This window comes from Carassius gibelio, chromosome A2, assembly GCF_023724105.1.
Source record: "Carassius gibelio isolate Cgi1373 ecotype wild population from Czech Republic chromosome A2, carGib1.2-hapl.c, whole genome shotgun sequence".
NCBI classification, from domain to species: Eukaryota; Metazoa; Chordata; class Actinopteri; order Cypriniformes; family Cyprinidae; genus Carassius; species Carassius gibelio.
This window is the reverse complement of record NC_068372.1, coordinates 18,284,584-18,356,672: the sequence shown is the minus strand read 5'-3', so window position 1 is coordinate 18,356,672 and position 72,089 is coordinate 18,284,584. Positions and strand designations below refer to the sequence as shown.

General features: G+C 36.6%; 1 protein-coding gene and 1 long non-coding RNA gene across 2 annotated transcripts; one reads left to right on the top strand and one right to left on the bottom strand.

Annotated features, from left to right (window-relative positions):
• Window positions 1-18,766: 18,766 nt before the first annotated feature.
• Window positions 18,767-51,218, bottom strand: LOC128029388 (cadherin-10-like). Its single transcript, XM_052617151.1, has 12 exons — window positions 51,111-51,218; window positions 44,774-45,134; window positions 41,245-41,539; window positions 38,750-38,869; window positions 37,889-38,056; window positions 37,394-37,581; window positions 37,056-37,309; window positions 21,889-22,025; window positions 21,666-21,787; window positions 21,394-21,502; window positions 20,958-21,209; window positions 18,767-20,225 (listed from the first exon to the last, which is right to left on the bottom strand). Exons 2-12 carry the CDS (start codon window positions 44,990-44,992, stop codon window positions 19,735-19,737), a joined length of 2,355 nt encoding a protein of 784 aa, XP_052473111.1. The 5' UTR covers window positions 44,993-45,134; window positions 51,111-51,218; the 3' UTR covers window positions 18,767-19,734.
• Window positions 22,815-30,832, top strand: LOC128029393 (uncharacterized). The gene is made up of 2 exons (XR_008187371.1): window positions 22,815-24,251; window positions 24,629-30,832. It is a non-coding gene; the product is annotated as an uncharacterized LOC128029393 (long non-coding RNA).
• Window positions 51,219-72,089: the final 20,871 nt, after the last annotated feature.

The window sequence follows — 72,089 nt, the reverse complement described above, 5'->3', positions numbered from 1 at the left end:
TTAATCAGAGAGCTTTCTGTCCCTCCATTGAAAGTGTGTGTACGGTATACTGTCCATGTCCAGAAAGGTAATAAAAACATCTTCAAATTAGTCCATGTGATATCAGTGGGTCAGTTAGAATTTTTTTAGGCATCGAAAATACATTTTGGTCCAAAAATAGCAAAAACTTTGACTTTATTCAGCATTGTCTTCTCTTCCGGGTCTGTTGTGAGTGAGTTTAAAACACTGCAGTTTAGTGATATCCGGTTCGCGAACGAATCACTCGATGTAACCGGATCTTCTTGAACCAGTTCACCAAATCGAACTGAATCGTTTGAAATGGTTTGCGTCTCCAATAAGCATTAATCCACAAATGACTTAAGCTGACACTCCCTCTGAGTTCTAAAAATGAGAAAACAATGGGACAAAAACAGCACAAGGAAGGAAAGCGAAGAGAACTGCTTAAAGGTCCCATGACATGAAAATTTCACTTTATTTTTAACATTAATATGAGTTTCCTTAGCCTGTTTATGGTCCCCCAGTGGCTAGAAATGTCAATATGTGTAAACCAAGCTCTGGGTATCCTGCTCTTCCTTTGAGAAAACGAGAGCTCAGACTGGCTCACATAAGGAGAAAGGTTACCTCCCCTTTCTCTGCTTTGCCCACCAAAAAATAAAAACATTTACATTTAACTCAGTCGCAATATCACCACGGGCGTTACAAACAGACTTTTACTATATGGATATAACAGCACTGCCACAAACACAGAGTAATAGTGTTCATTAATGCCTGATCTGAGATCAGTGATTTCTGATGTGAGGCTAATTATTCAAGTTCACACAGACTTTCTTTCTAAATCGTTTAATACGGTTTACGCATCAGTGAATCAAGAAGGTGACTAAACGATCAACTTCACGTAGTTTCTCTTAGTAGCATGAAACAAATCTGTTATTTAAATTGTGATTTAACTAGAGAGCGTGATCGAAGAATGCTCCCTTTATATTGTTCGGATCTGTCCATCACACATCGTGAGTATTTTTGCACACTTGCCCAAACTGCCGTTATAATGAATGACGCTGCTATGCTGCAAAGCGAAGCTCTTACTGTATTCAAGTCGATATTGTGTTTGCTGTTAGTTGTGGTGAAAGCATTTTTGAGATGTCTACTCAGTGCTCATCATTGCATCCTTTCATGTGATGGGAAAAGATCTAAAAAAATAATGCTATAATCAACACTTCCACGATTCGTTAATCTCGACAGCTGTAGTAAAAAGGTTTTTGAGAAGGGTTACAGATCTAATGAGAATTTCTCACGAATCTCACAGCAGAAACGCCCCTTCAAAAAGAGCATTCAAGCCAGAGGGATAAAATCGGGATATAAAATTGCTTTTATTTCTAAATTTTAGATGTAAAAATCATACTAAGAATATAAATAATATAAGCATTAAAAAAAAATAATCCATTGCATGGGACCTTTATTAAATCTGCCGGCATCAGCTCCAACACAGGTGTAAGTCCTCAGCTATCATGGCCAGTGTTGGGAGTAACGCGTTACAAAAGTAATGCATTACAGTAACATATTACTTTTTGCTGTAACTCAGTAGTGTAAGGCACTATTCATCAAATTTCAGTTATATTTTACTTGATACTGGTTCAGTAACACTTGTGCTACAACACACTTTTAGCCCAAAATTCAATTGTTCAAAGAAAAAAAAAGAAGAAAAAAAAAAAAAAAACTGCAAGACATTAATGAATCAAAGATGCAGCAAATAAGTTACATTTCCTGTTCGTTGTCAGTCAATAGCTGCGTGTGGTGTCCACCTTGATATATTTGTTTAGCAATTTTTTTTCTCTCTCGCTGGTGGAACTTGATTTCAGCCTCTGTGCTCGAGGTCCGAGGCTATTAGCTCTGCCTGGCTTGCTGTTAGCCCCAGCTCACAATGATCAGTGGAAAAGTGGCTAACAGGTGTAGATGGCAGAAGACTGTACATTCGCGAGATGGACATATACACATCTTGTCATTTTACAATTGCATATGGCATTAGAGTTTACATATAGTCCTGTTGTTTCTAATATGAATAGACCCAAGCAATTCACAGCTATTGCCAGATAATCACTTTACCTATACCATAGTTTTAACAGACTTGGATCGTTTGTGATTCTGGCTATAATCCTTTCTTCCATTGTCTTGAGCCTTCACTTAGCCAATTATAAGCTATATTGTTAGTAGCTTGGAAAGCCCACAGTCATTATGCAACAACTTACTTACTTCTATAATTTAAAATAAGTAATTTTTATATGTATATAATATGTATTGGGGATATATCTTGCTGACATCCTGGTCAAACACCCCAGACCATGTTTAATATGTGATCACTGGATATTGAAAGTTGTTGTCTTTTTCCCCCAAAATGACTATATAAATTAATGAAACATATTAGAAATAAATTTTGTTAGCATTTTTGCATGTGGGTGTTCCTGTTTAGAGTGTTTTGACATTTACAAATTCATGTTAAGTCTGTGAGAATTTTAATTTAAATTAATTAATTGCTGCTGATAGTTAATTATGGCATTGGCCAATGAAGGTAAAAAAGTGAAGCTTTGTAGTTGAAATACATTATCGGGCTCATACAGTGATTCATACAAGCACCGCAGTTCATTTCAAACTGAAACATTTTATTGTATAGTTTAACAATTCATTTTGACCATTCTTTTGTTGTGTGAAACAATATGACCTTTATCATTTGTATCATTTATTAATTCCCAGTAGTTTTTCATGATGAAAAGATGACCGTGTACGAATAGTTATGACCTTTGATGAGTCAGTGTTCCCATGGCAACATTTCACAGTAGGAAGCTCATACTGCTGTGCTGTATTGTTATTTTTGACTCCAAATTATTTTAACTCATTTCAAATTAATTTATTTGTCCCTCTCTCTCTCTCTCTCTCTCTCTCTATCTATCTCTCTCTCTCAAAAAACATATATATATATATATATATATATATTTAGTATGCATCATATATACTCCATAAGCAAGCATGCAGAATTAAACCAGTAAAACCAGCTCCAAAATCCAGTGAGCTGCTTACTTTGACAGCATGAAAGACATCATAGGATCAGTCCCAGATGTTCCAAAATACAAGCAACATTGTCTATTTTAATATACTATGTACTTCCTGTACCAAATAACATTGATTAAAACAGTTACATTGAGTTAATGTCTGTTTTACACACTATTTGTATATTACATTAAATTGTCGATTAAAATGATCAAATATTATGTTTTTCTCAGAAAAAAAAAAAAAAACTGAAAAAAAACTGAAAAAAATAAATAGTATCTTAAAAATAAAATTAAATGAAAATAGAAAGGTTGTCTTGGCTAAAAACTTTAATAAAATAAGTTTAAGTACTAAGATTACTAAAACTGAATTGAAATAAAATCTAAATAAGGCTAAAAACAAATATAAAAATGAATAAAAAATGCACAAAATTACTAAAAATTAAATTAAAATGAAAACTATAAAGTTAAAAATATAAAAATAAAAGGTAATTATACATTATAATAAATAAAATTATATATTAGGGTTATTAACGTATTAATTCATTAATGCAAACAATAATTTTTTCGTGCCTTAACACAGTTTTTTATTATTGTAGGAGCCAAAATATGTGTAAAAGAGACCTTTCAGAGATTTCAGTGCATATAGGTTGCCTTCCTACTATTGTAGGTAGGTGTTTGACCCGGAAGGTCAAAAGGTTTTTGGCTGCAACAGCGAGAAAGATGTGGACGTTTGTAAGGCTTTCTTTTAGTGTATGTATTGAATGCTAAATTGGACATTATGCACGCTGGTGATTTGTGGAACCAATAAATTGTGTATGGTGATGCAAGCAGAATAATGGTCTTCTCGTTTCTAATGAAGGAAGTAAACAATGTACATCAAAGTAAGAAAGCGTGTTACTCCTGGATCAAACAACTCAGTAGCTTAAAGTATTAGATTTAGCTCCTACAATTATTATGAAAGTCCGTTGGTCACTGGCTCTGAATACACAGAAAAATAATGGGTCAGAGAAGGGGATGCTCCCAATCAAATTATTTAGGCTAAGCATCAGCATTCACAAACCACTGTCCACTGTTATTTTTAACGGAAATAAAATGCTACGAGCTCGTTAATCATGACTTTATTAGTTGGAAACAGGGAGTTTCCTATAGCACATGAAGAGTGCAGATAAGTGTTCTCGCACAACATTGAAGTGCATCGTTTTGTTGACATGCCAATCTCCTGATCAACTCCAAACACCTCCAAATGTTTCCTGAGCCTTCAAAATGGTCTCTCAGTTTGGTTCACTAGGCTACACAGTCATGGGGAAGACTGCTTATCTGACAGTTGTCCAGAAGACAATCATTGACACCCTTCACAAGGATGGTAAGCCACAAACATTCATTTCCAAACAACCCAAAATTAATGGCATGTATGTTTCATCCTGGAAACTGCCCCAGTGCTCACATCCAACTAAGCCATTTTCCAGAATGAAAAGAGAAAAGCGCCATAACAGGGGTTTAGAACGTAGCAGAGGTTGTATTTCCATTTCTCTCTTTTTTTCTTTTGAATTCAACCCACCAGGTGCTTGTTGTACAACATACCAGAAATGCCAGGTCATTCTGGGCTACTCTCCTGAAATATTGACTCCCACCTGACTTGAGTGGATATTTTTTACCTAACTTTGAAAACAAGCCTGAACATATTAAAGTATCTAATGCATATTTCATGTTGGTAATTTCAGCCTCCCTGTGGGAAGTTTTAGACTTCAAGACAGATTACGTGTAACTCATATCAGAGTGCACAAGTATGATGCTTAACAGTCCACCGACATGTTTTGGTTTCCTACTAGGCATTGAGACGATGTTGGACACATTTTACACACTGGATTTGGTGTGGATACTTAAAATTATGAGACTGAAACTGTCTACTTAAATATTAGATATCATGCATTAAATCATCATGCCATTCCACCAGCTTGCATTACAGACATATTTCAAAATGATTTATATATATATATATATATATATATATATATGACGTGTAATGTACGAGTCGAAAACAGTAAGCACGTTTTACTCTGCGTCAGCACGGAAAGTGAGGAACAAACTGATCTCTGTTTCATTACAGTTTTCACATATTTATTCGTCGCGAACGTTGATCTTCCTTCAAAACAGCCGGTAAAAGAGTCGCGCAATAACGTGCGTCATCACTTCGACACGGAATTAGATCCGGCTTTTGTTCACACAGCGCTCGTCCCGGGTTGAACCCGGCAACGTTACTAGGTCCCGACCCGGGTTCAATGACGGAATCAATCCCGGGACGTGTTTGCTTTCACACAGAAGGCGACCCGGCAATGTTCCGGCAATTTGCCGGGTCTGACGTGCAGTGTGAAAGGGGCTTTTCTCAAAATTGCAATTCCCCATTTGTAAATGATACTGAGCAATGGCAGCACTGTCTAGAAGGTGATGGTCTGTCAAGTCAGTAGGGGGCCAAATGTCACCAGGAAAATAGTGTGACTTACAACACCCTTGCTCTTTTCAGACTAGTCTCAGGCAGGGAGGCAGGCAATTTAAACTTGCGGTCAAGCATGGTAATAACCTTTAGCATCATCAATGACACAAGTATTATTCAGAAAGACAGACTCTCTGACTGATTCACCTCTAGCATTATTAAAGTTGAGTGAGTGTCCTCACTTTCATATCATACAGACACTACAACTGAAGAGCTAAAGAAGAAAGAGAAGATTTTAAAAGAAAATTTGCGCGCACACACAATGAAAGACTGAGATAAAGTTTTTGTTAGTGTGATGTTAGTTTTACAAACCGGGATTATTTAGGACTTCTTAGGATCAAAATTGTAATACTTTAAATAATGTTTAAATTAAACTTAATTCAATTGTTTAATAAAGGAGTTAGAGGCCTATTCAAAACCCTGCAACTGACCAAATCATCAATAATTCATCCATTTCTACCAGGAACTTTTTTTCCAGGAACTTTTCCCCCCTAGACCTCTTGCTTTCTGCATGTCCACTGCGGTCTAAAGTACCGGGAAGATTAGGCAAATAGTCTGGTGATGAGTTTTGAGTTTTAAACAACTACATTCTCACCTGAAATACTTTTAAAATTACATTTCATGACACAATAACAGTAATATTTTGAAAATGATCCGAATAAATGGTGGTTTAAATCACAATGCTGCGTGAACTCAACCAATCAGCATGTTTAGTGCCCAAGTCCCACCCCTGAAAGTTCCGGAACTTTGAAAAAGTGTTGTACTTAAGTACGATTGCTGAATGCTGAAGTAAAATGGTTCTGCCGAAGCCGCCCTACCTGTCAGAAGATGGCGCTCCATCAAACTCCCCCCATCCCACTCATTCCACTCCCCATCATGGATGTGCCATTCAAGCGGATTGGGATGGATCTGGTGGCGAAGTCTGCCGAAGTCTGCTCGGGGACATGAACATATGCTCGTCATCGAAAATTATGCCATCCCGTGCCCGGAGGCCATCCCCCTTTGCACCGCCAATGTCAAGAACATTGCCCAAGAGCTGTTTCTGCTGGCAAGCTGGGTTGGGATCCCGAAGGAGATACTGACCTACCAGGGAACCCCCTTCATGTCTCGGGTCATGGTGGACCTCTGCTGCCTCCTTAAGATTGAACGACTGAGGACGTCAGTCTATCACCCGCAAACGGATGGGCTTGTGGAGCGGTTTAATCAAACCCTAAAGTGGATGCTAAGATGAGTGGTGGCGGAAAATGGGCGCGACTGGGACCTCCTGATCCTGTATTTGCTTTTTGGAGTCCGAGAGGTACCCCAGGTTTCCACCGGCTTCACCCCATTCGAACTGCTGTTTGGAAGGCAACCCAGAGGCCTTCTCGGTGTCGTACAGGAAGTGTGGGAGAACCAGCCAGCCCCACTGCACAGCCTGGTCGAGCACCTGTGGGAAATGAAGGAAAGAATCGACTGAGTCATGCCTCTAGTGAAGGAACAACTCATGACGGCCCAGCGCACCCAGGAACGGCTATATGACTGTCCGTCCCAAGCCCACAAATTCCTACTGGGGCAAAAGGTGGTAGTTCTGGTCGCGACAGCGGTGTGCAGGTTCCTGGCAACCTGGCAGGGGCCCATCACCTTAGTGGAACGATATATAATAAAATGATATTAGGTACACCAGTATAGATCACAAGCAGAGTTGTGGGTTGGTTGAAATTGAATTGGCACTTGAGGTCAGACTCACAGACACAGCGTTACAAAACTTAGCTCAGAACACAAAACTCTCAAACGGAAAAGAAAAAGAAACTAGAGTAAAAAAAACAATAGTAAAGTTTGACGAGACTAGGTGGTGTTTCTTCTCATCGTGGCTAAGTAGCAGCAGGCATGCAGGATGAAGCATGCTGGAACCGCGCTCAAAGAACACTAATGATGACTAAAAGCATGACTAAAAAGCAAATGATAAAAGCAGGCCAAAAAGTAAACTAAAAGCAAGCATGACTAATTGCAGAAGCTAAGAAGCTGAGCCAGAAGCTAAATGCAAGAATCTGATGGTGTCCTCAGTATTTAAACTGGCCTTTTGGCCACACCTCAAATGTTGTCTTGACAAATCATATATTGCTCAGGGTATCGTAAATCATATGTTATCTTATCAAGCACGTGGTCCGAATTTTCCCGCACGTGGTCCGAATATACCCGCTCCCGCAGGGTATAATTTTGGACATGAATCCCTTAACAAGAATATGATACATTTGACAAATAACTGATAGTCAGAACTGTTTCAAGCTAACAGATTAAAACACGTACATACTAAACATGAAAATGTATCCTTAAGCTATCCAATAGTTATTAAAATACATACATAATAAGTGATTATAACATGATAGTCCAATGTGTGGGTTACAATGAATATGGAGTTAAGCGATGGACTGATATTCATTTATAAGTCATTTTGAGTTCATTTTGGTCCATTTATATCCAGAAAAGACAGTTTCAGAATTTCAGTCTGGTTCTGCTAGGTGGGGGAAGTCAATACAAGGATCTTGTTTATTACTCTCATGAGTTTACATGTGCTGGCCGGCGTTGCATCTTGATTACTTGCCCCAGATTTGACAATCGCTTCTCTGAATTGAAATTGTCAATAATTGTTCTAGTGGTGTTAATGTTGAAAGCTGTTCTGTGACAGAGTTGGTTGGTTTGTTATCTTGCTTTGGAATTGTGGCACTAGGAATGATTTATGACCTCCTGTTGCCTGCAGTCCTGATCGACTCTTAAATTTGTCTGGTTGGGGTCTGATACGCTACAAGGTGGTAAAGAAGTTACCACACTTCATAAAACAAGACCCAGGTACGAGCTTTCTTGGGGATGGCGGCTACTACCGGTGTTTCATTCCTAACTTCTCCTCCATAGCCTTCCTCCTGTCAGACCTAACAAGGAAAGGGCAGCCAGAGGCGATAGTCTGGACCCCAGAAACCGAAGCAAGCCTGGAGTTAAAGTAAAAATTCTGGGGCCACCGGTTCACCCTCATTATGGACCACACCCCTCTCCAGTGAATTTCCCAGGTGAAAGACACAAATGCCCGGATGACCCAGTGGTTCATAGCACTCCAAGACTTCTGTTTCCAGGTGCAACATCGGGCCAAGGCTGAACACGGGAATGCGGATGGACTCAGCTGGGGCTGGTCCGGATGGGCAGGTCTGGCAGGAAACATCAAATTCCCCTCCTATAATACCCCCACAACAAGATGTGTGTTCCCCACAGAACCAGGACAATGCCTGAGGGTTGGGGGGGGGGGGGGTGAATGGCAAGTATTCTGGTTCTAAATCAGCTTCGCCCTGGAAACGCTGCTCATACACTGATCACACAGTCACAACACCTGTGCATGATGAGTGGTGCACCTGGAGCGAAGAAAGAGAGGCTTTCAAGACGAGTTGCACCAATGCTCCGGAATGCACTAACATACCTCTTTTGCTCACTTACAGACTCGGACGGCACCCCAGGAGAACGATATTCACCACAGTACCGCACCCCACTAGCACAGACTGGAAGCCTGCACCTGTCACCTGAGCACATGTGATCAGTTGTGTGTGTGTTAATAAATCACCCTCCGGGGCACTTGCCAGCAGTACCAAGTCTGTGTTCTCATTCCCCCCACAACTAATATATACATATATATGTTCATACACAGCTTGAGTAGCGAGATTGTGTTCAGTCCATTTTGTAAGAATAAAAAGCACTTCATCCGGTACTTAGTGTCTTTCATTCCAACATAAGAAAACATTTGTTGAAATATCATTTAGGACATGGATTTATTAAAACTGCATTTACGGATGCATAAATAGGCTCAATGATTTTTTTTACATAAAACATTGTATACTTACTGATATTTGAAATTATTTAAAACATGGAGAGAAAAAAAAAAAAAACAGTCAAAATGTGAAATTAAAACTGCCAGTAGGCGACAGAAAATGAATGTTAATGAGTGAATCACTGAATCATTTATTCAATCGATTAGTTCAAAAAGCTGATTCATTCAATACGTAAACACCATCCATTGCTCAGAGAGGCAAAACAGATGTGATTTTTGTTTGTAACTACTTTCGTTGGCAAAATTTAGCAAAAACGAGCAATATTATGTTTAAAATGTACTTATACAAAATGATTATTAAATGTGTTTGTGCAATGGGATATTTTTGTTTAGCACATTTTTGCCTGTTTTACTCCATCTTATGCTATATACATCCATAAAATGGACATTTTTTGATTGAGTAATGTTGTCGGTTGTTCATGCTGGTATGCAGCTGGCTACTGCATTGCGGTGTCACCAGACAGCGTCAAGCTGCATCTTGTACAGTCACGGAAGCCTTTCTGTGTCATAGTTACTTTTTTCCTATTGCTGTGTTGGGACCGCATATTAAGGCATTTAATTCTGTTTGGTCTGTGAATTTCATACATGCTGAGAAGTGTCACTCTGTATCATTTTAATTAAACGTCTCAATATGACTAATCATTTATTCAGGGGAACTCTTTTAATTAGCAAAAATGAACGAGCACCTATTTAAAGACAGAAGGGTTCCTAGTTAAACAAAATGGTTGCATATTTTATATTTACATATGCTTTTGCTTTATTTGTATTTGTCACTATATGTGAGGCTTTTTCAAACAGATATTCTGGCAAAAAAAAAAAAAAAAAAAAAACAATGCAAAGGTCCATCCCCTGTTGTCCTCTCACATCAAAATCCACCAACATATTTCTTTACAACTCTTTGGAACTGTTTTCACTTGTAAATAATTCTTGATCTATATGTTTTTCTCTCCTGATTTTAGACATGGTGACTTTTCACTGGCAAAAAACAATATTATGGGTAGAGGACTCGTTATTTTAGATGGAAGCAATTGATTGAAGTTAAAATAAGTGTTACTTTTTTCACACATGATATAATAATTAATGGACTGGAGTCTTGTGGATTAGTTGAGTTATTTTCATATTTATATCAGCTCTTTGGACTCTCATTCTGATGGCACCCATTTACTGCAGAGGATCCACTGGTGAGCGAGAGATGTAATGCACAAATTTACCAAATTTGTCCCAATGATGAAACAAACTAATCTACATCTTACATAGCTTGGAGGGTGAGTTACTTTTCAACAAATTTACATTATTTTTTATGTGAACCGTTCCTTTAATATAAATCAAATTGTTCTGTAAATTCTGTAAACATGCATATATTTTTTTTTTTTTTACAATTATATCCTTCTGTCATCTATCATTCTATCTGTACTTTTCTGATTATTGTGCAGTGATTTAGCGTACATTATTATTAATTTAACTGACATAAAAACTGCTTGTGAGAACAGGATTAAGACAGCACACTTTACAGAGCAGAGGAAATAAATAATATGCTAAAACTTTTTAGATCAGTGACATAGTACATTAACTTTCTAGCACTATGATCTCCCTTATCTCTGTCCACCTTTGAACGTTATGCTCTATTAAAATTCTGACAGCCTTCAATCACATTTGCAGTTTAGCACATATATTTCCTAGAGAACCAAAGCTGTCACTGCTTTAAAAAGGGGATTCTTTGAACATCTGCCACGAAGTTAACTGCAACCTTGATCTTCTCACTGCAGTATAGATTATCTGCCAATAACTTGACTTTCTAAAACGGAGACTGTTTGCACAAATCCATGATTGTTTCAATTAAACTATAGTGTTTATATCCTGCAGGCCTACTTCATTTGTGCATACCCTGAATCAATATGTTCTCACTTCAGGAAACACATTTTTTCACAGCATACTTATTCCAGAGATTCCCATCCCATCCAATATGTCATCATGAGGCGGAAACCAGCTCTAATTAGCAGTGAATATTTAGCTGGGCTGCTCCTGTTCTCAAGTGAAAGCCTCACATTAATGTCTCATCTTCATATCGACTATAATCTCTCACTATTTGAATTTGAAAAATTTGAATTTGACATTCAGCCAAGTATGGTGACCCATACTCAGAATTTGTGCTCTGCATTTAACCCATACGAAATGCACACACACAGAGCAGTGAACACACACACACACACACACTGTGAGCACACACCCGGAGCAGTGGGCAGCCATTTATGCTGCGGCGCCCGGGGAGCAGTTGGGGGTTCAATGCCTTGCTCAAGGGCACCTAAGTCATGGTATTGAAGGTGGAGAGAGAGCTGTTCATGCACTCCCCCCACCCACAATTCCATCCGGCCCGAGACTAGAACCCACAACCCTTCGATTGGGAGTCCAACCCTCTAACCATTAGGCCACGACTTTCCAATATAATCAATGCATAGTGTTTATTCAAAAAGAAAAAAAAAAAAACCTTCCAATTAGAAAGAATCAATGCATGCATTTGGAGGAAACCTTTCTTTTAAAACACTAGTTTTACTGCCACTCTAACAAATCAAAAAAACATGTTCCAATTATAATTCCTTGCATAACCATTGACTAAACAGCATCCATGATATACTAGAATGCTGAGCACAGACCAGGTATTGGTGGAGTGAAGACTGTTATGTGTGGCTTATGAGGAAACCATGATGGATAGTCACTAATAGGAGTAATCTGACTGGAGGTTTTCACTCAGACAGCGTCTAGGGATTTTAATGACCACTGGCAGGACTTCTGTTTAACATCTCTTCTGAAGGACAGTGGTTTTTTATACACATATTGTATACACTGTTCCATTCAGTACTGGACCGTGAGGGGAATCCATGCAGACTGGAGAGTGAGCACCACCTTCTGGACCCTTGAACACTCTTTTGTGTAGGTACTGACTAGGCTCAACCCTCAAACTCAGTTTAGACTCAATGTTTAGAGTTGTAGGGTGAATTGTTATGCTGCCCAAACCCCAAATATAAATGAATAAATAAATACATAATTACAGCACACTGCAACAATAACTTTATTTTAATAGTATACAAACAAAACTGACCTTTTTGATCTTTTTCAAAGTCTTTAAATATTAAAGGGGTAGTTCACCCAAAAAAGTAATATGATAATTTTGAGGTATTACTGCCACCCAGAGTTCATCTGTGCATTACATTCTTATGTAAAATGATATGCACTTTATATGAAACAATGAATGCTTTTTATATACAGGATTATTGTATTTTATTTGTATAGTTTTTTTTTAAAGAAAATAACAGTATGGCGTTTGTTGATTTGATAGATTTTAGGGTTTAATTGTGTGTGCTACTAAAGCAAGTGTGCTAACCTTCTCCTGTAATTTTATTTTAATGGCAATGTATAGGTCCTTTTATATGCAAGTGAAATAACTGAACCTAAATATAGGAGGCTGATATATATATATATTTTTTCATATAGTGGACAAACTCTGGTAAACAGTATGAATAAAAAGTGAGTTACTTAAAATATAATGACAGATGGAGCTAGAGGTACATTTCTGTATACCTATATACTGTACAACACTGTTAAACAAATTCACAGATGACAGGTACTGTACTTGATGGATTCCCAGATCACCACTCATCAACAACAATGAGCTGTCATGGGAATATCTAGCTGTGCAAGGAAACTTCCTCCTCTTTCATCTCTCAAAGAACTGCAGGGGTTTCCTCTTGTGAAATATCATACACACAGAGATCTGGATTATATGACAGCATTTTATACCATTAAACATGGTTTGATGCTTCTATTTGAGAAGCAGCCTTGTGAATGAGACTTCCTGTATTTGAGTTTCATTTCTTTCTCTTTTAAAATTTAAATTACATTTTCTTTTTGCAGGCAGAATTTTGAAGACATAGTTCACCCAAAAAACAAAAATGACAATTCTGCCATCATTCACTTTCCATAAGAACATTGAAATTTGATGAGGACTTGGACCTTATAGCTCATATACATATACTTCTGTTTTGTTTCTTGACTCGGAAGGCACAGTCTTCATTCATTTTAATGATATAGAAAGAGCAGCCAGAATATTTTTCGGGTGAAATCTTTCAAATTTTTCATCCTCCTCAAAACTGCTTTTTTGTATGTTGTATCGCTCATTCACAGTCCAGGAAAATGAATAACCACAAACAACTAACACATATATATAAGTTGCAGGGTAATTACATTTATGCAATTTTTTTCCCACATCAAACTTCATTACTTAAAGTCTTCCACTCACTGTAAAAGTTGTTTTAGCCCTCATCATTCTGGAAATGAATGCTTCAAGTGCCCGTACTGTATATGATTATAGCATTGTGCTGGGAGGCGCAGCTTGTGCTGAAAGTTTGTGAATGACACTTCATACAGCGAGCTGAAGTGTTTTATTTATGGAGCATTGTTTGAAAGAGAGTGAGGTCCGTCCCTCCTACAGGACCTCAATTACTGTGCGTTTCTGAAATACCCTGCATACAGTGCATGCTGTTCAGCACAACTTTCATCCACAGACATTATAAATGATCCTACTCTTAAAGGTTTCATCAGATGTTGCATTGCTTTGAATTGAGTGGTCATTTGGATTTCAAGAGCAATCTACAATACGGTGCTCCATATATTCAGACATAGTGGTACAGTATGTTTTAGTAATCCATTTATGGATATTACGCAACATGTTCTCTAATTGTACAGTAGACTTCTTATGGAAGCCTATTTCCTCCAATGAATAATAAAATACAAACAGGTAATTGCAACCCTTTATTCCTTTATCTGTCTATCTTTAGAATTTCTCTCAGAATTTCTAGTTTATATATTGCAATCTCGAATTTATACTTATTATTATTAATAATGAATTGTGAGACAAAAAGTGGTAATTATAATAAACAGTATTGTAGTTTTTTTTTTTTTTTTACACATGCTGCACTTTTTTTTACAAGATCTGCAAACCATGTAATGACATATAACACAACATGACATTCAAATTTATAATTTGAATACAAATTTATAATTTATAATTTGAATATTTTCCATTAAAGCATAATTTCTCTGTAAATTAAAAAGACATTGTAAAAAATAAAAAAAATAAATAAAGAAAAAATAGAGCTCAAATCTACAGCAACAGTCATCTATAAAATTGTTATACTTAAATATTGAATTATGAAATGTGCCACATTATTTATATGCCTCATAGGGTAAACTGTAGCTAATAACTGTCATGACTGCTGTATTTCTAAAAGTGATTTTGCTAACAAGTTAGTTGACAGCATGTTAATTGTTCATTAAGATGGAGTAAAGATGGATAGGGACATTATCTTCTGTGCTGAGTTCATGTGATCACTGATGAAGTTGCTCATAAAAGAATGATCAGCAGGCCCAGGCTCAATCTATGGACCTCATCTCCACATTTCACAGAAGTGCTATTTTTGTGCAGAATCTGTGGGATGAACATGCAATGGTGGATAATATGTAGACATTTGTGTCGGTTGTTTTTCGTAAATCTGCTGAGTTCTCCAATGAGTGCAGTGGGCACAGACTCTGTGTGGGCCTGTTGATCGATTTAGCTTTCCTCCTCCTGTACTGCTCAGACCATGAAAAAACAAGGACATTATTGCTTGTGGGTTCACTTCAGTGAATCAGTCACTTCTTCTGTATCACTGATACATGATGTCTCGTTCACACTGATAGCTGGAGGTCACAAGGTGATCATGCTGGATGCTCCGACATTATTGGTAGGTTTCATAACCACCCAAATCTGACTTCAAATGAATTGTATGAACAGGGAAAAAATAATACAATTTCATTCCATTTTGACAGTGAATCAGTTTTGTTGCCTCAATTTGTTTTTTACATTTTGCAGAAGAAGAAGGCACAAAAAATGCAGTGCTGCATAGTAGTACATCAAATCATGAACAAGACTGGATGAATCAAACTTGTTTAGAATGTCAACAATCTCAGATTCAGTTTACCATGCTGTTATTATATTGTTGATGTGGGTATAAATCATGGACAGTAAAATTACTCACAGCAACATTATCTTCTCCATCTTGCTGACACTTGACTGGTGTCTCACAAGAGATGGATCACTGCAACGCTGTCTACATTCCTGTTAGTATTCATTTCATTGAGTAACTGCACATAAAGTTAATCTAATATCTACTTTGTTGTATTGTTGGATAAAGCCAAGTCCTGTCACTGATGCCTGTGCTGCTGGAAATCAGTTCTGGCCGCTTTGTCACTCCAGACTGATGTCAATGTGAACACTTCTTCAGGCCCCAGGGATGGTAACCTGAGGACCTACATACAAATCGCAGAAAAGGGACATGAACTGAGTTGCTGTGTTTTCCCATCACCATGACCTCTTGTTTATTATTGAGTAACGACACTGTGAAAGAACAGAGTACCACGATCCTTAGATACTGGAGACATTTGAAAAAACAGAGACCTTATTTATTGGCCTTTGGGACAGATAAATGAAACCTTAAATATTTTTCTTATGTTTTTTATTTATTTATTTATTTATTTATTTATTTATTTACCAGTTTACTTAAATTCTGTATTTGTTTTTTTTCTTTTGTTTGAAAATTCTTTGTAGGAATGATTTACTGTTTTGATTATTTTAATTCATTTGATATATTCTCCTAATCAACCAAACTTTGATAAACCTCTTGAAATTTAATTTGTTTCAGTATATGAGCCTATTGTGGTTTTAAGCTCAGTTTTCTTGGAAAGAAAGACTGTATTTTTTTGCCTTTGTGAGTGATAAAGATGTATCTTGTATAAAGATGTAACCTTAAAAATGCAGACTAACAGAAAAATTAGGGGGCTGTAAGGTCATTCATATTTTTTTTATTAAAATATATACTTAAAAAATGTTAATATAAAACACTTTGACAACATTCATTCACACAAGCTCAGTGCACTGCAGCATTCTTGTTTGATTTCAGTGTAATCTGCAGTTTTGCAAATTAAGCAAACTCCACACAAGCAAATAAAGTTGATTTGAACTACATCTCAAACAGATGTGGACATGCTCCTCTGTTCCTTTGTATGCTTTCAGTGCTGTCAGGATAATGCTGAAAGTATGTTTCATCAAGAGAACACTTCGCAAGCGGCGTAGAGAGGCAGAGTCTGTGATGAAACATTTAAATAATGACAATATAACAGAAATTCCTCTATGTAAAGTCCTGTTAAAGAGACAGTTCAGCAAAGAAATTAAAAAAAATAAATAACATCCTATTTTTTTATTAATTTTTTACTCACAGTCACATTGTTCCAAACCTTTCTAAGTTTTTTCTCAAACTTTCTTAATTGTTCTGTTGCATACAGTCACCATGAATGAGATCTGAAGCTCTCAAGATTTAAAAAGGTAGCAAAAGCAACATATAAAGAAAATCCATACATAACTAGTGTTTGTTATTGCTTGTGGGTTCACTTCAGTGAATCAGTCACTTCTTCTGTATCACTGATACATGATGTCTCGTTCACACTGATAGCTGGAGGTCACAAGGTGATCATGCTGGATGCTCCGACATTATTGGTAGGTTTCATAACCACCCAAATCTGACTTCAAATGAATTGTATGAACAGGGAAAAAATAATACAATTTCATTCCATTTTGACAGTGAATCAGTTTTGTTGCCTCAATTTGTTTTTTACATTTTGCAGAAGAAGAAGGCACAAAAAATGCAGTGCTGCATAGTAGTACATCAAATCATGAACAAGACTGGATGAATCAAACTTGTTTAGAATGTCAACAATCTCAGATTCAGTTTACCATGCTGTTATTATATTGTTGATGTGGGTATAAATCATGGACAGTAAAATTACTCACAGCAACATTATCTTCTCCATCTTGCTGACACTTGACTGGTGTCTCACAAGAGATGGATCACTGCAACGCTGTCTACATTCCTGTTAGTATTCATTTCATTGAGTAACTGCACATAAAGTTAATCTAATATCTACTTTGTTGTATTGTTGGATAAAGCCAAGTCCTGTCACTGATGCCTGTGCTGCTGGAAATCAGTTCTGGCCGCTTTGTCACTCCAGACTGATGTCAATGTGAACACTTCTTCAGGCCCCAGGGATGGTAACCTGAGGACCTACATACAAATCGCAGAAAAGGGACATGAACTGAGTTGCTGTGTTTTCCCATCACCATGACCTCTTGTTTATTATTGAGTAACGACACTGTGAAAGAACAGAGTACCACGATCCTTAGATACTGGAGACATTTGAAAAAACAGAGACCTTATTTATTGGCCTTTGGGACAGATAAATGAAACCTTAAATATTTTTCTTATGTTTTTTATTTATTTATTTATTTATTTATTTATTTATTTATTTATTTACCAGTTTACTTAAATTCTGTATTTGTTTTTTTTCTTTTGTTTGAAAATTCTTTGTAGGAATGATTTACTGTTTTGATTATTTTAATTCATTTGATATATTCTCCTAATCAACCAAACTTTGATAAACCTCTTGAAATTTAATTTGTTTCAGTATATGAGCCTATTGTGGTTTTAAGCTCAGTTTTCTTGGAAAGAAAGACTGTATTTTTTTGCCTTTGTGAGTGATAAAGATGTATCTTGTATAAACATGTAACCTTAAAAATGCAGACTAACAGAAAAATTAGGGGGCTGTAAGGTCATTCATATTTTTTTTATTAAAATATATACTTAAAAAATGTTAATATAAAACACTTTGACAACATTCATTCACACAAGCTCAGTGTACTGCAGCATTCTTGTTTGATTTCAGTGTAATCTGCAGTTTTGCAAATTAAGCAAACTCCACACAAGCAAATAAAGTTGATTTGAACTACATCTCAAACAGATGTGGACATGCTCCTCTGTTCCTTTGTATGCTTTCAGTGCTGTCAGGATAATGCTGAAAGTATGTTTCATCAAGAGAACACTTCGCAAGCGGCGTAGAGAGGCAGAGTCTGTGATGAAACATTTAAATAATGACAATATAACAGAAATTCCTCTATGTAAAGTCCTGTTAAAGAGACAGTTCAGCAAAGAAATTAAAAAAAATAAATAACATCCTATTTTTTTATTAATTTTTTACTCACAGTCACATTGTTCCAAACCTTTCTAAGTTTTTTCTCAAACTTTCTTAATTGTTCTGTTGCATACAGTCACCATGAATGAGATCTGAAGCTCTCAAGATTTAAAAAGGTAGCAAAAGCAACATATAAAGAAAATCCATACATAACTAGTGTGCAAAATTCTAAGACTTCTGAAGTAAAACAATATATATATATATATATATATATATATATATATATATGTATATATATTTATTTATTTATTAAAGTTTTTTTTTTTTTTTTTTTTGGTGAGATATACACCAACATTTTAACATTATTCACAAATAATATTTCCTATATTGAGCCAGCGTGTATTTTTGGGAACCAGATCAATCTAATTTGTGAATGATTCATTTAAACCATTTTTGTGAAGTGAATCAGTCAGTTCACTGAAAATATGACACAAATTCTTAAAGACTAACTCACATTTACACTCACACAAAGCATCAAACTATTTAAAAAGACATGAAATATAGTTCAAAAGTTTTATGGAGCACCTTTTATGATATATTTTATAACGTTTTTGCATATTTTTTGAAGCTTAAAGGCTTCAGTTCCCATTCACTGTAACTGAATAAAAAAGAGAATCAAAATTACTTTTTTGTGTGTGTTTCAACAAAGAAAGTAATTTGGAGAAATTATTTTAAAACATTCTTATTTATTTATTTATTCATTAATTAATTTATTTAATAAATTATTTATATATTTTTAGTTAGCAACTAAAAAATGCATTTGTAGAATTTTAAGAAACCTAATATTTTTTTTCATTAATTATTTTTGTAATGACGTCAAGAAACCAAAAACGTGATTTGTGATGAATGATACTCCACCATCATCAAAGGAAGAGGAACAGGGAAGAGTCCTTTCCAATCTGTTATAAGACGAAGGCAGTCTTTTCACTGTCCATGTATTGAAAGTCACAAAATCATCCATTCATTTTGCTCCTCAGTTAAGGTTTTTTTTTTTTTTTTTATGGACAAAAATCTAAATCACAATGACTTCTCCTTTTAACACAAAATCACCTTACCACAACACCGTCCACAAAAAAAAATCCCATCATAAAAGCGAAATTCAACTTATGTTGGTAGAAAACAAAAGAAAGAGGACTTGTGAAGTATCCTTGACTTTCTTTCTTTCTTTCAAGTTATGCCTCAGAGCACACCATGAGATCCGAGCGTACATACAGAGAATATGAATGTCACTGAACGGCAGCCTAGTTGGCAACTCCCGTATCCTTCCCGATGTACATTTCAGCAAGCTTTTTAAACTGCGGGCCCCAGTTAGAGAGGTAATCATATTCATGGTCTCCCTCAGTCACAGAAGACTCCAGAGAGCTCAGTGACTCAGCAATTGATCCATTGCCCTCATAAGCATAAGTGGCGAGAGAGTCATAGGGAGGCGCGGAAGGATCTGTGTCGTTTTCTTGCAGTCTGCTAATAATGAAGTCTCTGACATCTGCGCACTCCTTCATGGGTGAAGGTCTGTGATAGGGAAACAGCATCTCTGGGATGATGTCGCGACGCAGCTTGTTGCTTTCGATCACCTCTGGGTGGCGCAGCGTGCCGATGTCAAAGGCCTGCGTGTCTTCCTCGCCGCCACCTTCATCATTGTAACTGACTACATTATCCCTGACGTCCTCTTTGGAGATGATCAGCGGTTCCTTCCTCCTCTGCTTCCTTAGAGCTGAGAACAGCACCACAATCACTGGAAAAGAGTGAAGAGATAGACATGTGCTAGTGTTATCATTGTTAAAGTCTCCATGAAATGAAAATTAAAAAATCTTACATTTTTTTAATGGAATTTATTGATCCTATTGAGAATGATTTGTTCATGCATGCATTTTATTTTATTTTTTTATTTTTATTTTTTTTACTTGTAATTTTAAATCAAAATGGATCTTCTGGTTAAAGATCATACTTTTCTGGTGATGTATGCAGGACATTTAGTAATCTTAAAGCCACAAGCTCACATTCAGATTTTACTAAACTAACTAAACTTAAATGCATTTTCATGACTTAAAACAGAACCCACCAAACTAATTTTAGAAATAAAGTATTTTCTCCATACGGTTAATAGTTAAAAAGTAGGAAAGAAAAAATAAAATAAAATAAATAAATAACAAACAAATATATTATAAACAAAAAGTTTTTTTTTCAGAATTTTCAGCATGAATCACTATTAAAGTATAGATATGTTATACTTCAAACTTGAAACATTCACTTGCATTAAATGAGAAAATACCACTAGACTTTGCACTACACTTACACTTTTAAACATGCGTACTGTATATACATGTACATATACATACATATACATACATATATATATAGCACCTAGATAAAAAATAAAAAAAATACAATAAATAAATAAACCTATAATAATGATGCCTTGGGCTATGATGCAAATGATAAAACCCTGCTGTCTGCATAAACTCACTAAGCAGGATGAGGATGCAAAGAAGTATCGCCACTAGCGCCCCAGTGCTGAGGCCAGCAGAGAGCAGCAACGCTTCGACACTGCAGGAGCGCATGTTGCCGGTGGCGTCACAACTGCACACACGAATGGTCAATGTGCTGGTACTGCTCTGGATGGGGTAGTCGCTGTCGGAGATAACTACCGGCAGATAGTAGACACTCATTTCACGCCTGTTAAATCCACTTCTTCTGGTCAGGATTCTGGCTGTGTTATCTGTGGGAGAGGTGGGGGTTAAGAGAACATTCAAACAGTCAGAGCTGGAGATATTATCTCATGCTGAGTCAAACAACAGCAAAAATAAAGCTGTTTTTGTTGGTGCCAAAACAGAAAAGAAGATTAAACACATGCATTTTCCATAAGATTCAAGATTGAAATGTCAAAGGAAAGATTTATTCACCTTCATTATCAAAGACGGTGAAGTTTGGATTCATTGAACTCAAGCTGAATACAAATTTATGACCCACAAGAGGATCGTCTGTGTCGATGGCACTGATAGTCTGTATGTGCTGGAATGGTAGACATGATTTTGAACTTGCATTGCACTTGACTGCATTGTATATAAAAAACAATCATATTTTTATTAGTATATATATTTTTTTTGTTTTATTTTTTTTTTTTTTTTTCACTTTTATGGCTAAACAGTCAAAAGCAAATATAAATTATAAATACCTGCCCTGCTCTGACATTCTCACACACAAATGTCTCATAAATCATGGCAAATTCTGGCGCATTGTCATTCACATCCAAAACCTTTATCAATACAGGAACACGGCTTCTTTGATGAGGGTTATCTAGAAGAATAATATAGATTAAAGCAATGTAAAGCAGACAGTATATATAAATATATATATGATGTGTCATCGCCTATTTCTTTATGCATGTATTTACTTACTCATTTCACTGGCCAGGACTGAGATGTTGTGCCACTTTGACACTTCCCTGTCAAGAGATTTAATAATTGTGATGGATCCATTCTTGGGGTCGATGTGGTAGAGTCTCTCTGGGTCTGTGTGTTCATCTATTGCATATCTATGGACAGGTTTAAGAAAGAAACAAAAATAGCTGAAACAGTCACTGATATTCCCTGAAGTTTGAAGAAGGGGTGGCATTCAATAACATTTATTATAAACTGGATTCGATTAGACAAAGTTCATCTGCCAGGGAATTGTTTTAATTTTTTTTTTTTTTATTATTATAAAATATCTGTTTGTTTTATAACCATACAGAATCATATGGAAGCCCATTTCAGTCTATGAATAAAATAAATAAATAAATAATAATTTCCACTTTATTTTTCATACTTGTAACTTTATATCTCCTGCAACTTTTAGATTTCAAAAAATGACATTTCTTGCAATTTACCTACTTTAAATGAATTGTGGCTTATTTAAAATGTTCTGCCTAATTGATCTGTTTTTATTTTTCATCATGGTGACTTCAAATCATAATTGTGACTTTGTATTTCACAATGAAATTTATTTCTTGTTGTAAATTTTACTTCATATGTTGTATTATTTTTACCTATTAAGCACAAGTCACAATATATATATATATATTAGGGATGGGAAGATTCCCCGATTCGCTCGGTGCATCGGCTTAAAAAGTTAAAGATGCGATGCATCGGTTTAAAAAGTGTGCATCGGATTCAAATTGGCTTTTGTATCGCGATGCATCGTTTCTAACATATCTGCATCGGTAAACCCAGATTTATTTCTTTATAATTATTAGTAGATAACTATACTTTCATTATTTAGAAAAGGAATAATATTTTTAGATTGTTTTCACCCTTCTAAACTGTTTTTCAAGCACGTCTCTCTTCCAGTGTTGTGGGTAACGCGTTACAAAGTAACGCGTTAGAGTACTCTAATTACTTTTTTCCGGAAATGTGTAACTTAACGCGTTAGTTTCGTGCGGAAGTAATCAGTAACTTCGTTATTTTTTAAAAAAAGTAATCCGTTATTTTAAGAAAAGGAAAATCCCGACTGCAGCCTGCTTTTTGTCAGACAGTAGTCCTAGGTCTACTGTGCCACCTGCGGATGTACAGTATCAGCGGAGCCGAAGCTCTGTGATCGTAAAGTCAATGGCTGTGATGCGTCTGTGCCCTGCGCCTGACCCTGTGTGTGTGTGTGGGGCTTTTTTTTTCGAACTCCCGGCAAGATAGCAGAGAGGACAGCGTTTGGTTTATGGAAGTACGCACATTATTTTCAATTTGTCAACGAAAAAGAAAAGAACATAACGGTAAAATGCACACTTTGCTTTGGTGAAAAGCTTCTGTCGACCGCCAAAAATTCTACCTCAAATTTAACGCTACGTTTTAATCACTACTTTGAAGAGTAAATGTAAGAGGACTGTGTTAAAGCGAATTTAGGCTTGTGACTGTGAGTGACACTTTAATAATAATTAGTTCGGCTATTAAGCGATTTGTCATTTGCCTGTGTGGCAGTGAAGGATTTAATTCGGTTTGTTATCATTTTTGTTTGACAGGCAGCTATTAATTTCTGTTAGATCATTGGCTGGCTGGTTGTTCATCATTTCTAAATGGATTTAAATCTGCAAGCCTGTTTAAGGTTGTGTTTACAAGTAAGCATACTTGTACTTTGATAACTGCATGGTGTAACCCAATTTTTGACTTCTGTCATGTGTGCATTTGCTACGTGCTTAAAAGTACAGGACAGTCTGTTCCGAAGGCCTCAGCTGAACTTTAGACTTTAGAAGACTTCTGTATTAATATAGAAATAGAAAAACAAAAAGATGTAGATTTCCATCTAGTCTCACAGAACGTTTATGTTTTGCGCTTATGACGCTGTTTGTCTGAGTTTTGGCTTCACACGTCTGTATTTTGAGTTATTTTTGATCCTTGTGGGTTTTTGATAAGGGAGACAATACAGCCTGAGGTCTATACAATACAATATCTCCTGAGGTCTTTGCAACCCTGCATTTAGCTGAGCAACACCCAAAGGCAACAACTATCTGTTGATCTTCTAAAATGTGGAAGTTAAACTGGACTGCAAGGCTCATCTGGTATCTTTATATGGACCAGAGGCATATGACCAATGTCTTTCTATCTATTTGAGACATGACTTCATTTCTGGATCACGAGACTCTTTGCTTGAAGAGACTACATAAGGAGGTGCAAACCCCTCCTTCCTCAGCTCAGACTGAGTTCAGCCTAGACCCTTCTAGCTGGACTTAGTCTTTTCTCACCTTCTTTATCTTTGATTCCGGGCTCACTTGAATACTTTGAACTTCTCTCAGGTTTTATTCATCTCAAATATGATTATTATTATATTATTTGTTCTTATATGAATATTATTATAACTTTTGACTCTTGATATACAGGGTATTGTTGTATACTTTGTATTATTATTTTTAACATCTTGATTACTTTTGAATATTGTAATGCATTTTGTATTACTTTTAATTGGGCAACATCCATCATACATGGATTGCTTTTAAAACTATATTAATTTTGGGATTTGTATTTTCTATATTTGAAGCTGATTTTTAATACTTACTAATCTGTTTGCAAGTTATGAGTTGTATTCTCATTTCCTATATTCTTTGAATAAATTTGCATACTAAAATACCACCCCACCGTCTGACCAGGATTGAAGTCTCATTTTTTGCATCAGTTTTGGAGGCACCCGCTGGAGATCGTTGAAGTTTTCATTTTATTAAGTTGTGATGCAACGCAAGACAAAATAAAGAGAGGTGAGTAGCTCATCCTTTTCTCTTTATGGGCTTCTGTGGTGTTGCCTGCCGGGTCTAGGAGATATATCTGTGGACCCACCTCGTTCATTAATCTTGACTGCAGCAAGAGAACGAGCCTGGGTCATAGCCGGTGGTATAACCGTAGACGGTGGTTTAACCGTATTTGAAAAATCAGCGCGCGCTGGGGGACGAGACGGCGATCCGCGGCATTAAATGTGTTGTTCACTATTGAGGGTTACTGGTAGTGTGGATAAATATCTGCGCTTTACATCCTGCGGGGTTACCGGGGGTGTATTGCGAGCACTTTTGGGTTAAACCGAAAATGCAACAGTATTTTGAGACACGCGCTGTGAGGGTTTACTTACAGCGTGCTGGTCGGGTCTGAATGCCGTCTCTTGTTTTTGGATATAGTCTCTGGGATTAGACTTGGCAGTTTTCAACACAAACAGAACCCCACCTTGCGACTAAATTTAGATCAATAAATTGTCAGACGGTGCATTAAGTAAAAATAAGTAGAAATTAAGTAAAAATGGGTGGAAATTAAGTAGAATGAGTAAAGGAATTAAGTAAAATAAGTAAAGATAAGTAAAAATAAGTTAAGATAAATAATTAATTTTAATTAAGTGTATCTGAATTGAATAAACCTTTTCCTTGTTGGATTTGTCAGCACATGAGATAATGGCACCTGTTCAAATAAAAGAAACTCCAAATGAATATGTGATGTAGAAGAAATAAGACAGAAAATGGTTAAAGATGGATTTAGAGAGATTTCGGTTCCACGCAGATAGAGTGAATGGGTGTTGACCCCTTAACGGTCACTCACGTTTTTGAAGATAGACTTGAATTTGCATAATACAAACCTAAAATTTTACAATTCATGACCAAAAATATTTTGTAACATGATTTTGATGGGCCATTTACATGGTAATGTAATTGTCTGATTTTAAAATGGGATTTAAAGGATGAATTTTGAGATTTTATGTTTTCAAGTGATATATCACTTCTGATGATTTATGAAATGTGATAGAGAAAAAGGCAACGAGGAAGTCTTCTTTTGTAATGTAGATTTCTGAGTGTGTACTCTTGTCATAAATGAATTTTATTACTTTTCCTACATAGTCTTTTAAGAAGAATATTGGTAAAATATATATTTGAGAGTCTTGGACTTTTCCAATGGTATATAGTTTGTCAGGATTGGATTTGATTTGATTGTGGTGTGGTGTAGTCGGCGCAGGCGTCCCGTATTCGGGACGGGGTGACAGTTAACAGGTTGAAGGAAATTACTGATCACAAAGAACAGAAGAAATAGGCACGTGTTTTATGTTGTTTATGGATAAGGAAAGTCAAAGGGCTTTTGACAGACAGAAATGGTAGAATTGTACAGGTTTATAATTTAGCGCAAGCAGCTAGAGATGATACAAGATATGTGGGATTTATTAAAAATCTTGTAACAAAGGAGCCGAGAGCCGATATAGGCAAAGCTCCTAAGATTGATGACATTTATAACTGGCAGAAATGTAACAGATTTCTGAGAATTGTGAATACAGTTTGTTATTTCTCCTGGCAATTTGGAAGAGCTGAGGCTGAGTGGGGCAAATATGTGAAATTATATTCAAGGTTACCATGCTATAAGCAGGTGGCCAAGTGGGGGTCTATCGAACTATTGGTGTGCGTGATTTACCTAGCATTGTAAACACGCTGCCAATTATGAAATCTAACTGTACTAATTACAACCGCAAATGATTTTGCTACTTAATTTAACGAACTGCGTATTGAAGTACAGCATGTGATTGGATCGGGAATCCAAATTTTTACTAATGTAACATTGATCAGACAGGGCACTAACGAGCCCTTTGTTAAATATACTGAGCATTTCACATGAGCTTTGAAAGAGTTTGTTGCTACGAAAGAAGCTGTTGATTTGAAATCTCATATACTGTTACACACTGCACACGTGGGGAACCAGAGCTCAAGATATTGTTGACCAAACGAAAAGAGCAGATGATGCGATTGGATCGCCCTCTGTCTCTGTAATTACCTGTTATAATTGTCAGGAAACAGGCCACTACGTAAATAGGTGCCCTGAGCGAGATGGAGAGCGAGGGTTTTAAAAATGTTTTAAAAGGTTCCTCTTTTCAGCAACAGCGACGGCTACCAAAGTAGCCCCCCCCCTTCGGCTTCGCTCTGAAAATAGAGGTGATGCAGAGAAAAGGAAGTCGACATGCAGGCACAGCTTAAGCTGCTGATGCCACAGGCTGACCAAAGCACTTGAGATCAGGATAGCTACATATTTATTTAGCTACTCCAATTTACATTTTACAAATAAACACATGACTCTTCGAGGATTATCTGATGGCAGTCTTTTCACACAGTCTCAATTAATTCCCTTAATAATTTATCCACTTAAGCAAACCCTTTCGGGTGCAATTCTGGGTTGGAGAAAGTCAAGTTGGCACTGTAGTGGGAATGGATATATTGGAGAAATTAGAAGCAGATATTTTATTAACTAAATCAAATAGTTAGTCAATTTTTGCCAGTTCCCATTCCAGTCGTCAGAAAAATTGAACTCCTAAATTTAACATTGGAGCTGTTACAGCAAATGAGAAAGAGTCTACTGACTCTCCAATGATACAATATTTTTCTGAGAAATTTTCAGATTTGTGGTCAACTTCTAAACTTGATGTTGGTCTTTGCAGAATTAAACCTCTAAATGTTTCAGGTCCTGCACCTCCTCCAGTATTCCAGTATCCTCTTCGGAGAGAAAGAGAGAGCGGCACAGGCAATTGTGACCCAGCTCGAGAAAGGGATTGTGGTAAGATGTGCCTCTCAATGTGATTCACATGTGGCCTGTAAGAAAGCCAGATGAGAGCTATAGGCTTACTATAGACTATACCGCATTGAATGCTGTGACCACCAAAGCAACCCCATTGTTGCCAATCATTCAACCATTTTAAAAGAATCGTGCGTGCCGTCTGTTATAATTCAATATTGTGATGACATTTTTCTTACATCTCCAAATAAGGTGCAGCATCTGAGTGTACTCACTCTCTTGTTGAGAGCACTTCAAGAGGCTGGCTTCCATCTAAACAAAGGGAAAGCACAGCTGTTTCAACCATTATTACATTTTTAGGTCAGAGTGTTGGTCGTGAGGGAGAAAGACCTCTTCCAGATCGGGTCATAACAATTACTACAGTTAAAGAAGCCAACCACAGTTACTGGTTTAAGATCATTAATGGGGCTATTTAATTTTAATCGGGTTTATTTCCCTGATTTTTCTGATTTGGCTGAACCTCTAACCGAGGGTCTTAAGGAAGGCCTTCCGGGTGCTTCCCCTCTAGAGTGGACAGCAGACATGGCTGAGTCTTTCACTCTTCTCAAATCCGCACTAGCCTCTCTCCTGTTAAATGACCAAAACCACTCCACATTTGGACACATGTAGGCCAGAATGCTTACAACTGCGTGCTGGGACAGCATAAAGGTGACAAAAGTTTTGGAACTGTTGGATATTATTCGATTGTGATTCCTTCTTCTATGAAAGGACAGATGCCATGCTTGATGGCGTTGGACTGTGCAGAGTGGGCACTGAAGTTCACCGAGCACATCGTCGGCTACAACCAGACTATTTTACATACCCCACATCGCTTTTTACATTTGCTACCTGAAACAAAGGTGAAATCGATCTCAAATCAGCGACGGGCTAAGTGGGAAACTGCTCTAATGAGTCTTCAGCTTACTGTTGTTACAGATAACCGGACGAACCCTGCCTCCCTGATGGAGAACGAAGGGAGGGCACATGACTGTGCTGTGGTGGTTACTTGTGACAGAGGACATTTCGTCAGAAATTAGACATTTGCAAATGTCATGGACATGTTCGTGGATGGCAGCAGCTTTTATGAGGGGGAATCACGCTACACAGGTTGGGCGGTAGTAGAGGGGAGGATGGGCGAAGTCTTGGCTGAAGGGTCGCTACGGGGAGGAAGTGCTCAGATCGCTGAACTGCATGCTTTGAAAGCTGCTTTAAATTTTACACTTAAATTAACTGCAAGCGAAAATAGCTCCATTTATGTGAATATTTTTACTGACAGTGCCTACAGTTATCATGTAGTGCGGAGTTATGGCCCTGTCTGGAAACGTCGCGGTTATCTGACCACCGCCGGTATGCCAATAAGTCATCAAACCATTATTAAAGAATTCTTGAATTCTTGAAACGTGCGAGAAAATTTCACCTAACAGTGTTGCGGTTTGCAAGGTTACAGGTCACAGTAGTTTCAATGATTGGTGGGCAAAAGGAAACTCGCTAGCTGATAAGGCTGCGGGAGAGGCGGCCAAGGGTGCATCACTTGGAGAGGTAACTGCAATTTTCCCTGTTCATCCAAATTGTGCAGGATCAGAAACCCTATCTAAATTGTACACAAATGAAGATAATGAAATATGTCAAAAAGGTTAGAAGCTATTTTAACTGAAGAAGGAATTAATGCTCTAAATGAAAAGGGTGTTCCGCCTAGCAGATATTAATTGATCTATACCACAGGATTGCACACCAAGGGGTTCATAAAACTAATACTATGTTACAACAAACATGGTTTTGACCAGAGATGTTACAAACTGTGAGGGACAGACTGTCCAGATATATCCATCATTTACAAACAAAGCCACGATTATGAAGAGGTATGATATCATAAGCCACAGTCCTCGCCCGCGAGGACCTTTTACACATTGACAGGTAGATTTTATTTTTGTACCCTCTGATCATGGGTACACATCATGCGCATTTAAGGATGCCCATTCAGTGCCCTCAGCGTCCAAAATGCTGGAGACTTAAAGACTGCTGCATTTAATTTAACGGCTAAAATCCTGTACAAGTGGGGGACAAAGTAATGGTTCAGAAATAGGGAATTTAGGTCCAATGTCTTCCAGGTATGAAGGTCCTTACTCAGTGTTGCTGACTACTCCAACTTTTCTCTCTACTCATTGAAATCGAGCCAGGCTTGACTCGATGGAAGCATCTTGCACAAGTGAAGCCCCTGTTACAGCTTGCTTATACTAACAATATCTCTCAGTGCACAATAGATTTTCTTTTATAGACTAAGGGTACCCTTTCTAAAATTAAGGTTGTAATCAATGTTTGTTTTCAACCTCTGTGAGGTGATGGAGGGTCTGACTTATGTCAGGAGTGTAAGAATTGATTGATTCATTTATCGATTATTTATTTAGTGATTGTTCACTTGCTTCCAGAGAATCAAAATTAACCAAAATTCACCATATCTGTTCCTTAGGTTGTTAATGATACCGTTTTCACCGTGAATTTGTCCAACAGGTGTAAGCTCTATCAGACGAATTGCTACTAAGGACGAACAATGATTAATGATTAATTGTTTACTTCTCTCCAGGTTTCCAATGCTGAGTTCCCCTGGATCTAATGTATATATTTGTTTATAAAATGATGAAATGAAACTGAAAACCATAATGTTTACATGTAACAATTGTGATTAATGTTGTTTTATCTGTCTTGTTGTGTCCTTGTTCGTGTGTGTGTAAAAATGTTATATGTAATGTTTGTCGCTTCGCTTTGGCATTATATGTTTGTGTGTGTGTGTGTGTTTGTGTTTGTGTTCTTTTGTTTCCACATATTTCTGTTCCTACTACTCTAAAACTAAACAGGTATGAGTGCATGCTGATACGGAACCTATCCTGCGTACATTTACCACACGACTGGTTCTAAGGGTGACCCTTTGGTGTGACTTCTGCAACAGTGCAGCTCATTGACGATTCGGGAGTGGTTGCTGTGCTCGTAGCTGGACATCAGTGTTTGATCCCAAGAACTGGACGCATCGTCATCACATCGCACGCTAACTCTACATCATCTGAGAGACTTGTGCTTTCATCTACCAGCTGATATATAGATTTACAAATCCCTACATCAAGATGCCTCACAAGATTATTGATCAAAAAGATTCTTTTACTCCTATTGCTGTCAGCAATGATGAAGAAATGTATGAATTAGAGGTGAAGGGTAAGGAAAGATACGAGATGTTGAAAAAGATCAACGAAAGTTTGGAAATTTGCGACATGATACCCCAATCTGATAAGGACAAATATCTTAAGAAGCTACCCATTAAGAAGAGAAAGTATGATGATAAGTTTAGAGATGGAAAGAAGGGTATGCTGTAGTAAGTCCTCGACCCAGCAAAAGTCCAGGTGAGGTCAGGGGTCGGATGCTTTTAGTGCTCCTCGTCTGATCAGCTTGGTGAAGAATTCCTGTCAACTTTAACGCGGCTGGGGTTAAAGAGGTATCTACAGTCTACCTGAAAAGATTCATTCACTTTTATATTTCCTTTATGCTTACACGATTAAGTGCTTATCTGAAATGTTTTACTTACTTATTTTTCTGCATATGTATTTGTTACCTTTGACTATTATGTATCTTATTTTCAAGGGAAAGGATTTTGGGTGCGAGTCTTTTTGTCAAGACTCGAGTGGGGGACTGGTGTAACCCAATTTTTGACTTCTGTCATGTGTGCATTTGCTACGTGCTTAAAAGTACAGGACAGTCTGTTCCGAAGGCCTCAGCTGAACTTTAGACTTTAGAAGACTTCTGTATTAATATAGAAATAGAAAAACAAAAAGATGTAGATTTCCATCTAGTCTCACAGAACGTTTATGTTTTGCGCTTATGACGCTGTTTGTCTGAGTTTTGGCTTCACACGTCTGTATTTTGAGTTATTTTTGATCCTTGTGGGTTTTTGATAAGGGAGACAATACAGCCTGAGGTCTATACAATACAATATCTCCTGAGGTCTTTGCAACCCTGCATTTAGCTGAGCAACACCCAAAGGCAACAACTATCTGTTGATCTTCTAAAATGTGGAAGTTAAACTGGACTGCAAGGCTCATCTGGTATCTTTATATGGACCAGAGGCATATGACCAATGTCTTTCTATCTATTTGAGACATGACTTCATTTCTGGATCACGAGACTCTTTGCTTGAAGAGACTACATAAGGAGGTGCAAACCCCTCCTTCCTCAGCTCAGACTGAGTTCAGCCTAGACCCTTCTAGCTGGACTTAGTCTTTTCTCACCTTCTTTATCTTTGATTCCGGGCTCACTTGAATACTTTGAACTTCTCTCAGGTTTTATTCATCTCAAATATGATTATTATTATATTATTTGTTCTTATATGAATATTATTATAACTTTTGACTCTTGATATACAGGGTATTGTTGTATACTTTGTATTATTATTTTTAACATCTTGATTACTTTTGAATATTGTAATGCATTTTGTATTACTTTTAATTGGGCAACATCCATCATACATGGATTGCTTTTAAAACTATATTAATTTTGGGATTTGTATTTTCTATATTTGAAGCTGATTTTTAATACTTACTAATCTGTTTGCAAGTTATGAGTTGTATTCTCATTTCCTATATTCTTTGAATAAATTTGCATACTAAAATACCACCCCACCGTCTGACCAGGATTGAAGTCTCATTTTTTGCATCACTGCATTATTTAAAGTTAAAGAAAAATCAGGAGTTATCTTGTGGTGCTCATAATATACAGTAGCCTAGGCTACCCGGGCTGGGTAGGTGCGAATTTTGATTAATAATATGTTCTGTGATAATAAATAAATAAAACGCCATGTGGAATAGCCGATTGCTGACTGTCTTTCCTGTTATTGTTATCCTGCAGTGTTAATTTAGTCGGATGACTGACGTTATTCATTGTCGGGAGTCACGACTTCTAGGTGCATTTAAAGGGGCCGGGGGCTGTGTCTGTCATGTGTGAGCCGCTGCAAACGGCTTTTAATTTTTGGTAACGCATGAGTACTCTAACGCGTTACTTTTATGAATAGGTAACGCTGTATCATAACTGATTACTTTTAATTGATGGTAACGTTGTAACCTAACTAACTACTTTCCAAAGTAACTATACCCAACACTGCTCTCTTCACTGTTGCGTGATGACGTAAGCCTTTCACAACACCACAGAGACCGGGGCGTGTCAAGAAAGTCACATAGATTAACATGGCAGAGGTAGAGCAGTTGCATCCTCCACCAAGTAGTTACAAATCCAGTGTTTTATAAGAAAGCTGGAAATCTTGATAAAACCCATGCAATTTGTAAAATATGTCGTGCCGCTATAAAATATACAGGCAGCACGACAAATCTGACAACACACCTGAAGCGCCGACACGGTGTGAGTTTGGAGACGCCGGCCGCCTCCTCCTCCTCCTCCTCCTCCTCCTCCTCTCACTCGGATTTAGCCGAACCTGCCACTGCTAGCGGGACGCCGGGTGAGCAAACGATCAAAACTTTTTTTCAATCGAAGTTGCCTAACAGTTCTGCTCGGATCAACTGATATTTCTTAAGAAAAACCTTAAAAGAGCATATTTAAGTTAAATTTAATCTGATGAGTCTGGTTTACAGCAGCCTGTGACTGCCTATACTAGTTTATTTTATTTTCATTATTTTTTTTTTTACATTTGAATACAGTTATGAAATAACTGACAAATTTTTTTTTTTTTTGGTACTTCATATTATTATTGGTTATGTCAAAATAGCACCTGTTTTCTGTTCACTGAGTAAGCCTGTCTGCTGAAAGCACATTCATCTGCTAGCATGTTATGGAACTTTTCTTCAGTTTACCTCTGAGCAGCATCCTTAAATTGTTTCACTGTTAAATGTTTGAGCTTTTAAAAGTTTAAGTAGGGACAAAACAGGAAAAAAAAAATTGGTTTTATTTAATATTTTTTTGCACTACCAAAGCCTATTTGTATAAGGGTCATGCACTACAAATCAGAAGGCACTTAAGTTAATTTATGATTTGTTGTCTGAAACAAAGAAATAAAAGTATCTGTAACATAATGAAATGCATATCATGATTTGTTTCATTGCATCATACCGCATCGAATCGTGTTGAATCGAATCGAAATCGGATTGCACTGCATTGTAACAGAGGTGTATCGTATCGTATCGCATCGCTAGCTGCTTCATGTATCTTTAATGTATCGTATCGTTGGCTATGCATCGAGATACGTATCGCATCGGCCTCAGTTATGGAGATGCACATCCCTAATATATATATATATATATATATATATATATATATATATATATATATATATATATATTTTTTTTTGTTCTCAGAGCCAATTGTGAGCATTACTCTGATACTTTACTGTACAAAACAATTTTAAATTTGTAAACTATATATATACAAACACAATTTCAAAAAAGTTGGGACACTGTACAAATTGTGAATAAAAATGGAATGCAATGATGTGGAAGTTTCAAATTGCAATATTTTATTCGGAATACAACATAGATGACATATCAAATGTTTAAACTGGGAAAATGTATCATTTTAAGGGAAAAATATGTGGTTTTCCAGCATTGACCCTTACGCACAGAGATTGTTCCAGATTCTCTGAATCTTTGGATGATATTATGCACTGTAGATGATGATAACTTCAAACTCTTTGTAATTTTTATCTGAGAAACTCCTTTCTGATATTGCCCCACTATTTTTCACTGCAGCATTGGGGGAACTGGTGATCCTCTGCCCACCTTGACTTCTGAGAGACACTGCCACTCTGAGAGGCTCTTTTTATACCCAATCATGTTGTCAATTGACCTAACAAGTTGCAAAATGGTACATTTAACTTTTCCGGCATCTTATTGCTACATGTCCCAACATTTTTGGAATGTGTAGCTCTCATGGAATCCAAAATGACCCAATATTTGGCATGACATTTCAAAATGTCTCACTTTCAACATTTGATATGTTTTCTATATTCTGTTGTGAATGAAATATAAGTTTATGAGATTTGTAAATTATCCCACTGTGCCTTATATACCAAAAGTCAGAACTATTTGTGCTTGTGTACATTTTCTAGGCATCACAGCAGCAATTCATCAAATCATAATCAAATAAAGAAGAAGAGTTTAAATTGGGCATATATCCCAAACACACTATTTGGATATATATATATATATATATATATATATATATATATATATATATATATATATATATATATATATTAGGGGTGTAACGATACGCGTATTCGTATTGAACCGTTCGGTACGAGGCTTTCGGTTCGGTACGCGGTACGCATTATGTACCGAACGGTTCGTTGGACTAATTAATTAAATTTGGAAAATAAAAAAGGTGTGTGAAATATAATGTTATGCGTTCAACAAGGTAGCCCAATTACCCAAACGACGTAACAGGCAATGCCCCTGACACCCCCGAAGAAAAAAAAACACCAACTTATATGTTTATGTTAGGCTACTCAGCAGGCGCTCGCTCACTCAGTACACGCTGAAGGCTCGGTACTACGAGCCCCGCACGTCACCTGTAGGAGAGAAAAAACATCAATCCGTGGCGACGGTTTTGCAATCCGTCCCCTCAGTTTATAAACCGTGCTCATGAATTAATAAACTGTTCACTCGGTTTAACAAATCGTACCCAGGATTAACAAACCGTGCGTTTAGATAAACCGTACCCTCGGTTTTTGAATCCGTACCCACGAATTCATAATCCGTGCGCACGCTTTCGCAATCCGTTCCCTCGGATTTGAAAACTGACACGCATTTTACACTTAACAGTGAAACATGCATCTAACTCCGGCAGGTGGGGTGAGGTGGGTGGAGCTTAGTATAATAAAATCACAAAAATAAGTCTTCATGTTAAGAAAGAATTGTACACAAGCATTTCCAAAACTGTCCAAAGGTTATTTAAAAATAAAGCAATTCACAAATTATTTTATGACAAATATTTTTACTGTCTTGTACTCATTTATTTAGCCTACAAATTAAAATTATAAAAAATAACTTTATTTTTATTTGTATCATTATTATATATTATTAAACAGGTTATGCATAAGAATCTTTTATCCAAAATAACTTACAAAAGAGGAAAAAATTACTCCAGAGTCAGTCACAATGCCAGGTTTATTGCACAATAATAATCAAGTGCTATTATAGATTATCAGCAATTGAACAAGATTTTAATGCGCATCTTTCTTATTAAATCTTTGTATTCCACCTCGTACTACACTTGATAGAGAATCACTTAAGACACTTTGCTGTAAACCTATTCCACATAATAATATTCAATAAAACTGTATGTTAACACGTAGGAGTTTGCTGCATGAATCCGTGAGTACGGTTTACAAATCCGAGGGAACGGATTGCGAAAGCGTGCGCACGGATTATGAATTCGTGGGTACGGATTCAAAAACCGAGGGTACGGTTTACAAAATCTAAGTGCACGGATTGGAAATTCGTGGGCACGGTTTGTTAATCCGTGGGCACGATTTGTTAAATCGAGTGAACAGTTTATGAATTCGTGAGTACGGTTTATAAACTGAGGGGACGGATTGCAAAACCGTCGCCACGGATTGCTTTTTTTTCTCCTACAGGTGACGTCCCGGGCTCCGTATACGGACATCACCGCAGCGAATGGTGCATTTACGTTATAGCCGCGGATATGAGACCTTACTCTGTAGTGGAAAACGCAGGTTTTAAGAACATGCTTAATGTAATTGAGCCCCATTACAATATTCCTTCACGAGCCCATTTCAGACAGACCGTAATTCCTGCTTTGTTCCAAAAAACATAAGCCCAAATAGAGAACCAATTGAGTAAAAACACACTAAATATAAAGAGTTATAGAGTTCCATATAAAAAGAGTTACATCTTTGTATTTGTTCATAACCACTACAACAATATTACATTTAATTTTAAAAAAAAAAATTATAAGGAGCTATTTTTGTTTTATACAGTATGCTGCTAAGAAAACACCATAGAAGATGGGTAAAGAATAGCTCCATCATTGTTCAATGTAAAAAAAACACATACTTTGTTAGTTTTAATAAATAAAACATTTTTTAAAAAATCAAGGAAATTTATCTGCCAATTTTTTCTTTTTGCTGTATCTAAAACGTACCGAACCGTACCGAACCGTACCGAACCGAACCGTGACATCAGTGTATTGAACCGAACCGAACCGTGAATTTTGTGAACCGTTACACCCCTAATATATATATATATATATATTTTTTTTTTTTTTTTTTTTTTTGCATTGCATTGCATTGCATTGCATTGCATTGCATTTTTGTAATTTTAAAGAGTTGATTCAACAGATTTTTTTTTTTTTTTTTTTTTTTTTTTTTGTGTGTGTGTGTGCAATTTTCTGATTTGCATAATTTATTTAGAGACTCGGATGCAGGGAAGACAGTGTGTGGAAATAAACTACCGTATGCTATCATGGGTGCAGATCATTTTAGTGAATTCCCTGCAGTAACTGTTGAATAATTAAATATTTCAAATGCTCACTTGATTGGGTAATGTGTGGCATCAGGGTCCCAGGCTGTAATAGTTCCAATTGCTATTCCTTTTGGTGTGTCCTCATTGACCTCAAAGACAAACTGAGGTCTGCTGAAGACAGGAGGCTCATCTACATCTTTGGCCGTGACCTTGACGATGGCTGTGTCTAAGAATGGGCCCAGAACAGCGAAGTTGGGGTCCTGGTGTGTGTTAGTCACCTCCACTTTCACTGTGTAAACACGCTTGCTTTCATAGTCCAATTTCTGTATGAAGATGAAGAAGATTGTTTGTTAATATTGTCGTAGCTTTATAAATCATAAAATATATATACTGATACAGGTTTTTACCTTTTTGACAACGATAACACCCTCTTGAGTTATCTCATCTGTTATTATATCGATATATTCTTTGCCATCTCCATCTACAATTCTGTATTTCATTTCAGCATTTTCTCCCTCATCACCATCATTGGCTTTAATTCGACCAACACTTGATCCGATTTCTGCTGACTCATAAGTGCTTAGGTGGTAAGAACCTTGAAAAGGAAAGAGGTTATGCTCATTTCAACCATATACAACAATTGTATGCCCTTTTTGGTCTCAATTCTAAGCCCGTCATGGCCTTTAAAGTCAAAATCTATCTTATTTAATTACTAAATGCATTCTTTGTGGGAAATACTTTTTTTTATTTTTTATTTATTTTAGCTCCATCTCACTTGGAAATGCATCAGACATACAACTCACAGATAAAGACGTACAATATATCAGAAAAACAATTTAAACAATAGATGGGTTGCAGTGCATGTTCAATTAACAAGCATTTTTAAGTGAGTGATATCTTACTGTATGCAAAACGTGGCGGGCTGTCGTTAACATCTGTAAGGGTGACGTTGACCATGGTGGTTCCAGACAGACCACCCATCTGTCCTGCCATGTCTTTGGCTTGTATAACCACCTGATACTCATTCCGCACTTCTCGGTCCATATTGGAAAGGGCTATTCTGACAATTCCTACACAGAAAAAAAAAAAAAAAAAAAAAAAAAAAAAAAAAACATATATATATATATATATATATATATATATATATATATATATATATATATATAAACACACACACACACACACACACACACACACACACACACACATACATATATATATATATATATATATATATATATAGATATATATATATATATATTTTTTTTTTTTTTTTTTTTTTTTTTTTTTTATGCAATGATGGCTGTTTTGCAATTCCGGGTACCCTACTGCATACTAAACAGAAACTTATATTTACATTTTTCTTAATAATTTATCTAATAATTTGTTTTATAGCACTACATTCTTAAAGGGACAGTGTTTACCTTTCATTGTGTTTATACTTTCATCTTAATATTTTGCATCTGTAAGTTTTATATTGGAACATTTATCAAACCTAACTTCCATTCTTCACAGAAAAGGTAATAAAACAAGCCCAGCATAGTAATTTGTTTTATTCCAAATTTGTATTCTATTTTGTGTAAAACAAATATTCTAGTTGTAGCTGGATGTGTTAGCCAGGTGCAGCAGTGTGATCTTTATGCTTCAGACATTCCACATAAAAAGTCACATCCCTGCCTCACTTTGTCAAATGGCCTCAGGCATCCATCGTAGTAGTATGTCAGCAGAGAATATGTTTTCAACAAGATGTTTGGAGGATTCACCTGTCTCAGGTTCCACAGAGAAGTAGGGCTGCCCTTGCAGGATGCTGTACACTAGTTTGGCACTGTTCCCGTATGTGGCATCATCTGCATCAGTGGCATTGACTTCTATTACAAAAGTACCTATAAAAAAGAGAGACAAACGAGTTTTGAGGAATGGAAAGGGGAGAAAATGGAGATGTTTGATTACGTCTCCTTCTTCTAGTTTATGGAGACACCCAAAAACATCAACAATATAATAAAATGTCCTCAGATTTGCCAAAATTCAAAAGTCAGCCATCAGAAATCATTAGCTTCTCATCATTTTTTTTTTTTTTTCAAATACATTGCATTTATTGACATACTGTATGCCAATATCTATTTCTCCTTATAGTCATTTTAGGATGAGCATCTGAGGCAAATATCAACATTCCACTCAAGCATAATTGAGAACATAACTGAGTTCCTATGGGTAGCAGTGGAGAAGATACAGCCCCTTTAATATTAAGATTAAACCAATTTGCATCTATACACAACTTTTTCGGATAAGGATTGTGTTTGGAATTACATTTATATGATATTCAATTGCTCAGATGTGAAGAACCAAGCTCTCAATAAACTGATTATACATCGCCTCTAACCTTGATTTACCACCATTCCTTAAACTGGAAAACACAGATGGTATTGGTTTTGTCCCAGGGTTGTGTGTCAGAGGGTAATGGGTGCTTCATAATATGATGACACTTTGCACCTGATTGAGGGTAATAATTTCATAAATAAGATGTACAGCCCCTTGTATTAGATTCCAGCTGAACATGAGAACCCATATCAGAGAAGGAAGAGCATCATTAGATTTTCTTTGGGGAGACGATACCAAACAGACTGCTTCACTGCTTGAGGACTGACTTGATTGGAAACGGGATAACCAGAGGTTATTATGATGTTACTGAGAAGCAGCATGAATCTCCTGAATATTCATGCGCTGTGAATATTTATGATGCAGTGTCACTGCTAGCACAGAGTCACTGATTGTGTGAGACAGTGGTGATAGATGATGTGCGAATGGGAATTAGATGTAAATAGAAAATGTGATAAGATGAGCAAATACAATCTCCTCCATCAGGCACTACATCAGGACTCAAGAGAGGCAGTGCCTAGCGGGCACTGGTTTTTAATATTTACATATATTTGCATTTGACTACCTGAAAATGGTTTCCTAGATTCCTAGAAAACTGCTTTATTTAGGTAATAGGATTATTTCTTATTATTAATAGAACCATGGTACCAATCATATTTGCTATAGATATTTTTATTTACTTATGCGGCAACAAACACCAAATAATAAATAGAAAATGCCAGAACTCATTTTAGAATGTTTCCTAGTACTTTATGGTCTCTAGACCGCTTTACTGCATCAAATTCTCCTGTGTTTTTAAAAATAATTTATGTGGCGCTATAACTCGTTTATTATTTTATTTTCTATTCATTATTGTTTTTAAATTTCAGGACACACACACACACACACACACACACACACACACACACACACACACATAATAAAAATAATAATAATAAAAATAAAATAAATCATGCAGAAAATGTTGTGTAACTATAGGTCAACATGTTAAAGTATTAAATCAAAGACAAAACAAAACATTAAAAATACAAAACAAACAAATTGTTGTCAAAGTCTAACTCAGTTTTGTCTAAATCCTTCGCTAGTAATGTTGAGTAAAACATTTGAGTTTAAAGACTTAAATCAAAGCCAAAACATCCCTAAAATATAAATAAATAAAAAAAAAATAATATGAAAGACTTAACAACAAGATAAAGACTTCAAGGTGCTGCATGTAAGTTTTGACTCCACTAAAGCTTAAAAATAACATAATATGTTTGCAGATATTTAAGATACATGCTAAGTTAACATACCGGTTTATCTGAAAAACTGTGCTAATGTCAATTAATCTCCTTTGAAAATGTCTGTCGTTGTTTTGGTTTGTGAAACCCGCCCACTGCCATTTTACTCAATTGTATTTCAGCACCCGGGTTGCCAGTAGGCAGGAAAACACAGCACATTTCATTTTATTCGTCGTCAATCTGGCAACCTGCATGCATGTGCATCAAGTCTCAGGAGGAGGGGCTGGGTGAAAAAAAAAACCCTCTCCAGTATTTTGAATTTGGACTGCAATTCCTAGTTCAACCACTCTGTGTCACTCCTAACATACAGCACATTTAATTCAGAGCCAAAACAAAGCAACCTTAATAAAACAAAATATTGTGAAAGTGTAGCTCACTGTTGACTACACGCTCTACTCCATAACACTACATGCTCCAAAGACTTGTCAAATGAAGAAAAAAAAAAACTAAACAATTCTAAAAACCAATAGCACTGAGGCATCCTTGACCTTAAAACACTGCAGTGACAGGAATATCACACCCTGGTGCAGTATTCCAGGGAAAAAAAAAAAATGCACTTCAAATAACAACACAGAGAGAAAAAGTAATTTTCATCCACTCACCGACATCTGACATTTCAGGTACACTGGCAGTGTAGACAGCCTTGGTAAATTTGGGCTCATTGTCATTAATGTCATGTATCTTGACAATGAATTCAGTGGCAGGCTCCAGAGGGAGCCCCGTGATCTTGTTGAAAGCCTGGGCCTGCAGTGTATAAGAGGCCTTTTCCTCTCTGTCCAGTCTCTGTGTAGCATGTAAATCCCCAGACTTCTCATCAATACGAAAAACTGTGCCTGCTCCTTCCCCAGAGAGAATGTATCGGGCAGTTCCATCCCCTCTGTCTTTGTCTGAGCGAAGCTGCATGGACAGAAAACAGACTGTGACTTCACCCTTTTTTTTTTATCACAATGCACAATAATTTGTGGATATTTTCAAATCAAAAACTGTAGAGTAATAAAAAGCCATTCCTTCAACAAAATGTTAATATGATATGCTGTCATGTTTTATTAAACAGCTATGTTTTCAATCATGGCTAGCAGCTTAGAAGAATCATCTTTTGGAGGGAAAGCTCTCTAGGGACAAAAGAAACACATAAAAGCCACAGTCTTAAGAGTACAAGTCTTCAGAACATATTCCATTAAATACTAATGAAGCTTTTAGTCCGTTTTTACCACTGCATTTTCATTGCATATCCATTTGCATTTCTAAAAATACAAAATGTTCCTAGACATTTTAGAACATGATTGATTTCCATGACTTTTCATTTTAATAGTGATAATACTAATCAGAATTGTATTTTTTGCCAACTTTGTCCTCACTGTTATCCTGCCACTTGGAATAAATTCATAAAACTGGATCTCATCACTGTCCTCTATATAGTATTATATAAAAACAGACTGATGTATTTTATTTTATTTTATTTTATTATTATTATTATTTTTTGCCATTTAATTAAATTCTGTTTTAGCATGTTTGTCTTTTTGAAATGGCCTAATAATAATAATAATAATAATAATAATAATAATAATAATAATAATAATAATAATAATAATAATAATAATATACATAGTAATAATCTAAAATAACACTTTATTTGAGAAAAAAAATAAAACAAAATAAAATAGTGTAAACTAGAATTTCCCCTAGTTTATATTATTATTTATTTTTTATTATTGTATTTATTATAAAGGAAGGTTTTAAAGTCTGGGAGTAAGAACAAGCCTAAAATATAAAATTCTTCACTGCAACACTTTAAATGTTAGGTAAGACTCATTAAAAAAAAGAAGACATTAAACATTCTTTTTTTTTTTCCCTTTAAAATCGTAGAAGGGGAAAGAAAAGTTCCTGTAATTGAAGAGTCACCCTGATTCATCCCACTGGTTGGGTCATTTAGTTTCCCTTAAATGAGTTTATTTGCCCTTAAGCTGTCCAACTGTCACCATCTGATGCTTAATTAATTAAATTTCAACCAGTGTGATGAGACTATATGGGTTCTAACATGCTTCAGTGAATCAAAAAAGTAGGTGTTTTGTGCATTTATGTGTGCGGATGCAGGTCCTGCATCTGGTCAGAGTCATGGCCATGTAATGCATTTATCCTGGGCTCTAAAGGCTGTTTTTAGAAATAGCTAGTGGTCTGAGTCCACCAGCTGACCCTTCAAACACACTCAGCAGGATCTCATAACAAACACTTTATGTTATCCACTCTGACTGATGGAGAGGGCAAATGAAAGACGAAGAAAAAAACATCACAAAGCAGAATGTTCCAAAAGCAGCTATTTATCTGGCCTTACATAAAAGCTGTGCTCTGACTTAGACACTGCACACTATACACTCTCTACATTATCATACACTCTCATACACTATACATTCTCAAAACCCTCGATTTAGTAAATGTCTGCTGTAGGGTTTAATGTAAAAGTGATTTGTTTGTAATAAATCTAAACCTGTTTGAATCTTTTGTTTCGAAACGCATACCAAACCAAAGTCATGATTTGAACAAACAAGGATTCATTATGATATACTTTTTATATAATTTCAATCAACTTTAATGGTATTCTGCTATTAGTAGATTACACTTTGTAGGCTACACTTTGTTGCATTTGTATGGAAAGGACGAGCAGATGTCCTTAGTCAACAATCAGTTTGCAAAGTAATTGATTCAATGTTTTGTAAAGCATCACTTCTACCATCACAACGGATTATTTCAGTGAGACTGCGATGCCTTTTCTACAAATAAAAAGGACAGCGAAACTTACATTAAAATTGAATCTCAAATCAGAACTCGGTTTCGACAAAATAGTTAGCTAGCGTTTTTGCATTTAAACAGCAAAATAATCAATAATGAATGTATCATGATCTTTCTAGAATCGAATCATGAATCCCAGAATCCGACTGAATCGTAATATTCATTATACCTAATATAGCTGAAATCACAAGACCTGAATACAAATTTTTAATCTTTTATTCCTTTACACGGTAAAAAGATAAATGTATCTCTTGACTTCCCTGTCAAGAGCTGTTTCGGTGTCCACTTGTTCAATTTGGCGTTTGTTTCGTTTTTCCAACTTATTCTTAATTTAAGAGTGGAAGTAGCCATTAAATGTATGTGGCTTCCAGGAATTTGTGGCTGTATAAACTTCTAATCGCAAATAGGTATTTCTTATCCTAATATTTTAATGTATTGTCGTAATAATAAACACAACATTAATATATTGTTTGAATTATAATCACTGCTCTAAATTTATATTTATCTATAGATGTTATGAACCAGAAGTTTTTTTTTTTTTTTATATTGAAAAATAAGGTTGATTTGCTACCTGCAATTAAAATTTGACTTGTAGCCAAGTACTCCATTAAAAGTACTTAGTCTAGCATGCCCAACATTCATTGACCATTTTGACCAAGTGCCCTTATTAGTATGTGTTATATGCTAAACAAGAGTTATTGCGGGAAAAAGAACACCGTTTTAAGCCTCTTTGATGTATTCTATGTTTTCTGTATGTATACAACACTGTCAGTGTTTTAATAACAGGGACTGTGCTGCTGAATGTCAGTATGGACTCCTCTTTCATGTTTAATGTGGCATAAATATAGCATGCCTCTGAACCGCGGCTTGATGAATTGCAGAGCCTTCCTTCACACAGCCACTGCAGATGGGTTCGAAGTCAATTGGGGGGAATGAAAAAGAGTGAGTGAAATAGCCCATAATTGTTGATTCCTGTCAGGTCTCTGCGGAGCCACTTTGTCCTGGAAATGAGAGCGGTAAAAAACTAAACCCTGGTACGAAGCATTCCGTCTCAAAATGACTCTCTCTCCCTCTCTTGTTCACTTTCTGTCTCTCTGCCTCTGTGAATATTCATGCCTCAGTGAGTGTGTAATTCATATTTGTGCCACTTAAAGTTCTTTGATGATGGCATCAAGTTTTTCAAATTTCCTGCCACACAGTGCTGTGTTTAAATCCAGTGTCAAACCATATAAAACTCAGGAAAATGAAAGAGTAATGCAAAACTCAAGTGCTTGCATCTCCTCCAAGCCCTGTTTTGCTAGACAAGAAGGCTTTCTCTGGGCCTGTGTTATCGTGGACACTCACCTTGCCAACGTACTGATAGTTACTTCCCATGTATTCCTCCGACAAGAAGAACTGCCTCCACATCCAGTCCCTCTTGGATCTGTGCAGCACCAGTTTATCTCCTTTCATCAGATGGTTCAAGTGAAAGAGATTCCCATCACTTCTCTCGAGCAATATGACTGGAGAGCTCAGGTGCGGAAAGACCAGGGAAAGCAGCCAGAGGAAGTGATTCATTATCATTGCAGCCAAACGATCGGTACAGTGGCAGTGACTCCTTATTAATAAGCTAAGAAGGGAGGGCAGTGCTGAATTGAAAGGGATGTAGATGGCAACATCAGCAACCCTGACATTGTAGAATTGCCTTTGATCCTCCTTTGATTCCCTATAAAAAATAATCAAAGCAAAAAGTTACAGTGTGTTGGAGGTTATTGCAGCCCTTGTCAAGTTGCAACACCCGTTTCTTACACTGTAATCCCTTTGTTGTCCATGGAGTATATCCCACAGGGCCCTCATGCAGTATTCTATTCACAAAAGATCAAACATGTAGCCAGACACAAAACCTTGCATATATAACATGCCTTTGCAATTAACAGAAATGCCTGCATCGGTAAACACAGCTAAGATGGCTTAGTACACCAGGTCTGGGTCATGGTCAGGACATACTGTTATCATTGGTTAACCAAAAATGTTCCATTATTTATGACAAATTAAAAACATTGATGATGAATAAATGAAAAAAAAAATCAATACAATTCGTTTTTAATAGTGTTTATATATTAGAATACATTGTTAGGTTACACATTAATAGAATAAACATGTAATTGTTTCGCAGAACATGTAACATATTTTGCTTTGTTCTTATTGCATTTATAGAACTTTAACCATCAGATGATGAACCGTTGAATGATTTTGCAAAAAAAAACACATTTCATAAGATGGACTGATAATATAGCATACATCAATTATTATAAAAAAAAATAATTTTGAACAAAAAAGTTCGTAAAAAGATCTATAATTTAGTGATGATAATTCACAATGCATGATTTTTATTTATTTGTATCATTTGTTTTCCTTTTTTTTTTTTTTTTTTTTTTGTGTGAATGGCACTGTGATCGATATGACCAATTACTGTACATTTTTACAATCTGCTGTGGGGCAATATAGACAACAGTCATACTGTATAAACAAATAGATCCAGTTGCTACAGACAGTATTGCTGTCTTTAAGGATCTGCTACTAATGCTGTACTGAGCTTAAGTTTAGGGTTAGGTTTGAGTTAGGGTTATTTGTTTTAGCGTATGTTGTCATGATGTAACTATATTCACACCAAACGTAAAAACAGTGATACATCACCCACGATAAGTGTTGCGGTACTCTTGGTATTAGAATTATCTCTTGGTGTGATAGCTTTCAATAGGGATTGGTCTTTTATTTATACAGCAAAATATTCACTGTAATTTTACATTTGTTTAATGTATTATAAATAAACTCTTTATTTGTATTTGTATCTTTGCTCTATTGTATTTATGTCAGACTCTGCTCCCAGTTTTTGTGTATTATGCTTTCCGTGTGTTTCCATGCCTATATTTGGTCCTTCCTGTTCCTGTCCTACTGTCTTAATTTTACTGCAGGTGTCCCGTTTATTTCTGTTGATCCCAGGTGTGTCTCATCATCCCCTCGTCTTCTCATGTGCATAAATAGTGTTCCCTGTTCTCAGTTCAGTATCTGGTATTGTAAATGTCGTCCCAGAGTTCCTGTTTTTAAAACTTTTGTTTGCTGGCTTAAACCCTCTATCAAAGTGTTTTCCTGTGTCTCCTTCCCAGAGTGTATCATGAACATGTATTTGTGCTGTTGCATTTAGTTTGGTTATTTGTAATATTTTTCTTTATTCTTAGTTGAGCATAGTCCCTTTTTTTTTCCCTGAATATAGCAAATACCAAAGCATTACGTTTTTTTTTTTTTTTTTTTTTTTTTTTTTTTATCTGCCTTGGACCAGGATTCACACTTGTTTGGGCTAAAATAAAAAAAATAAACACTGATTTGGGGTAAAAAAAAAAAAAAAAAAAAAAAAAAAAAGTTATAATGAACTATATATACTAGCTGGGCTACTTCTGTGGCAAATGTTTCATTAAAATATACAGAGTTTAATCTGCATATATGATTATCAAGTAAAATAGTGTGAAATTAGAGACCAATTTCTAGAGACCGATTTTCAGCACCACCTCTGAAAATTTGTATTGACTGAAATTATGTTAACATCTTGTGCGTGATTTTTTTTTTTTTTTTTGCAGTCACAAACAACGATTAAAACAAAGTCTGCAAGTGAACGAAGTGGCAATCCTCATTCACAAATTGATTTTTATTCCAAAGCCATCTTCCTTATCCCCTTGTCCTCTTAATGTGTTTCACATCCAAATCGATTTTCAGAGAGAGTACTATAGTACGGGTGCTATAGCTACTTCAGAGCCGAGAAAAATCAACATGCGTAATGGGATCAATAACGGACCTTGATTATTTGTCACAGAATGACTAGGGTTAGATTCAAATGCTGGTCACACAACCTAAAAGCTCTTGCTCGCTGCCTCAAATAGTGATTGCTGCTGGCAGAGTGGCCTGCTGCTGTGTTTATTCCTAAGCTTTCAGGCTGAGTGTTTAAGCATGACAGCTGATGTGTGATACATTCAATTAAGTGGGACTAAGTGAAACATTACTCACCTACTTTTCACCTTTTAGAATGGATTTTTCCGAAGCACATCCTTATAAATTGCAAACAGATTTTTAATGTTGCTAAATGTTTGAATGCCTATCCTGAGAGATATTTAATGCCACTATTTCTGAACTGCTGTAAGCAAATGCATCAGTGTTCAACAAATACAATAGAAAGTCTCATAATCCACGAACCAAGCCAACTTGAAGGTTTAAAGCAAAAATGTATTTAAGGTTCAAGATTGTGTACTTAATTGATTTAAAAAGGGAAACCAACTATAACCCCATAAAGCTTTGTGAACGATATGGAAATAAAATAAACACGAGCGCACACACACATGTATGTATATTTGATGTTGCATATTTGTTTGACTTTTACGTTATTTGTGGTGCTTCAGGGAAATGGACGAGTACTAAAGTGTTCTTTTGGCACAAATTATCTGATTGGTGGGGATTTCTCTGTATTATGAGTGATATAGTTTTTTTTCCAGGGATACAGGTTAAACACTGTCATTTAAAAATATGTTTTTGAGTTCTGATTTATTTGTAAAGCATGTTCAAAATCAACATTGGTTGGCCAAAGTGCTGTATATTAAGTAATATACAAATGCAGTTTTTAACATGGATCTGAAATTATAAAAAATAAGTTGAAATAGTGTGTGCTGATGTGCTTCAACAAAAGCATATAACATCGATTAACCTTGTAACTCACAATATTAAAGGTTTCTAAGTTATTATTGTTAAAAATCAGTATATATATTGAAAATGAATAGGATTTTTACTTTCCAATCTAACTATTTCACTATAATTGAAAATTTCAGACCACTAAATGCCACAGCTGTTCAATCAAAATCAAGTATTTAAGAGCACCCACTTCATTGCTGACCTCTAACTTTTCAGAACATTCATCACATTCCCACATTCTTTGTTTTTATACAGAATAAATTAAATTCAACCAATTTTCTTGTCAATATGAATGGAATTTTCACTAATAAAATACCAGTTCAATTTTTTTTAAGTTCTTGAAATAGCTTGTTGTATTCATCATTCAGCATGAAAACAGAGGCCATTTCGCTGTCTAAATATCTTTATGACTGTTTAATATGGTTTAATTAAGTGCTGTGTATTTCCTTGTTAATTCTCCATCTTGCCCCCGGCTGGCATAGAAACCATTTCTGTTTTGTAACATGTAACCCACTTTGATTATTATTATGATTGAATGCTGCAGTTATAATTTAAACTCTTTCCATGAACCTTATTAGAATATTAATTCTAGATGTGCACTGCATAATAAGCAGCCTTTGACTTCTCATGAATTGTAAGGTATAAGTGGTCAGTGATTTGGCTGAGGAAAGAGAGAGATGGGCATTAGATACACTTTCGGGACATGCCATATATCACCGATTAATTAGAGAATTAGCATTAATGCCCGCAGCTCCAAGTCAAGTACACTTAGTCCTTGTATCTAAGCTATCAAGGAACCAAATCTGGGCTGAGTAATGACATATAATATCTGAACCCCAATGTTGTTGTTTTTTTTTTTTTTCCTGTTTGCATGAATTTTGCTATCCAGGTGCAAATGCAAATCTAATTCAGATTTCTATGTCCATGACCGACCTTGCCGTATGTACACCAGCTTAAATCTCCTACATAACTGCATATATTTAAGCTCTAGTGAGTGACATTTACATTTAAGGCACAGAAGACACGATTATATCCATTAATGTAGCATTTGACACCAACAACAAGCCACAGATGCAACAGTTACCACTTGGGGGAGCCCAAGACCTTTTTCTCTCCTCTCTTCTCTGTATAAAGCTAGCAATCACTCCATCCCTCATGCTGGACGGCTCTCACAGCTGGCCTCTCCCTTGCAATATTAATGCCCTGTCTTCTTTGTTTTGAAACTTTGGTACAGATCAGACATGCACCATGTTGATTGCCTACCTGGAGGATCGGCTTTGATTCTGCCAGGTTCACAGACTCAAGGCAATCATTTACACCCCGAGTTATTAGACAGAACACTTTTTCTGATTTTGCGTGGCTCTGAGGATCTAATGAATTCAAAAGTGAATTTCAGCAGGAGCTGACGGAGGTCTTGTCTGATTAAAAAAATGATGCGTGTTGTCGGAGAAGGTCTAAGAGGAAGGGAGGGATGTGTGGTTCACAGTTGCAGATGCTGGAAATGCTCAATACCAGTGCTAGGGGTTTAACTGATGACTAGAATTCAGATGAATGCAAGATCCCTGACCTTTCTAAAATGCTTTTTTATAGGTCACTTCCTCAAGTCACTATGTAAATGTTATTTCACTACCTCCCTGAAAAGTAAATACATTTGGTTGGATCTTTCACCTCATTTATGAAGCAAAATATCTCTTTTTGAGGCAGAGGGAAATAGAGAGAGATGATATCAGAAGACAGAAATGGAGAGAGAGAGAGAGAGAGAGAGAGAGTTTCCTTGAATGGAAGCATGTGGGGCTTTATCTCATTATTTATCTCTATGTTAAAAGGCAATTATACATGTGGCACCAGCTCAGAGGAAGTGTGCGCTTTAATTTGTGTGAAACAGTCATGCCATTATGTGTTCATATCAGATGTAAACATCACAGTTTGCATATACTGGCTGAGTTCAGAAGCACAGCTAGAAAAATCAGATCTAATCTCAAGTCTAAGAATTGGTTTTAAACAGAAAATATGCAATGATGTTTTAGGTACACAGTCAAGAATCATTCCTTATTGGTGAGAAAGCATTCAAAGAGATTTGCTTACAGTCTTACATTTAACGTACACAGTCACAAATGATACACAACAACTGTCATGAAACCTAGAAAAGGCTCATGGATATCCGACACGAACATTTTCAAACACAGAGTGCTGTTTCTGCAGGCTTTGTGTTACAGCTTTGCCAACATACTACAGAATCTGCAGCGCTTTAGCAGAAACCCTGGGTTAAGGCTCACAAACAGAGACAGTGGGGCATGAAAGCAATTTCCCTTCGTCGGCTGTGATATGTTTTATGTCAAAGATCAAACACGCATGCAGACCTCTAAACGTGTGCACACCTCCTTCTAAAAAGCGATGGTGTAATGATAGGGATAGAGGGAGGATTTTAGAAACTTCAGCTGTGACTCCTGTGGGTGATAAAGTTCAACTAGATATGGAATGGTTTGAAGAATATCACACTTTGTTTACATTTAAATAAATATATCATAATATTATATATATATATATATATATATATATATATATATATATATATAGATATAGATATATAGATATACTGTATATATATATATATATATATATATATATATAGAGAGAGAGAGAGAGAGAGAGAGAGAGAGAGAGAGAGAGAGAGAGAGAGATTGATCGATAGAGCTGATGGCTGGAAAGTCTGTGACATTTTGACAAAGGGCAGAAGTCATTCAAGTCTATAACATTAAAAATCCAATCCATGATGAGGTTGTTACCATGGAAAAATGAAATTCCATGCACAATCAAGCATTCCAAAGTATTTCGGTTAAGAATTGAGTTTGGCCTCTTGTCAGTTCCAAAGCAACAATTTCGAACTAGTAATAAAATTGCAAAGCTCTTTCCATGCCATTTAGATAAGCTGGCGTTATCTAAAGAGTAAGATGCATGAGGCTCTTACCTTAACAAAACAGAATCCTGTGCTCATCTGAGAGCATGTCATCCTCATGGAAGTACGATGCTGGCTTCTGTACTGGCCTCTTGGCAGCGCTCAGATTCCAAGACTGACTACAGTTGTGTGTTAGACTCCAGCTGCCTCTCTCTCTCTCTCTCTCCCTCCCTCCCTCACACATAAAGCCCTCTCTCTCCTGCTCCATCCTTTCTTTCTTGCTCTACTGGACAAGGATGCAGTTTGCAGAGGGGAACAGGCTCTGATTGGTTGCCATTCATAAGATTGTGATTGGGGATGGAGTTGACTGGGAGGAGGGAGCGAGGGGACTGTTGGCTACAGACCAGGGCACTGAAATGAGGACAGTGGGTTTAACTCAGCAGTCATGATGACTTTCAATAATTAAATCTTGGACTAAAAATATTGGTACAGGGCAGAAACCCGAGGTATATCCGTGACATGCTAAAAGCCTAACAAAGCTGATCAGCCTTACAATGGTTTTCGCAAGGGCGGTTTTCATCGCACACATAAGCACAAATATAACTGTCAGATGTTTCAGCTGAAAACATAAATCAGATCACTCAGTGGAGCCAGCAGTCTTTCTCAACAAAAGGAGGAGTTTCATGCTGTAAATAATAGAAAGAGTAACAGGAAATTAAAAAGAAATAAAGAATACATCAGCATCTGAAAATAAAATATGGATTTTGGGAAATGAAAATCGTAAATTTCACATACAAGACTTCCGACGTATGTTCAGAAAAAAATACAATTTAAAACTGATTTATGCACTAAAATATGTTTAGGTACCAAAAGATTAACTGTACAGTTCATTATTATTTCTCTAACACCACTCTAATAGTGTGTATAAATCAGTTTTGGGTTTGAGTATTTTCTCAAACTTCCATTCAGTTTCACTCTCGGTTTTATAGCAAAACTGCATACATTTCAAATACACTACTATTCAAACGTTTGAGTTCAGTAGGATTTTTAGGTTATAATAATAATAATAATAATAATAATAATAATAATAATAATAATAGTTCTTATTATTATTTTTCTAATTATTTTATTTTTTAAATAAATTAAAACTTTTCTTCAGCAAGCATGTGTTTATCTGATCAAATGTGACAATAAAGAAGTGTATAATGCTGCAAACGATTTTTATTCAGACAAATGCTGTTCTTTAAAACTTTCTGTTAATTGAGACTGAAGTAATGGCCAATGATAATTTAGCTTTGACATCACAGAAATATATCTTATTTTAAAATATATATATACAGTTTTTTATTTTTTTATTATTTATTTCATATATCATGTTCAACATATCTTATGTTTTATAAAATCCCTGATAATTTCAGTCCACCCACTACAGATTTTGTTGTGTTTCATAATTCAGCATGGATTGCATCGTGGACCTGCCACAGTGTACTAAAGGATGGAGCATTGCCAGCTACTGTTTTGGTTCCAACAGCAAACCTGCAATCCATGAGTAAGTGTTGTTACTCAGTTTAAATGTGAAGAGGGTGATGCATAAGACTCTTAATGTACCTTGGGAAAAAAAATGGCCCTTTTAGTTCTGTACTTCTGAACGTTACAGGGAGAGTGTGATATTGTGTATGTTGTATGGGGGAACAAATTAATATTTGATATTTGGGGAAAATGTATCAGATGTTTGTGGAAAAATATGATACATAAAACCTGTGATGCCCTCCAAGTGATACACACTTTCAACGTGTCTCTTTAATATACATCTGCTTAATGGGTGCCAGGTATTATTTATTTATGTATTTATAGAAATTTCAAAAAGGTACATTTAAAAAGTAAACTGATATTATACTTATTTGATATATATTCTGTATATTATCTGAATTATCTCCTTTAGATTATTAAATTATTCAGAACATTTTATTAATCTAAAGAACCTATTTCCACTATAAACAACCATTTGTGCAATTCAGTAAAAGTAATGTTAGTTAAGCACTTTCAGGTAATTCTTAACACTGGTTTGATGTAACCAGCTCATTTTCTCTTAGAAGTGCTGTTACAGCAGAAACACTCAAGAACTGACAACAGATGGATGGTGAATGAAATGTTAATGGATTCAAACTCCTTACTCCATGCCTGGGCACCGTTAAAGTGATAGCAATCTGAAAACATCAGCTGGAAAAATAATTGAATGCCACAGTTAAAAGTCAAAGTAAAGACAAAATGTGTAGAGAAAACAAAAGCCAAATTATATTTCCCTTCTTAGTTTGGCATTTGGCATATTGCAACAATGCATGTGTTATTTTATACAACGCCTCCTCCTTTTCCTCCTGAGAGTACCATGCCTCCACCTCCTTGTCTTTCTTCCTGCATGCCTTTCCTTACATTACTCTTGGCCAGTATTCCTGCCAAGACTAATGATTGCACATGGACAACTTTTTTTCACACCCATGAACCTGTTAGCATTTTCGGCAAAGCATAAATATACAGTACTTTCACCATATTAGCATTCTATGTCATGTTCATTTCAGCTTTTGTAGAGTTTTGCAATGCAATTATTGTAAGGGAAACAGATCAATTTAGCTCAAAGGGAATCATTTAAATATTTTAAAGGGAATTTGGACAGAATCACTGTTTTATGACTAATCACTGAGTCGGTCAGTGTTTCATTGAATGTGCCGTATAACATGAACTGGCAATGGATATCAAAATCCATCCAAAATTTCAATTATAATCCACATGTAAAACTATGTGCAGCTCATTTAGCTGAGGACAGCTTGCTGAAGACAACTTCCTCAATCTCAATCAGTTTAATGCCGGATTCGCACAAAGATTATTCTTGAATGATGGAGCAGTTCCCTCTTTGTCTAGAGAAGGCGTTGTTTATGGACCACAACTGGTAAGTGTATTTTATTATTTAAGTTGGTGCGTTTAACAGTTTCTGTAACTTATTACACAAAGGGCAACACCGTTTAGCTTTGTTAACTAGATGTTAGGGCTGTGCAAAAAAACAAATGCGATTTTCATGCGCATCTCGTCAGTAAAAACGCTCCTCTGACTATAAATACATCTCCAGCACGTGCATTCTAGTCCAATCACGTTACCAGGAGGGCAGCCTGCTCTCAGCTGCTGTCGAATCACAACACAGTTACCGCTGGCCCAATCTGAAACTGTTACGTATTTCTGAAGAAGAGGCTTCATAGAACAAGGAAGTCATCAGCTCGTTTTTGTGACAGTGAAAACAGCAGTATACAGATATGTGAATTTTGTGAAAAATAATGTGTTTTTTTACACGCGAAACATGAGCACATGTTATATTGCACATTGTAAACACAATCAAAGCTTCAAAAAAGCGCGTAAAACGGGACCTTTAAAGGATTTTTAGGCTGCATTAATTAGGTAAACCGGAACCGGAAACACTTCCCATAACACCCTATGTACTTGCTACATCATTAGAAGAATGGCATCTACGCTAATATTTGTCTGTTTCTCTCTTATTCCGAGGTCACCGTAGCCACCAGATCCAGTCTGTATCCAGATCAGAGGGTCACTGCTGTCGCCTGGATCCAGTGCGTATCCAGACCAGATGGTGGATCGGCACCTAGAAAGGACCTCTACAGCCCTGAAAGACAGCGGAGACCAGGACAACTAAAGCCCCAGATACAGATCGCCTGTAAAGACCTTGTCTCAGAGGACCACCAGGACAAGACCACAGGAAACAGATGATTCTTCTGCACAATCTGACTTTGCTGCAGCCTGGAATTGAACTAATGGTTTCGTCTGGTCAGAGGAGAACTGGCCCCCCAACTGAGCCTGGTTTCTCCCAAGGTTTTTTTCTCCATTCTGTCACCGATGGAGTTTCGGTTCCTTGCCGATGTCGCCTCTGGCTTGCTTAGTTGAGGTCACTTCATCTACAGCGATATCGTTGACTTGATTGCAAACAAATGCACAGACACTATTTAACTGAACAGAGATGACATCACTGAATTCAATGATGAACTGACTTTAACTAACATTTTGCATTATTGAGACACTGTTTTCCTAATGAATGTTGTTCAGTTGCTTTGACGCTATGTATTTTGTTTAAAGCGGTATACAAATAAAGGTGACTTGACATGACTTGATAGTAGCCTGCTGCATCCAGGATCTCAAAACTGACAGTCTGTACAAGATCTGGACTTTCAGTATGCAAACTGCATTCAAAACATATTTTATAGTTGTGTTTACACTATTAACTGATTAACCTTTATTGAATTGGATGTTAAAACAACACAGGAAGCACATGCAAATAAACAGTGTTGCCAGTGGTACACTTCATTCTCTTTGCATTCCCCTTATGATACCGTTTAAACCCTACTGTAATAATTTTAACAGCTCAACATTTTATATATATATATATATATATATATATATATATATATATATATTTGAGCCATAAAGGAAATGTATGCTATCATGTGATACAGAGCTTTTCTTGTCAACAAGTTGTGGCGGCTTTGCATAATAAATTTCAAGGCTTAGCAGACATGGCCAATTGATTAGCAAATTAAGAGGTGCTCGGTTATGTATGCAGAGACAAAGGCAGGTTTGGCGCCTGGCAATAGCTGTCGAAGATTTTGACTGATTGATATTATTAGTGAATTTCAGTCACACGGCACAATTTATCAGCACTGCTGTAGCATCCTGCTGACAGGACCTCTTCCTCTCTAGAAACACAGCATTAGCGGTGGATCTGGACCTCCATTTGACTCACCCTGTCCCTCCTGCAGGTCTTTATGTGAGGCGAACAGACTGAATAAATGCTGCTGCCAGATTACTTCTACCCCATTACCATATCCATGCCATAATGCTTGCCGTCTGAAAGGTATTTCATTATTTAGTATGAACAGCCAATTACAGATATAAATTCACAAATGAGACTGATGAGCATTGGGCTGAATTACATTTGACGCTTAAATTGACATTTCATGCTTAATTATATAAGAATCTGAGTCAATCCTTTCACCATAGAGGATCCCCACTAAGCTCCCAATACCCCATTGATTGAAATGATAATTGTCTGTTTTCAGAAAGAGCCCAGGTGCAGTGACATTCTGCTGTTTTACCATGAGCATCACAATTGCCCAATCAAGGCAGTGTTCCAGCTGACAGACCTGGTAAGGAAATTACTAACACTTAAGCAACAGATGGCTTTGGCCCCCACACAGTCTGAGTGGCCATCATGGATGCTCCATTTGGGAGGGTATTGGAGGAATTCACAGTTGCCGCCAGCGTTGGCTTTCTAACATAGACTGTGGTTACAATTTCATCAGTGAGGGGTACAGTAATTTGATAAGACATCTAATTGATGTTGTTGAAGATATGGTGGAATAATGCTACTCTTCATCAGTAATATACTAAAATATAAAGTGTTGCTTTTCAGTTGTATTCCACAGTAGACATTGGACATATATTATGTATTTTCCCTGAAACTACTGGAAAATGTTTACAAGAGATGAATGGGCCTGGCAGACTCATTTTACTCCTGTAATTTGATACATTTCTGAGTGACACAGGATACTCATCCAGAAAAAGAATACATATAGAGCGGAACTGTCTGCTATTGATTGAATCATGAAAAGTAGTCTAACTTACCAGAATGGAACCAGGCGGTTGGAGCGGATGGTTTGAGAAGGATTGGTGATGTCAGCTAGAAGATCAAACTGAAGTTGGACCAATCAGATGTGAGAGAAGTGACAAAGGTCTGACACAATGTCTCTCCAGTTTATCTTGCTCCAAATTAAAGGTCACTAATGCTAAAAAAAAAAAAAAAAAGGAAGAAAAATAGAGGTCAGGCTATAATGATAATTAGGGAGTCATTTTTTATTTATATAATTATTGTGATTCAGGTTATTATTATTCATCTTTTACACAATATCTTTTGAATATTAATGTATACATATAATATTATATAACTGTAGTATCAAAAGATTGCTCTATGTAAAAAAAAAAAAAAAAATTCGAGTCTCTATCACTATATATTTTCAAATGTATAAACTAATTTAACAAGTTTCACTTGTGACTGCACTGATAGAGCAAAATTATTTATTTTATTTTTCCTCCATTTTTCATGACGTTTAAATTTGTCATATTCTTCAATCTCTTAACCTTTAGAAAAACCTTTAACCTTCAGATTTCGCTGGGTCTCTAGAGAGAAGTAAATCAATCTTGCTTTGTGTTGCAAAGCTCGTGATTGGCTGTTCGCTAGTGATGTCACACACGACGAACACCTGCAGTAATGCTGGTCACATGTCCGAGTGGTTGAGGAAGAAGAATGAAAGCTTGAATTGCATGGTGCAGCAGCGGGGGGAGGGAAACTGTTGGAACCCAGGACTAAGGTGACCCAAGAGACCATGATGGAACTGACCCAGTGCCAGCCAGCATGCTCAGCAACACTTATATAACTGACCCTTCCGACGAAAGTTCCAGCTAGGAGACAGAGGGCTTGTTCCGACTCCAAAGTCCAAATTATTTGCTTCTTGGCAGAGGCCATACATCATCGTAGAGAAGGTGGCTCTGGTCACATATAGAATCCGCCAACCTGGATGAAGAAGAGAAGAACAACTTTACCATATCAACCTTCTGATAAAGTGGACAGCTCCACAGGAACCGCTGGCCAACTTTACCCAGTGTGAGCATGCAGTGATTGATATGGGAACCCAGCTCTCCAGCATTCAGAAGACAGAGATGGAAGCCCTGGTCAGTCAGTTTGCAGATGTGTTTGCAGAATTCTCTGGGCAGACCTATGTGATCCATCATGAGATCTGCAGTCCACCTGGATTACAGAGTCCCTATCATTGAGTTGTCTCATAGCCCCTGATCTTGCCCAGTCATGATGGTCCCAAAGTGTTGGCACCATTTGGTTCGGCAATGACTTCAGAAATCTGAACGAGTTCTCCAGTTTTGATGGCTACACCATGCCCCTTGTGGATGGGCTCTTTGATGAGCTGGGTAGGGTGCAGTTAATTTCAGTGTCTGACATCATCGTAAACGATTGGCAGGTGCACCTTATGCAAGAATTGAAGGACAAAACTGCCTTTAACCCCTCCAGTGGCAACTAGCAGCTCATACTTGCATGGTGTAGTCATCCACTTGGAGCAGTGGGAGGAACATCTGTACCCTCTCCAGAGGCTGCTGTCTGAACTACAACTGAACTGAACAACCAACCTCAAGAAATACTACCTAGGAATAGCAGAAGCCAAGCACCTGGGTAACCAGATTGGGCATTGCCTAATTATGTCCCAAGAAGAGAAAAAAGTGGAAGCCATCCAGAACTACTCCCAACAAGACCCAGGTATCTGCTTTTCTGGAGTTGGCGGGCTACTATAGATGTTTTACCCCTAACTTCTCCTCAATAGCCAGTCCCCTGACAGACCTGCCAAGAAGGGGCACCTGGAGAATGTGAGATGGACATCTGCACAAAGGCAGCATGCCCTGGATTTTGGCTGTCCCTTCATCCTGCAATCTGATTCTTCAATCAATGGGTAAGTGTCATTGTTCATCATCACCAGCTAGTACTCATTACCCGATCCCTACTTATTGCCCTGTCTTTCTTCTTGTGTTTGTCAGAGCGTTGTATGCAGTCCCAGTATTGTGTCCTGATCTCTCGTTCCCGTTTCCTGTGTTCTTCTCGTCTCTGGATTGTCTTCATCCTCTGAACCCCATCGACTCCTCACCTTCCACGTACTTCACGCATCACCTTCATGGCTCGCTCACCTCAGTTCCTGTGTCACATTCTCCTCCTGCCTCTACTCACCATCACCCCCTGGATCACCATTGAACACTGTCACTCCCCGGATCGCTAACAGACCTACAGAACTCACCCAGCCTCCTGTCTTCTTGTTATTTGTTTGTCTGACTTATCAATAAATATCTTCTTTAACTCGCACTTGCTTCCTCCCCTCCTTCCAGTCGTTACAGTTAGGGTCAGTCCTGTCCCAGATCTAGGAAGGAGAGTAAAACCTGGTAGTCTAAATCAGTTAAAAACACGCTCCAACATAGACCAAATATGCTGCCATTGAAAAGGAAGGAATTGGAAGTCCTGGAGTTGCAGTACTACCTGCTGGGGCTGAGCTTTATCCTTATAACAGACCATGCCCGATTTACAGTAGATGGCCTGAGCCAAAGAAACCAATTCCATGGTGATGTGTTAGTTCCTCACACTCCACTTCTATTTCCAGGTGCAACAACGGGTCGGAACCACAAAATGAAACACGAACGGACTATCAAATATGTGGTCAGGATGCACGGGTCTGTCATGTGTTACTCCCCACCCACCCCTATTCTTGCTCTTGTCTTCTGGAGAGTGACAAGGATCTTGAGTGCATGTCAGCATCTCCCTGGAAATACCATTCGTTTGGCAGTATATGACATGGTTGCTTTAAAAAATGCATTTTTTTATCACACGTTTGCTTTTGTCACCATGAAATCAAAATGGTCAATTCTTATTTGTTATGCTGTATTGCAGTATTTACTATAAATGATTTATCCACACATGTTGTGAAAAGTTGGCTGCGTCCCCCCTATTATCATCATCACCATGTGCCTTAATCGCCACCCTTCACTAGGCTCCCAACAGGACTGGGTGTGTGGGAGAGGAGGGGCGCTGGAAGAGGCTGGGCTGGTGGCATGTGATGAGGCACACCTGACACAAATGGAGCCACATCACCGCCGCTGTTTAAATGCCGAGTGCACTTCTCCTCGGGAGACCGGTCTCTTCCCCGTGCATGCACGCTGATGTCCTCGTGGGTCCAAGAAGGGTGTGTAGAGGGATTCCTGCGCCGGCAGTGATGTGAGCTGCGGACAGCGGCCCAGGTGAGAACCACATCCGTTACATGCGCTGTCAGGCCATGATGTCGGGCTGTCTAATCCATTAAAGCACCTTGGCCAGCGAGATGGATGCAGCTGCTGGAAGAAGCCACCGCCCCTCACGCCTCGGACCGAAGAAGGGAGCAAGTGTGGCTGCCGGACTCTGCCCCTTACCTGGACCCTTCCTTCCTAAACACTACCTGCCCTTCACGTACCCCACAGCATGACGAGTACACCAGATTCCCTGTTATTTTGGCCACACTTCCCCTTTGGACACTTTCATTTCCCTGTGTTTTGTTATTTTCTGTTAATAAAAGACTCTCTGAGGCCTGACGCCACCCCCACTGTGTCTGTCATTTGCTCCTCCTGCCACAATGTGTACATGATTATTATTATTTATTTTTTTTTATTATAAATGTGTCCTCAATTTGTATTCAAAATAACTTACCCTCTCCCTTGCAACAACATCTCTTCTCTGATGTGTTCACTGTCGCGAAGACAGGACAAAAAACTTCTACACCCCAGCAAACTCATATGATATCCAAAGTCCAACGTCATGCATGACCATTTTCAGGAGCTCGATAAGATGTGCAGGTAAACAACAAACTATGCTAATATACAATTATGGTATGATGAAAACTCATCAATATATATTCCTACTGAAATTTCAGGTGGCCACTTGGCCAGACAGTGATTCATCTTTTATGAATTGTTAAAATATTGGTGTCTGAGATTATGTGACTATGGGGACTGTAGTATACAATGTGCATTTTTAAAACTTAGCTTAAATGTGTAATTGAACAAATAATGCTCATAAATTGCAGATGAGATAGTATTATCTCACGACTTAAGTGAATAACAAATCACAAAAATCCAATAAATTTTGATCCAATAAATTCTGATTTAAAAAGTGAAGTCCTGTCCCACAATATATATATATATATATATATATATATATATATATATATATATATATATATATATATATATATATATATATATATATATATATATATATATATATTTTTTTTTTTTTTTACTTCTCATTTGAGAAGTAGTTTCACTCCGATTTATGTTACAGTAGGGAAGGAGGAAAGCACAACTTCTGTTTTGCACCACTATTGGTTACGTTTAGGGTAGGGTTTCATTTTATTTGTTTGTTTTAAACTGTTACTGTACATACTATATGAATCACCACGTTCACTTTCATCAGTTTTAAAGAAAACAACTTGCTTTTTGTGCCCCTCACTTTGATAATGCAGTGAAAAGTGCAAGAAACTATGTAAAATTTTGCAGAAATGTTGCCATAGGAACATTGTTTAAATGAGCCAGGTTTGTTATTACAGTAGTAATAACAGTAGTTATTACAGTAGTAATAACAGTAGTTATTACAGTAGTTTTTCTAATATGGAACACCTTTGCTCATGACAGTTAATGTGTGAAATATAGTAAATGTTACAGATGAGAATAAGTAAAAATGACCTAAAATATATATTTTTCAGTTACTGTTATTTATTGTCATTTCAAAATTAATACTTGTTAATCATATCTATAACTTAATAGCAATTGTTGTTTTATTCATTTATTTATTTATTTTGTTGCTGCAATTATAATTAGAAATCACACTGAGTCAACAAAGCACACAAATAATGCAATCATTTTCATCAGTTCATCTGTGTGGAGTTGGAATTATGTTAACAGAGATTTGCCATGGTATCTCAAACGCCTTTTGAATCCAGAATACATTCATTTCTGATGCTGCGGCTGATGTGAGAGCTCAGAGAATTGTGGTCATAGTCACACGGTCAGAGATTAAAGTATGTGTCCAGCTTAAGGTTAAGGTCTGTTACACACAGGAGTGAAGAAAAGGCTGCATGTGTGAATTTGTGAGAGCTCTAAGGGCGCTAAGGCAGGTAAGCCCTCTGTGGTTTCTCCGCTGGTTCTCAGAACCATGAAAAATCTTTCAGTCTTTCAGGGAATCATTTGGAGTTTTCCTGTTATACCAGTTGGAGGCAGGGTGGTGCAGCTTGACAATCACAACATAGCACCAGGTGCTCTAGGGATATACTGTAGTGCATATCTGCTGTTCAGTATACTGTAGCTTGCCTTTGCCCTAAGCGTCCTTTACTGCTTGCTTTGATGGTGGCTCATGTAGAATGCGGAGGTTGTCCACTTTGGAAGATACATCTTGGAGTTCTGAAGAGGTGCAGGTACCTACTCTAGTGCAATTACAGCAAGGTCAGACACACCCAAATGCATAAACCAATGGTTTTGTAGAGGGTATTGTAGTCATCTGTTCCTCAGCATTCTCAGCTTTCTAGACAAGGTTATTCTGTCAGTTATTGCGTAGGATGATAAAAAAGCCTATCATCACTTAGAGTGAACCACGGGCTATGCCAGCAATTCTTACCCCCATTATTATGAGAGATTCCTCAGAGATAGAATTACATATTTTGTTATTGACCTTTTCAGTCTCAGAATGTTATATGGTGTTCACTGTGTTTTGATGTTTTTTTGAAGGCGCGTCGTATGCTCTCTGGGTAAGCTGAGGTCAGGATGGAAAGCCACGTTATCTTCTCCAAGACTGTAATTTATGTTAAATTGTCCTTAGCAATATATAAACCTCATTTACATATAGTTATCATGGAGAGCTACAGAAGACTAGATGAGAGATAATGTCTGCTTGGTTATTGTGCTTGTTATCATAATTTCTGATCAAAGTGACATGGGGTCAATAAGAGAGAGAGACAAAAAAAGTAATTTAAAACACAAATGGCAAGTTCTTAGAAATTTAGTCTTTGTGTTAATTTAGATTTAATTTGGTTTAGATTTTTTTTTTTTAAACCATTTGAAAGATAAGTTTCAATTTAAAAAAGTAATGTTTTAACCACCTAAAACCTAGTAGTATATTTTTGTTAAATCTTGAATATATGTAAGCCTAAAACTTTTTATATTTTTTTTTTCTAAGTATTTCCTGTTTTATCCTTTTTTTCTTTATTCTGAATGTTCTGTATTTATCTGTTTAATAAATAATTTATAAAGGAAAATAGAAGTTGTTATTCCTTTCATGAAACTTTTTTCTTCATTATCTTTTTAGGACAATTATATTGCCCTGACATTTATATAAATTAATTTAATATAGTTATACAACAGTTGCAACAGTACATAGTATACAACAGTTCAGTGTAATCCTTGAATCTGATTGGCTGAGAGGTCTTTCCAACCATGAGATATTTCGCCAGAATTGCTATGGGTAAAGTTTCACCGTTTGTATCACCCTGCTTGCAACATTTCTCACAGCGAGTGTCATGGCGGATGCCACAATAGATTTGATTAATGTTGTTATGTCACAGAACATAGTTTTTAGGTGAGAATGTAGTTGTTTAGAATTTAAATGTGTGGCTTGTTTATAAAGATAGCACCTGTTTGAAAATTAGCTTCAATGTTTTTGGAGAACTGGCCCTCCAGCAATAATATCTGGCCGCCCCCGAGCCAGATTTTTTTCTTCTTCTTAAAGAATTTGCCACAGACTAGATGCATCACCAGTGTATTACTGCCCTCCTCAGGTCATCTGGATAATCCACTTAATCGTTAAATCCTTGCGTAAAGTCCAGTCATGTGCAAAAATGTCATAATCTTTTGTGCTAAGAATAGATTTTACAGAAACATTTGTGACTCTACATTCAAATAACTTTGAACACATGAATGAAACACTCCATTAACACATGGCTCACAGTTTATTTTATTCCACATCTACATCTGCCATCAACCAGATTATTTTGATAACATCTCGGTTACATATGGTAACCCCCGTTCCCTGAAGGAGGGAACGGAGACGCCGCGTCGGTGCCCGACACAAAATGGGATATCGATTCGATAGACCAATCTTCTTCGAGTGCAAACTAAACAAGCCAATGCACATTGGCATGCAATTATTGCATCCAGCTGCCGCTGATCACAGCATAAGTATAAGAAGGCAGCAGGTGCAATGCATACCAGGTTTTCGCTGAGGAGCCGAGCCGGAGACCCGGCAGGCGAGGAGCACTAGTTCGGGGAACCAGGTCCGAGTGAGCCAATAAGGCGCCACTAGCAAGACTTGCTCCTCGTCCTCCCAGACTCTGCACAGTGACTGTGCTGAGAATTCCTTCTGTCAGGGAGTAGAACAACTGTTCTTGAAAGGTAGGGACGCAAACAGGTCTACCTGAGCGGCTCCGAATAATCTCCAAATCAGCTGGACCATCAGGGGATAGAGTCAGCTACCTCTCTCTGGGTTGCCCGTCCCAGGGCCTTTTGCTCTTCTGCTCACCGCCAGGATTGACGGGGCCAGGGCGGGAGGGTCAGACTGCCTGCACCCAGCTCTATGGCACCACTTGGAGGCTGTTGCATATGCGGCACGGGAGCGGCACTGCGGCAAGCAGGATATGTCGAATCACCTCAGTCTGCTTCTGGACAGCCGAGAACTGCTGGGCAAAGCTCTCAACTCCAACCAACGGGATTCCTGAATAACCCTTCGCTGCACTGCCATCGAGGGTGGTGAGGTAGGAGGAGCCCACTGGCCGGTTTCTGGCAGTAAAAGGTGCCTTCCACGACTTGGTGAGTTCATCATGCACTTCTGGAAAGAAAGGCATTGCATTAATGTATAGTTGTATTTTTATTCTTCTTTATATGCCCTGGTTTCACTGTCAACGTTTCTCTTTAAACTCTTTTATAGTGCTATTTTCTCTCACCAGCTAACTTAAATGTTAACACCACTCTGCACACGACATAAAAGCATACCTCCATCATGCAAACAACTCTAACAAAAAAAAAAAAAGAAGAAAAAAAAAGAAAATTTCAGTTTAGTACGTGAGGGTGTCGAGGAATAATTCAGAGCGTAGTCTACGTAAAATAATTATTACAGTAAGTTAGGCTCCATTTTGTAACATGCTAATTGAAATGATACACATTTTATATTCATAATATGGAAAGAAGAAATAAAACAGTTCATTGAGCACGACTCAGACATTAATGGGCTTATTCAAGTATATATTTTTAGTTATTTTTATCACCATACATCCCACATGTGTGTTTTAGCAAGGCAGTCTTGCAAGTTGGTGAATTACTTGCTAGGTTACATGTCACTAGTGGCAAATTATAATTTTTTTTTTTACAATTTTTTTACAATTGTTTTTTTTTTTTTGCTGATGCCAAACTTACTTGCCGACCCCTGCTCTACAGGGATACAATAGACTTTCAATGAAGCAACTCAATGTTCCTCTGTTACTAGTTCTAAAGTGACATTTTCTATTTAGTAATGGAGGCTTGGGCTGTCAACTTGAAATGTGAATCCATGGAGGAAGAAAGTAGTTCTAAACACAAAAGGGGTTTTAAAGACGCTCCATGGTTTCTTATTCAAACACCTGTGCCATCATACTGTTCATTCAGCTCTATATCAGCATGGCTGTGATTTGGCCATAGGTAATCACATGCTGAACACTTGTGTAATATTATTCAGATGTAATATTGCAATATGTATATAGCAAGCATTAATTTATGAAAAACGAAATAGCATTTTTATCATGGAAAAGGTCTATTATGTCATGGTTTGTCATGATTTAATTAAATAAGAGAATGAGTGCCACATAATTAATTGAGCCCAGATTGGACCTTAAACAATGACTAGAACAGAGGTCCAAGATTCTGTACCAATTGCTTTTGTTTCTTCTGCTGTATCCAGACCAGTTAATGCCTGTAACTGCACCAATATTTCACACAATGCATGCCATATTAAATAGTGAGATTCACATAATGACCCTAGCAATAATCACACCATTCCAGTCCAGCTGAGAATGAAATTGCTTGCACTTCTAAATTACTCATTACTGAAATGTACAGACTTCTTTCCTTATGGAGGCAAAAGGTCAGACATCATGATAAATCAACTAAAACCTCAAAGGCTTTACAATAAACTTGCAAATGGGTTGCTTCCTCAAAACCCTTCACATCTGTCAATGTTATCATATTTATACAGATTATTGTAATAGAACCAACAAATAACACTACTGGAATTCCTTCATAATGAATCTTAATTAAATAAGATAATGAGTGCAACATAATTTACTGAGCCCAGATTGGACCTCAAACAATGGCTGGAGTCCAAAATTCTGGACCAATTGCTTGAATTTCTTGTGTTGAATCAATTAGAAACTCATACAAATAGTCAACTACTCAGGAGCTTTTACACCTGTCAATTTACAAATTACATGCATTAAAAAAACAGCTTTTATCCTTTTGCATAGCCAACCAGTTTTTCTTTTTACTTTTAGCTTTAAAGTGGAAGTATTAATTTAAAATCTGAATACTGTATGAGGCCAATAATAAGCCGAACTTTAACATCCAAAAGTGGTACTAAATAGAGTCCTTATTATAGATATAGAGTAGAAGAAGCGTAATCTTGCATTTTATTAGTTTCCATCTTATTCTTTCCTAGCATTCTCAGGGCTCCAAACTGTGACTAAAAATATGAAATTGCAAGTGAAGCAATTCACTATTCTCAGGTAGACACTGGCGACTAGGCCTATGTATTTGCATTAAACATTATAATGCCTTTTTTCCTGATTGTTATGTTCTCAAATTAAAGTGAGATGATGTTTCAAAAAGTCCTCATCTCTGCCGCGCAGCAGCGTTGACGCACACCTACTTAACGCAGCTCATTTGTGCAGTGTGCGAGAGAGAAATGATGGAGATGAAAGAGCAGAATTCTTACATATATTAGGAGGTGTCTAATTCGTACGAATTCGTACGACCACACTCATACAAATTCATAAAATGTTTGCCAAATCGTATTAAATGTATTTTAGGAGTTGCACAATTCGTATCAATTTGTACGAATGACCTACACCTTACCCCGCCCATAACCTAACCGACACAGGGGTTTAGACAAATTGTACGAGTGAGGTCGTACAAATTAGTACGAATTAAGCTGGGCATACACTGTGCGATTTCCGTGCGATTTCGGCAAGGTACCAACTCACACTGTAGGAGTAGATCACATGCGATGTAAGGCTGGGCAAAAAGCTTTGTGCCTTCTTACTTTTAAATTAACAAAGTATCACCTTTAAAATTTTTCCAAATTTGTAACGAGATACAAACAATGAATACAGTTTAGGCACTCTTTAAGTGGCAGGTGCATTAATTCAATCGGCAAGTGAACCGATTATATTTTTCTCTTTACTAGTACATAATGAACATGAATTAACATCAAAAAGGTAGGCCATTTTATAAGAGAGCCTACAATACAACTTACTTATTGCAACGTAAAACCATTCGGTGTCTATAAGCTCATTATTCAGCTAGAAAATTAACTATAAAGAGGAGCATTTTGCTATATTTATGCGCTATTGGATTTTAATATTTTTATTTAACCTGTAATTATATCAAATATTACATATTAAATATGAAATATTACATAATTCAACTCCTCCTATAAAATTACATTTTATAATTAAGAAAAACAGACTTTTTTGGTTCCATAAAGAAGCATTCAGTCAAAGGTTATAGTAGAACCATCCCTTTCTCAACTTTTTATAATCTGAAGAACTTTAAATAACCTTTTGTGAAACGTAAAGGTTCTTCAGATGTTGAAGGTTCTTTATGAAACAATTTAGATTTTATTTTTATTTTTAAGAGTGTATGACAACATTTACAGGATGTATTAAAGAGGAGTCCAAACTACACTAAGTGGCCAAATGATGCTTATGGTCCATGATATTGGTACAGATAATGAACAATTCTTTGAGACTGTATATTTCAATTTGGAACAGACATTTAGTTCCCACTTTAAGTGAGCCTTAATTCACAGGTCATCTACAAGATGGATTAAAATGCTGATAAAATCAAGAAAAGATGAGATATAAACACATGACAGTATGATTAAAATGTTAAAATATAATACATTACATTAATTCATTTAGCTGATTCTTTTATCCAAAGCGACTTACAATTGCTATATAAATATTTCAGGTCGCACGCCTCTGGAGCAACTAGCGGTTAAGTGTCTTGCTCAGGGATATATTGGTGTCTCACAGTGGATTCAAACCCAGGTCTCTCACACCAAGGGCATGTGTCTTATCCACTGCACCAACACCACCCCATAGATATATATATATACACACACTAACAATAATAATAAAATAAATAAAATACATTTATACTGTGGCACCTAAAAAAATTATTTGGAGACTATGTTTTTTTCCTATAGGAGCCAATGCCTTCTTACTCTAATTTTTTTTTTTTTTTTTTTTTTTGAGCACTGATTACTTTATGTTTTCCGGCATGCAGTTCAGATATTCAGTCAGGATTTTCTACAGTTACTTACCTTTATCATTTTTTAAATGTTTATTTTTATTTATTTATGCATTATTTTAACTACACCCTGAAGGTTAGGCATTATAGAGGCTTAGGGTATGTAAAAATCAATACAATTAATTGCTGGAGGTTATCATGCCCTTTTTGAGCTATTAGAAAAGATAATTAATTTATCTGAGCCCAAGTCCAGCCATTTGGGCTATCTATGGCTCCTTGTGTCTTCACGAGGTACAGTACATGAGTGCGGCCTTTTCTCCTCTTTGATTCATGGACATAAATATTCTGCCCTATTAAGACGATTTGGCTGCTCTGTGTCCCAACAAGAGTGCTTTACATGACACCAAGATTATTCTGGAGCATATACAGAAGCTGGGCCTTACTTTGAACAACACAAAAGTTATTTGGTTCTAGAGCAGACCATAACATCCATAATAATAATAATAAATTCTGTCACAGATGTCTGCCATGCTGTCTCACATTCGGAGAAACAGTATTCTTCAGTTACTGACTCGTTTCCATCTGGGGGATACCTTAAGGTGTCTATCCTCAACTAATGGGGATGTTAGCTGCTGCCACATCCATGATTCCCTTAGGGTTGCTTCACCTCAGGTTAGACTCAACAAGACATTGAAATTGCATGAATGTTGATTCTTCTGCTTGTGTCCGATGGAGGTCTCATCTTCTGTGTCCTGTATAAGCTTTGAGGTGCTATGTTAAGTCATCTGCTTCTTTCAGACATACAGATCAGTTATATGTTATGGTGAGGTACACAAGGGTGTACTTTTGTGTAACATTTTTTTTTTTTTCAGTTTTATTTATTTTTTATTTATTTTTATTTTTATTTTTAATTAGTCTGTGTTATGGACTTGCACAAACTGTATATCAATGAATTCATTTTCCAAAAGAGGCCAGAAAAGAATACTGTATAGCAGGCAGATCACTCACTGTTCATGATGTACGAACTATTGGAATAAAATATTAAATATTGATTTGGGTGTTTATATTAATCTGTTTCTGAGGGGAACTGACTGTCTTCAGAACAGTTTAGATGGTATTTTCTTTTTATCACGTCTCTGTATAATTCAAATTAAAGCAGTGTTTCAGTCCAGTGCAGCTTTGTATACAGCGGTAACAAAGGAAACACTGTATCTGCTGTTCCTTATGTGCCTCCTACTGTCAGAGAGTGAATCTGCATCTCATTCAGAGCTTTTATATAGTTTTACAAAGTAAAGTCAGACCATTCTTGTCACATGTATGATCCCGTTTTCCTTATTTGGTTCTTCCTGTTCCTGTCCTCGTCATGTGAATATGTCTACAGTTGTGTTTGATTATTAGTTTGTAATGTTCCCAGGTGTATCTCATTAGTTTCAGTCCATTTAAACCATGTTTCCCTGAGCTTTCTTTGTCTGCTGTTAAATGCCTTTAGTTTCTGTATATGCCCATTGATGATTGAATTATATATTTGAATAATTCACCTGTGTCTTCTCACAATTCAGTTTTTTGCCTCAAATTGGGTTATACAAATATGAATTGTATAACTAAAATTAAATGACTGTAATTAAAAATTTAGGTCAAATAGGTTAAATAAAGGTGTCTGCCTTTATGTTTCTTCTTTTTAGGGCAGCAGTAGCTCTAGCAGCAAATCGGCCATCCACATCAACATTATGAATAGGTATGCTTTAAATTTGGTTTACTTGCAATGTAAATTGCAGGCTGTGATCTCAAGCATTACCATCACCAAGCATTACACATCCTTGCTGAATAGAAGTATAAATGTCTTGTTATTATTATATTTTAGATTTTTAAATGTTTTATCAATTTATAATTAATAATATATATATATATATATATATATATATATATATATATATATATATATATATATATATATATATATATATACTTTTTTTTTTTTTTTTTTTTTTTTTTTTTTTTTTTTGCAAAGTCTTGCCCAACAACAACAAAAACATTGGCATTGACATTATTAGCCTCCAGGCCACCATCATCAGATCATATAATGGATACCATATTATTGGTTGTTTTCATTCTCTTGGATTTCTTTCCCTCAGTGAAACTGCCGATGATTGATTTAAACAACATGCATTTGATTTTGTTTTTGCTTAAAACGGAAAGAAAAATTTATCTATAAACAAGGTTTGGCCAGGAATTTTCTGTTTAATGTGAGACTATAATTGAGGTAGCCAATCAATGGTCTGAAATGATTAGAAATCACAATATCCTCAATTTGATTAGAGGCACTTACTGGCATTTTTTTTTTCAGCAGCATGTTCAGGGGGAGGAATGGAGAGAAAGGGGGAAAGGGAGCAAGAGAGAGGCAGAGTGCTTGGCTAAATAGAGTGCTTTCAGACCAATGAGGTCTGCTCAAGAAGCTTGCCAGAGGAATTTAATGTCTTGAATTTTTTTTTTATATCACTCTCAAATACAACATTCAACTTTCATTTCTTCAAAGGAGAGCATAACTGGGACATCTTGGCATTAAATGCAGATATTTCTGCTGAGCAAAAGTGCAAAATCACAGGCTTTGTAAAGATTTGAGTGCACAGTAACCAAAACAGGATGACAACTTCATCAAAATTTTACAGACACACTGTCATCATTTTTTTTATGCATGTAGAAAGTATTGTGTACAAAGTTAGCCTGATTAATAATTGCAAATAAAAATGTATAATTTATAAATCTGATAAATTTTAACGTCTCAGTCAGTTTGATCAAATGCATTTTAAAACTTAAAGTCAGACTAAAACAATTATTTGTCTTTTTAAAATGTTATGTAAATGCTTTTGTTTGTCTAGCAGCCTAGTTTACATAACTAGATAAATAACAGAAAATTGAAGTTGTTGTGATTGATCTATTTTGTACAGAGCATGTCGGAAAAGGAACAACCGTCACCCGTACTGGAATGCGGCTTATCAATAGTGCATCCTATTATAATAATAATATTGCTCCACTCTGTTTCTAAAATATGGAAGTCCTAAAAAGCCATGTATTATTTATATTTTTCTTTCTTGTTTTCTCATGATCAAGACTTAATGTTCTTGTGATCATGACATAACGAAAGTTGTTTTCTCGTGATCACGACTTAATATTTTAAAATGAAGAAGGTTCTTATTCTGTCCCAAACGCTTATAGTAAAGTGGATATGCCATTATATATATATATATATATATATATATATATATATATATATATATATATATATATATATATATATATATATATATATATATATATATATATATATATATATATATATATTTAGTTTTATATTGCCACTTGTTGGTGCAGTTGTGTAACTTAGAGAATTCAAGTGTTATGTCGAGTTCACAAGATAATTAATTTGTGATCACAACAAAACTAGAAAATAATAATAATAATAATCTCTGACCTCTTAGGACTTTCGTACTAAAACGAAGAATCAGAGGGAGAAAAGTTTTTTACACTTATGTTAGCGAATCGGACCCACGGCTTGGTATCAAAGGCCCAAACAATAATGGTACAGCATATGCGTTAGCCGAATATAGACAAAGAGTAGTGATAAAGCACTGCAATTTGTAAACCAACATATTTCTCCATCATTTATCATGACTCCAAGCACAACTGACATTCTAAATTAATCGACAGATTTCTAGACAATAGCAGGCCCACTGCTGATTAGCAGAACTATTACACGAGTTAGCTGGAGAACTATAGCTGCACTGATTGAGTAACCATATATTCTGCATGCTCAACAGAACATCAAAGCAACAGTTATTAATCATACTTACAGGTTGTGATTTGGAAGAGCAAAAGCTG

What these genes read in the sequence shown, in the direction of transcription:
- LOC128029388 (XM_052617151.1), bottom strand. Translation starts at nt 44,992, where the DNA reads ATGATAATGAATCACTTCCTCTGGCTGCTTTCCCTGGTCTTTCCGCAC. An exon ending in CTCTGTGGAACCTGAGACAG is followed by an intron (nt 38,057 to 38,749) that starts GTGAATCCTCCA and finishes TTTTCTGTGTAG; the next exon opens with GAATTGTCAGAATAGCCCTT. An exon ending in TTGCATCCTCATCCTGCTTA is followed by an intron (nt 20,226 to 20,957) that starts GTGAGTTTATGC and finishes ACTCTTTTCCAG; the next exon opens with TGATTGTGGTGCTGTTCTCA.